The sequence below is a fragment of the Leptonychotes weddellii genome, chromosome 13, assembly GCF_054177405.1.
Source record: "Leptonychotes weddellii isolate Sample4059 chromosome 13, ASM5417740v2, whole genome shotgun sequence".
NCBI lineage: Eukaryota > Metazoa > Chordata > Mammalia > Carnivora > Phocidae > Leptonychotes > Leptonychotes weddellii.
The window spans coordinates 26,966,667-27,038,755 of record NC_138381.1 but is presented as its reverse complement, the minus strand read 5'-3'; positions in this window follow the sequence as shown (position 1 = coordinate 27,038,755).

Genomic DNA, 72,089 nt, shown 5'->3' with positions numbered 1-72,089 from the left:
CATAGCATGCAGTATGAGGTAGTAGCAGGAGGCATTTAGGTATTGAGGCTGAAAGCAGATACCATCATCCTTGGCTTTACCTGGTGTTTAAGGGATCAGTAAATTTAACCTCTCCCTTTGAGGATATATAGAAAAAATGGAAATACAAGGGGGTAGATGAGCATGCACCTAGCATGAGAACAAAGAGGTTGCAATGGCTGATGCACTTATAACTGAAGCAGTGGATGGAAACACAGTCATTAATGATATGACCAGCAGGTTGTCCCAACAGCAAAAAAGAGCAAATTTCACCTCATGGGGCACCCTTCTGGGAAATGAATATGAATAAATTAAATGTGCTATATGCATGCAGTTTTCAAAATTGAAGACATACTGTATATTCTTCATTATATATTGTTTTTTACTTATCATTATATTATGACCATTTCTACCTTGTAATTAGATGTGTCATCAAAATAGCATTTTCAATAACTGCATTATGTGCAATCATATAGCTGTATTTTGGTGTATTAATTGACTGTCCTATTTCTCAGATTATATGTATATTTTGCCTGAATAAATGTCTCTATAATTGTCCTTGTATATAAATATTTTCCCAGTTATTGATTCTTTTATTAAGGATAGAGCCCAAAGGATAATCTCTAAAAGTGGCTCTTCCAAAGCAGTCTTGTAGAGGAACAACAAACCTCACATCAGCAGAGACAGCTTGGTCCTTGTTCCTAGTTTAAAAAAAAAAAAAAAAGGATAGTGTCCTAGAATGGGGCTAGGAAGGACTCCTTGGTGATATAGTATGAACATCTGAAATGACTATTGAAACACATTGCTAGGGGCGCCTGGGTGGCTCAGTCGTTAAGCGTCTGCCTTCAGCTCAGGTCATGATCTCAGGGTCCTGGGATGGAGCCCCACATCGGGCTCCTTGCTCAGCGGGGAATCTGCTTCTCCCTCTCCCTCTGCCCTCCCCACCCCTCGTGCTCACTCTCTCTCTCTCCGTCTCTCAAATAAATAAATAACATTTGTAAAAAAATAATTTAAAAAGCAAGCTCATTTTTACTTTAATCTACATGCCTTTATTACCAGCAAAATTCCATATTTTGTTCTTTAAGGATGATTTTCTCTTTTCCTCTTTTCTGTTATTCATTGTTCTGAAACTTCATTGTTCTCTTTCATGTGTTCAGCTGCATCCCCTCCTTCTCATACTCATCGCCATTTTTGAATAGCTGCTCAGATAAAACTTGTTGTCATCTCTTTTCTATAAGTTTAAAATCCTCCTGAAGTGAATTTTAATTCTTATATTGTATTCATATTCATATTAATATTTATTTTGTGCTTTTACTAGATAATGAGGCAATGTAGTACCACTGGCTTTGGATTTAGAAAATCTGGGCTGAGTCTTGGTTCTGGTCTACTCAAACTGTGTGCCTTTGGGCAAAACTCTCCTCCTTTTTGTGTGTAAGTTAACTCATGTTTTAGTAACTCATCTACAACATATATATTGATAACTACCTTAATGTGTGCATTCATACAATTCAGTAAATATCTCTTGAGTATGTATTATGGGCCAGGCATGCTTTAGGTACACAGATGATGCTTAGTGATCATCAGATGGACAAACCAAAATGGAAGCACTAGAGAAGTCTCTGAGAAACCACATATTTCATATACCATGTACACTTATACTCCATGGTTGCACTTCTGAACACCATTAGCAAGGTGTGTCATTTTTCTTGCTTTCTCATTGGCAAGGATATGCTTTGCTAAAGCAGCCATACTCTCTCACTGTGAGATTTCTCAGTTTGTGAGACAGTTGGCTTATGAGTCTACTGTCAAGGAAGAAGCAGAATTAACTGACCCAGAAAGAGACCAAGCCTCTAACCTTGACTTCATTAAGATTGTGTGCTGACCACTCAGGCTGACCCGTAACAGAAATTTTGCCCATTCAGCTGATGTACCCCTAGGATGTCTATTTCCAAGCATATCTGAACCATGATAACTATTTCCCAGAATCTCCCCACCCCTGGAGAGAACAATTTGGAAGTCACAGTCCAACTTAATGCATTTCTATTTAGGGATTTAATGTCTGGCAAAAAATAATATCTTTATCATTTATTTAATACATAAATGGTTCTTATTCTTGTCTGATCTCCCAAAGCTTAGCAAAGTAAAGACCATCCATTAATCACTTTGTCCTTTAGTGAAGTGCAGCCATCTAGTCTGTGAGGACTATAGCTTCATCAGCAAGGCATGTGGGCTGACTCAATAAAAACTTGGAACTGGTCCTGTACAGGGCACTATAATTGGTATTTGTTGCAGGTACAGATGATGGGATGGAAGCAAAAAGAGACGATTTTCCCCTTAGATGTAGCAACCTTATTAGGTTTGGAAGGGGACACACAGGTTTATAGTGGAAGTGGCAGGTTCCAGCAAGAGAACCCCTGGGGGCGCTTCTCTTTCTGCTGACAAATCTAAGGTTCTAATAAGAGGAATCATGTTACTTCAATATTAATATATCTAAAATAGAAATTAATATCCTTCCCCACCCCAAATTTTATTGCTTCTAGTTGCCATCAACTATACCATTCTCCAGACTTCAAGCTGTGAAGGCTGGGTGGTCTCTACTGTACCTTTCCCTGCTATCTCTGATATTCACTGGTCAGCATATGACTTAAGCCTGTCAATTTCTCAGCATCCCCCTGTTGCCTCCATCACTAGCATCTGTTCAACTTGTGATGAGATTACTTCCAGCAGCCTTGTTAACTGGCCCTTCAGCCCACAATCATCCCACATATCATTCCTTTTATAAATAAATATCCTCAAATGCCCTTGCCCTTCCTCTATACTTTCACTTGAGAGAGAAGAGGACTTTTCTAACACCCGCAACTTTATTTTCCTTTGGCTCTCAGAGGCAAACACAGTGTAGTACCAATTCTTCTGTCTTACCTCCAACTATTTCTCAAACTCTTTCTTTTCCTATAGTTAGCTGTGTTCCTTCTCTACCAGCCCTTCACCAATGAGTCATTTTACATGCTCTTTCCACTCGAAGTTCAAATCTTGTTTCCTTCAAATTCCTGTTCGCGTATTTATTCAAAAGACCAGTATTAGCTGAGTGATTCCTTTAGCTAGAGCATGTTAGGCATTTATACCTGGCCTTGTGGGGCTTTCATTTTGATAACTAAAGATACTCTTGATCCATGTACACTGCCCAAATCTCAGTTCTCCATGCTGCGTGCTCCTTTCCCTGGCTGCTGGAGGCAGTGACAGCTGACAGTTCTCAGCTTAGTCTCTCTCCATGACTGCCCTTGGTTGAGTAGAGTGACTTTATCCAAAGCCACGGGGGAAGCTCACATACAGTGGCTGGTTGGTACAGGGGAAAGACCCTTGCTATTAAAGAGTAAACTAATAGGGGCGCCTGGGTGGCTCAGTCGTTAAGCGTCTGCCTTCGGCTCAGGTCATGATCTCAGGGTCCTGGGATCGAGTCCCGCATCGGGCTCCCTGCTCGGCGGGAAGCCTGCTTCTCCCTCTCCCACTCCCCCTGTTTGTGTTCCTGCTCTCACTATCTCTCTCTCTGTCAAATAAATAAATAAAATCTTTAAAAAAAAAAAAAGAGTAAACTAATAGTTTGGATTTCAGGAGGACCAACTTATCTTCATTTTCAAGTCACACTGACCATCACTCCTACTTCAGTCCTAGTGAGACCTTGAAGGCCTGGGCATCCACTGCTTTTATGCCATGTCTGCCCATGCTCTATTTGGGCATGGGGATATTCATATGGAACACTGGCATCCACAAGACTGCCTCCTTAATGTTCCATGTTGCCATTCCCCTCTGAGATCTGCCATATCAAAGTGATGCTGTTTCTGCTAATTGTAGAACCTCAAGGTAATGTCACCTTTTGAATCATGGAGAACTTTTCCCTCTCATACATAATCGCAAGACAAGAAAGAAGCTTGTGGAAAGATAAGTCATAATGAGATGTATTCATTTTTTTTTTACCATTATGATCCTTGAAAATGGAGAATAAAGTAAAAAGAAATAAATTGTGATATAATGCAATAAAAAGTAATTTAATGTAGTATTTTCATCATTATTAAACATGTTGTACATAACTTCCCAGTTTGGAGATAGATATCAAAAGCACTAATAATGACTTAAAATGAATTCCTCCAAACAGGAAGGAAGAGCAATGAGCAAAATTTAAGTTTTTGAGATCAAATTACCAAGAAATTTCGTGCCCACAGAACCTGATTTTGTAGTTTTGGATGACCACCTTATAAATAGGAAGACCATATGTCCTGGGTTGCTGGGAATAGTTTGGGTTTATACCTACTATTCCAGAGTAATTATTAATAGCATCTTCATTTTAGAATATTGGTTGAAATCCACATAACATAAAATTAACCATTTTAAAATGTACAATTCAGTGGTTTGTGATACATTCACAGTGTTGTGAAACCATCACCTCTATCTAGTTCCAAACATTTTCATTGCCCCCATAGGAAATCCCATACCCCTTAAACAGTCAATCCCCATTCTGCCCACCCTCAACCCCTGGAAACTGCTAATATTGCTTTCTGTCTATATGAATTTACCTATTCTTGATGTTTCATGTAAGTGAAATCATACAATATGTGGTCTTTTGTATCTGATTTGTTTCACTTAGTACAGTGTTTTTGAGGTTCATCCACATTTCAGCATGTATCAGTAGTTTCTTTTTATGGCTAAATAATATCCATTGTATGGATATATCCCATTTTGTTTATGCATTCATCCATTGGTGGGAATTTGGACTGTTTTCAACTTTAGGCTATTAGTGCTGCTATGAACATTATTGCACATGTATTTGTTTAATTTATTTTAATTTTCCTGCAAAGTGTATGATGTTATTTGTCACAGAAATGTTTAAGTAACCTTTCATCATTAATGTGAATGATTAATTTTGTCATTTGTCAAAAGGAAAAATATAATGCTAAGATTGGTCCATGAGTTTTATTCACCTTCTCAAAAGAAAGGAACAATAGTTTACACTTAAGAATCTTAGACTGCTATGAGAAAAAATAGTACTTTAAATATGCTGCTGCATGTGAACTATCTCCTTTAAGATTTCATATATACTCTGTTCTTCTAGCCTATCTTAAGCTCATTTAGCTCGTTTGAAGCTTTCCAAATGTCACCTGCTTGTGGAAGGTACAGACAGTGTTCAAATTGAAGAGAGTGATCCTCTCTTTTCCATAGAAAACAGTGTCTATACTTCAAGGAAATAGAATCTGCGTGTTTCTTACTTATGTCTGCTTGGTCCATCAAGACATTTTCTGTGATTCCTTTGATGTTCAAGAAGTTTCAAAAATACCTTGATCAAGAAGGAAGCTTTTGCCAACTGTAGAGAAGCATTGCAGGTTTAATTTGGTTGAGAAAAGCATCAACATTAGCTTCCTTCTATTGAGGTTCCCTCTGATTAAATGGGTTTCTGTAAGAATTTCAGCCCTAAGTACCTTTGACTCTCTATGGATTTTGTTATTATGGTGCATCCTTAAGCTTAAACTACATCAACTGTGTAAAGAATTAAGGCATTCCCTCAAACTCAGAGCAAAATTGATTGGTGTTTAAACAAGCAGGGAAAATGGAAAGATTTTGGGTCTCAGTGATTCTGGCTGAGAATTAGAAGGAATTTGATAGTTGTTTTATCTTCAATCTCCTTTACTCATGTTGATATAACATTAGGATTATCAAAAGTACATTATGATTAATAAAAGTGTATGAAAAGCAGTTTAAACACTTAAAGCTCTCTGTAGTCAGCTAGGGATGAAGTAAATGGAATATTTTTCCTATTTCTTTTTTCTGTTCCCCCAAGAGGAATTTTAAGAAGATTCCTTAGACATAGCAAATGCTCAATAACTACATTTTGAATTGAAATAATATTCTTTAACATCTTTCATCTCCCTCCACTTATGAGTGCTTTGTCTTCTAAAATAAAACCAAAGTACAAATGTAGCCTTATGATGGAAAGAATCTGTAAGTAGAATAGATTGAAGATATTGAAAATCTTGTCAGTCTTAGCCATTTGAAATTTTCTACTCTTACTCTGTCTATGGGAAGAGAGAGGCAGGGGGGATAAATTTGGAAGGTAATCATTTTGAGGTTCTAATTTCTATTCTTTCATTTATAAGTTATTTGGCAAGACATTTCTCTTTCTGTGTCTCCATTCCATCTTCTACCCGATGGAGGCAGTGATAGATAATCCATAGGGCTATTGAAAGGCTTAAGTATTATAATATCTATAAAATTATGGGATACACTCTGTAGCATAAGGTAGTCTTAATAAATATTGTGTTCTTCCTCTTTTCTGACCACTTGGAGTAGGAATTGTGGATAGAAAATAGTTTATCTTCTGAACAAAAACAAAACCCAGGGGGAAAATGTAAATATAAATGTTTTCAGACTATAGGAAGACATTTTAAGAGTGTTAAATTCTACTCACAGAGACTAATCTCATGTATAAATACCCTAAGTTCTAGCTTTTGAATCTGTTTCAGTTCCTTCTCTGACTCCCTCTAAAATAAAGTGAAGTTAGAGTAATTTAAATCTTTTTTTAATAATGTCTGCCATGTGACATAACCAGTGTAAGCAAGTAAACTCACCATTTATTGACTTATATATTAGCATAAATAAAGCTGTTCCTTGTCTTTCTAGATTGTCAATGTAGAAGGAAGCAAGAGAAACCATTCTGAATTTGTATTACACTTATTTATCCTGTCATTTAAAGTAAAAAATATAAAGCAATCTCTAAAAGATGCTCACTTTTTATAAGTAAGGTAACCATGATAATCAAAGCTGTGATAGTACAAACTACATGATTAATGTTTTATACTCATATAACTGATTTTGTATATACATCAAGAATAGACCCCCTCTCAAAGGTGTCTGCTCATCATCTAAGCTAAGAGGACATGATACAAAAATCAGAAAGTGAATGTTCTGATGTCTAAGGGAATACATCTGTGATGTAAACCAGAATGCTGAGGTGGGTCATCATTGTCTTCTCTCCATGTGAGTATGTTACAGGATAAGCCAGATTGTTATTAGAGGAGTTTGTTTGAAGGACTGGAATCAGAACATTTTAGATATTCCAAGATTAATCTTCTCTGGCCACAGGGATAAGAGTCCCCAGGTCTGGGAGGCAGGGTGTCTGTCCCTGGACAATGCTTACATGGTCTTTGATCAGTTGGATTCTTTTAACTTCCGTTCCCTGTTTTCTTCTTTACTGGATATAATGTAGTAGATTAGGTTACTAGATATCTACTTAATAAATCACATTTTCCTCCTACTTTCTCTAGAGTTGTGTGTTTATCCAAACGATTTAGTCACAAATTATAGTCTCTAGAGATAGATAATATAATATAATGTGCATAGATAGTATCTCTTCCGTTTTCTGAGAGCAAATTTATTTTCAGTGCTGAAGAGAGGGGAGTATTACCCTTACCTCAGATATTGCCCCTAAATACAACTAAAATGGCTTGACAGAGGTGTATACACATGGAAGATTCAAGGTCTTATAACTTGTTATTCTCTCCTGTAAATTTTAAATCATTTGTTATGTAAATTTTAGGTGGTAGCACTCCACAGAGCAAATTGGGTATCTAAGAATAAATATATAGCAGAGAAGTATTAACATCTCTTCTAAAATCTGCTCCTATTAAAAAAAAAAAAAAAAGATTTACTTTCCATGTATATGAGGCTGGGTTTTTGGAATTAGGTCTTTACACAGCTCTAGGTTCCTTTGTTTCCTGGTTAAATTCTAAATACACAAATGCAGATTAACACCCCTCAGTCTTTAAAATGCTCTGCCACTTTGAGCACTTAATTAATTATGCAGATATTTTTGAGGGACAGCTATGCAAATCTTGCTGTTAGCTAGCCTTAAAAAAATTTAATTCCTGTCACTACCAAGCTTTAATTTATCAATTCTAATTAAATCTTTGTTTTTCCTCACTTTGGCTGCTAAAATATGGAGCTCTAATCATTTGATGGTTACTTTTTCTTACTCTATCTACATTCTTTTGCCCCCTATTCTCTTTCTCTTTCCTCTTTACCTCTCTCCCTTTCCCTAATAAAATATTGCTTAAGATTAAGCAGCTAGACTAAAGGAATGTGACACATGACTGAAGTTCAGAAATACAAAGTTACAAATATGGATAATGGCAGAAAGAGATGAGTGGCCAACAGCATGAATGTATGGGACTTGCTGGCATCACAGTAGCTTCCCTGTTGGGCACATCCGCACCCACCCTTTCTGCCTTGCTGCCTGCTACTACCCTTAAGCCTCGCGTGCTCCTAAGGCTGTCTCTTCACTTGTTCAAGAGATCCCATCTTTTCTCCTAGTTTGTCCATTGCTCCAAATCTCCAGTCTTTCTTCACTATCATTGTTCCCTCTGCAATGGATTTATTCCATTTTTTAAAATGGTCTCTTGCCCTTGAAGTTCCTCCAGCTATTGTTCCAGGATTTGTCTTGAATCCTCTTTTCTCACACCCCATGTCTAATCTGTCAGCAAATTGTTAGCTTTGTCTTAAAAATGTATAAAAATCCCACTACTTATCACTTATTTCACCCCATCACCTTAAAAGCAGCTGTCCTATCAAGCAAAAATCAGATTTCATCTGAATTATTGGAATAGCCTCCTACCAAATCTCCCGCTTCCTTATGACCCATTACCAACAGAGTAACAAACGTAATCCTTTCAAAACTCAAGTCAAATCGTAGTCACATTCTGAAGAAAACCCATCTATGCTTTCTAGCACATGCCCAAATCGTTACTGTGGCCAGTATGGCTCTGCCTAATCCAATGACTCTGCAACTCTCTCATCTTCTGCTTCTTTCCAGCTTGTTCCCCAAACCTCATCACACTCTTTCTGCTATTCTTTGAATATTTCAGACACATTCCTCTAGTGTGTTGGTACTTGTTTTCCCTCACATGCTTCCTGGCTCCCTCCCTCACTTCTATAAGGCCTTCGTGCCAAGAACACCTTTTCAGTGTGATCTGTTGCAAAACATCCCAACTAAAATTGCAAACTCTCAGACAAACTTGTCATCTGCACTCCTTGGTTTTTCTCAGTTGCACCTGTTATTATCTGCATAACCATTTGACATGCTATAAATATACATATGAAACCTAAATTTTTCCTTTCTTTTCTCCTACTAGGGTTTAAAATCTATGAAAATGAGTGCTTTCATTTGTTGCCATATCTTGTTTTGTTTCATAGTTTTGTTTACTTCTGTATGCATTGTCCTTAGGAGAGTTCCTAGTACTTAGTAGGCACTAAATATTTGTTGAATAAAACAATGAAATGTTCAAAAATTATTTGGAAAGGAGAGATCCTCAAAGGAAAGACTCATCATGTTTATAAATTAAAAGAAAGGTGATATTGTTTAAACTGAGCTGATAATGTTACAGCAAGTCAGGTAACTGAGGGATGTGCATCATCTAATCTCTTTAGTCAGAAACAACTTCTACTTCATATTGTTCGTGTTAAGTCATTTTATACAGGTTAATCTTATCTCAAGTTTTACCTTCTCAGCCTGTGGGACCATTTGTAGAAGGAACTCTACTCTTCTGTTTTCTTAGTGCTAATGGAATGCTGTAGTCATGGTACATTCTCATTAATAATGTGATTAATAGAGGATTTGGTTAATATTAAAATGCATAATATTTTCCCTCATCCTTGACAAGCCATATCACCTGACTGCCTTAACAGAGTCTGCTTTATGAAATCTTTGATAATTTAAGGAAATAAAATTCATTGAAAGAGACCCACACCTTGGGCAGCTGGGTGGTTCAGTCAGTTAAGTGTCTACCTTTGGCTCAGGTTGTGATCCCAGTCCTGGGATGGAGCCCCTTGCACCAGGCTTCCTGCTTGGTGGGGAGCCTGCGTCTCCCTCTCCCTTTGCCCCTCCCCCACTCATGCTCTCTCTCAAATAAATAAATAAAATCTTAAAAAGAGGAAAGAAAGAGACCCCACCTTATGGCAAATAGCAGTTAGTAGCTAAAAGAATGACAGACATGATGATTTGGAATACAGTCTGTCTTTATCACTGCTTATCTCTTTACTCCGTTAGGATTTAAGTTTGGCTGAAATGTTTGGTGTGGCATTTGTAAGAGTGTGTCCAGTTTTCATTATGCTTAATTCTCTTTGGTAATTTCTCCTTTGCCTGCAGAATCTTCCACTGCATGTAAAAGAGAAACGAACCCTGAGGATCTTGTGAAGTACATCAATTTGTAGCTAAAACTAAAAGGAAAAAAAAAATCTAATTTCAAATGTAAGCTAGTGCCAAACACAAATGGACAAATGGAAGCTTGCAACTAAATAACAGAATGTAGAGGGAGAATAATTTATTTCCAATTCTGAGAAAAATACACAAAGGAAATTGTTTATCTTTGTGGAACATAATTCACAGGGTCACATTAATTTTCCAATACTTGCCAATCCCATCACTGAACCTTCATTTGCCATAAAATGTATGAAAATAGCATAATCTGATTGTGTTGTATTTAGTCTTATGAATAGAAACTGTGCATTTACATATAATAAGAGGTTGATACAACTAATTTATCAACCAAAAAAAACAAAAATCTTTATGTTAGCGTTTTATATCTTTGCTTGCTTCTTAAAGATTATTAAAATAATGACTAAGAGTCTAAAGCAAAATTCTTGTTTGGAAATAAAATTGTCTCATAAATGTTATATAATATTAAGCAGATGATTGTTGCTGTTCTGTTTTACTGGGTATATGCTTGCATTTAATATCATGCTACAGATAAAGAATTCACAAGAAAAGGGTCTAAAGGTAAATGATCTACTTGTGAAAGCAGAGTTAATTTTACAATACGATTAAAACAAAATTTGATAGTGATCAAAAATATGAAAATGGAAACATAGTGAAGCTAATAAAAGGTAGCATGCATAGTTGTGTAGGTAATTTTCTTGGGTGGCACTAAAATGAAATGCAAAGCAAATGAAATAAAAAATCTATTCGTGTGCCTTATGGAATCATAAATTGCAATGACATTACAATGAAAACAACATGATTTGCCCAGTCAAAGTCAATTATGTTAAGGGAAAGAGCGAGAGAGAAAACTATGGACATCATAAACACTGTCAGTCCAAATCTTCATCTCTTTGGCATTTAAGCCAAGTTAATCTACTGTTTTACATAATTCTTCATAAATGTTCTGGGCTCAGGACATAGGACTCTGAGTTCAAAACTATTAAAATATCTGTGCTCAGAGACTTTTTAAGGGTTATCTGTCTTTTGTATTTTTATCTGTCTGTTAGTTTTTATTACCATGCACAGCTTTAATATAGACACACTATTGTATCTGACAATTATTAAGTTATTTTCTCCTATTTGGTCTCAGACACCCTGCTAGTAAATATGATTTACTCCTCCCCCTAAATTTATTACCTAATAAATGTGCTAAAACTCTCACCAAGTAGAAATAATAATCATGATGTCAAGTGCATTGAGCTAGAAATTATGAGACATGGGTTCCAGTTATAGTTTGACCCAGCGATGAGCTGTGTGACCTTGTTCAAGTAACTTCAATTTTCTTGACTGGTACATGAATTATTTGAACCAGATAATCCTCAGTGACCAGTTGCAGCATCCCATTATTCTATATTTGAATAATGTTTATAGTTGTTAAAGATGTTTCATTTCCATGATGCAATTTGATCCTCAAAACAACTGTTTACTAGACAGAAAGGATAATAAAATGACTTGTTTAAGATAGAAGGCTCATGATTAATAGGGTTGGTTACAAAGGAGATGGCATGTATTCACAAAATACATACTGAATATCTGCTGTCCTTGCCAATGAGGATAGGCGAAGAACAAAAGAGGCATGGTATTTCCATCACAGAGCTTCTAGTTTTGTGTCAAGGATGATCTTTGTTCCAGATCCAACCTTTCCAGACTGCAGAAGGCTAAGGGGTGCCTACCAACCCTCTATCAAACACAATCTCAATAAGCTAGATTAATATAAAAAGCTAAAATAAATAGTTACATTAGGATAACAAAGTCTCTTAAATATTCTACAAAAAAAGAAACCCATTTAACTTTAATTAGTACAGGGTTTCACAAGCATATTTAATTGTAAACAACCCAGCCACTCCCCTCTCCTTTCCCACCTAGTAACTGCTAATACCTGGTAAAGGTTTCCCATAGCACAGTTTGGGAAACCTTGGTTTGAACTAAGGTCCTCATTAGCTGAGGATGGTTGACAAAAGGAACATTACAAGAAGATATTAGACTGATTTGGAGCACTGCTGTGCAAGAGCTGATGGGCTATTTAATGCATATGCTGTTTAAAAGAAAAATCACAAAGAATAATTTTGAAATCCCTTTAAAACCATGGTTCTCTCTCTCCTTCTTCCCTACTCACCATGCTATTCAAAGAGGAAAATAAACTTGATGGACTATTTCTGCCCAGGGAGTAAAATGCATTGTTTATTTTTCTGCAGAGTTCTCAGTCTTTGACAGAGAAACAGTAGATCTAATTAGACACATCTTCTGTCCATGTGTATTCTTAAACCAAATACCCCTTTCTCCCTTAATTTTCCTTTCTTTTTAAAATAGAAAACATGGTATTTTAAAAACAAATTCCTTGTTTCTTTGACACCACCACCATTGTTTTAAATGGAAACATCTTCCTCTCCAGAAGAGAAACATTATACATAAACAGTTGCAAGAAAAACAAATGGTCAGAGGGTTGCAAATATGGTAACCCCCGTACACATAGGTATCACAATAAAACAAAATAAAAAACAAAACAAAACATAAAACCTCCCTTCATACTGAAATGGCCACTGTTTACAATGGTTGTAGCAATTAAGTAACTAGAAGCAAAACAAAATTAACGTGTGGCCTTCACTGTTTGTTTAGTAGTTTATCATTTTGTGAAAATAAAAATAATAAGGAAATCTAATGAAATAGAATATTTTGGCCGTTTCCTGGTCTTCATATTACTTCTTTTTTTGGCGTGTGTTGTGTGTGTGTGTGTGTGTGTGTCTGTATTAATGTGGGTAAGACAAGTGGACATATAGGTAATCAGATACAAAAACAGAATTATAGGGAGGGAAAAGTCAGAAATATAAGCTAAAATTTTAGGGTATATTACTAATTATGTACTAGTAGAGAAGACATAGACTTTAGTCTGTGATTTGCTAGTAGTCAGGTAATCAAATTGGACAACTATTTTAACATTCAGAATCACAGTGCATCACTTACAGAATGGAATTAGTACCACTAAATTGTAATTTTTCAGAAAGTTAAAAACATGACTCATGCAAATATAGTATCAGATGCTTATAATAATTTTATTTAACTCAATAATTTAATGAGGAAATCAGTAAATGTTAAAGGTGAATTTGAAGAATAGGCACATATATATATAATCCATAATGATGAAATGAATTTGCTAATAGAAGTGAACTAATTAATATCCCATAGGGCAATAAAATGTAATGTTTGGAATCATCTTTTCTTTAGGATAAAAAGCAATTTTATCTCTACTGAACAAAATTAATTTACATTATTGAGGACAAGAATTATTTGTCTATCAGTTATCAATGGTTTTACTTCTATCCCTGCAGAGTTGATTCCATTTCTTTCAACTTTTTAAAGAATTACTATTAGCTCTAAAATTAGAAAATTGTAACCCATGATTACTAAACTTTCTTAAAACTGTTACATGCTATATGATCTTCAAAAAGGATGAGATAAAGAACATGACATGATGGAAGTTTAGAGCTGAAAATGTAAAATATGCCAGAAGTCTTAAATATAAAATATTAAATGCATTTGCAATAAAACCATAAATAACCTATTAACACAATAAAACATGACTTAGAGATTATTAAAAATGGCAAAATTAGGCTAAATGTCAATTCATACGTACCTGAAATTAGTGAAGTAGGGGTACAAATCAATCTAGTAGGACAGCACTGGGATATGACATCCATACATGAAGATAATATAGGGATGTAGAGAAAGAACAACACACATTTTGAATATGCCTTTATGGAAACCATCAAGTGAAACCATAAGAGTGAAGCAAAATAAGCTATGCCAATAAGGAAATATTTATTGAATTAAGGAATAAGGATGTATACATTATAAAACAGACACATTTAAGAAATAAAGGTCAGGTTTATATGAATACATCTCTGGAGTACTTGGTACACACCAAGAAGGCAAAACTACCTTGGCCCCATTCCATCACACCTTGGTTGATGCTGAATACTTTGTGTCAGATCTAAACTTCTAGAAAGACCTCAGATATCCAACAGAAGGGAATTCTTCCCAACCATTTTACAGAAAGTATATTACAGAGACTCAGTACTTGGAATCTTTCACTGTTTTAATCTTCTTTACCTCATGTGTAAATCCATGCAAAAATAGGATTTTTTTTTTTTTGGCCAAGTTTTAAGGATTTTGTTGTTATTGTGCTTTGTGTCACTAAGACTCTGATTTTAGAAAATGCATACAAATCTAGTTGGCATTTTAAATTTGTTTCTTGGGCAAAGGAAATGTTGATATGTACAGAGTATGGAGATTTATCACTTAAGGATGTTTTTGGTTGAAATAACAGAAAATCTGACTAGTCAACAAAGAAGTTTATTTGTCTCACACAAGAGGTTAATGTGTAGAATATTCATTGTGGTGCATCTCAATGATGCCACAAGCGATTCAGTCTTTTTCTATCATTCTGCTTTATCATATGCCATGCTTGGGCTGTAACTATTTTCCTTAACCTCATGGTATCATTGTTATATGTGATACACATAGTAAACAACATACCATGTTTCTATTCTCAAGGGAAGGGAGAAAAAGGGAAGAAAGAGAAAAGTTGCCTGAATTGAGAAAGGAAAAACTTGTAAAGAGAAGTCCCCAGCCTACTTTCATTCTCATCTTTACAGTCATTACTCTTATCACTTAGTCACTCATTGCTGCAAGGAAATGTGTGCTCCTTAGATGGGCCCCATTTCTTGCCCCAAACAAATCAGTTAAGAAAAACAAAACAAAAATTAAAAATTAAAAAATAAAAAATAATGGAATATAAACATTATGTTATTTACTAGGGACAGTGTTAGGCTCTTCAGTCATGTAAACCAAAATTAAGATGAAAGAGCATTATCTTTAAATATAAAAGAAAATAGTCTGATAGATTGTGGCTGTCTTTTTTTTTCCTTTATCAAGTGATTTGTTTATTTACTTGTATTTGTTGTCAAATTTAAGTGATGGGAGTACTAAGAAAAAGGATGAGTATAAGAAATATTTATTATATCTCAGGAATTCTATAGTACTGTAAATACCATATTGTATCTTTTCAATAAACTTATGAGATAAGAAGGAGGGTGCAACATGGCACTCAGAAGATGATATTATTCAGTCTGTCTGTTTGACTTCATGACTTACGATCTTCACAGTATCCTCACATGTCAAATATGGTGTTCATTGAGCCCCCCAAAAAAGAGAAAACTTCTGCTGATTCATTTATGTTCAAAACTAATAGTTGATTGCTCTTTGCTTTATTAGGATCTTCAGTGAGGACAGTTTTACAAAAGGTGGGGAACAGAAGTATCAAGTTAGGTATAATTAGCTAAAGCACTTATCAGTGACACTTAATGGACTTCAACTGTCCATATAACCTTAGCTTTCTCAGTAGTTCAAAACATTGGAATCTATGGTGGTTCTGCCATAAGTACTCAGAGATACAATTGTAATTAGAGCTGTGTTGTCACTGATTTGTGTTTAAGCCAGTACATTCATACATTGAACCAATATTTCTAATAGTTTGTGCCTATATCTTTGTACTGTAATGAATGGAAAATAGATCCTGTTCAGCATTTTCTTATCTCATCGCTCTTGGAAACCATAGACCTGTTATGTAGAAATACAATCCAGAGAAACTGCCAAAAAATCTGGGTGCATGTGTTTGTGTGTGTGGGCATGTGAGTGATTTGACTTTGTGTATATAATCCGCATATGCCTGTGTAGCTGTGATGTTTGTGTAGCATGCCACTTGGCATGTGGAATGTGTACAGAAGAGGTTGAGTACCTTTCTTTAGAATACTAATTATTGATAAAACATGAGTACCATTTTCTGGAAGCCATATTGAGGTTTCTAGTGCCAGATTTAAAACAACAACAAAAAAAGCAAACAAGCAAGCAAAAACAGATACCTATTTCTTCTCACTGCATCATTTTCAACAAGACCTTAAAATTCCAGGCAAAGGTTGCAGGACAATTTAAGTGCAAAGCTGTGAAAATGCTAACAGATAATACTCATAGAGTTATCATGAGAATCAAATTAGTTAATACTTGTGAAGAATTTAGCACCTAATATTTGATAAGCAACTAAATAAAACCATCCATATTTACTATATATCACTGTAGCATTAAAAAATATTTCTTTGAAACTCTCAGACCTTCCTTGGAATTGGGCTATAGGCTTGGCTAGTACACTTGGCAGACAATTTCTACATTTATAGAAGCATTAGACCTTATGATCATAATGAACCATCTGTTCCTTTTTGTCATGCTGATCACAGAACTCTTTCTTTTTCTGAGATCTCTCTCCTAGACCAATAGAACTTAGTACTATCAAGAACCCTGAAGAGTCTCTGATTTTACCTAGCTTGAAAGCCAACGAGTTAGTCTGCCACAGAATCTGTCATGGGTGTTTATAGAAAACATAGACATTTGGGCCAGAGATGAAGGACAATTTATTTGTTACTCATAGCAATAACTGGGTCAAAATAACTGCATTTTGGGGTCAATTTGCCAAGGCCTGATTCTCACAGGATGACTGAAAAGAGGCCAGACGATACCTACACGCACAGCAGGTTGTGTTACCAAAGTTACTGAGTTTAAGGAACCATATTCTCTTATAATGGGTGCTAAGTATGACTGCCCTGTATTCCAGAGGGAAACATTATTATAAAAACTCTCAGCAAACTTGGAATAAAAAGGAACTTTTTTTTTGGCAAAGGAAACATGAGCAGAGTTTATTAGTTTGCCAGGCTAGTAAATACCATTAAAAGGAACTTCTTTACTCGATGTATAAAAACCTATATCCAATGTGATTTTTAATAGTTAAAAATCAACTACCTTTCCCCTAAAATTCAGGATTCTGGAAAATGTACCGGAGGTTCTAGATAGGCAATAAGCCAAAATAAAGAAATAAAAGCCATCCTGATTGTAAAGGAAAAAGTAAAACTGTCTTTATTGGCATGACTTGATTGCCTATATAGAGAAGCTGATGAAATCTACAAGAAAGCTACTAGAAATAATGTGTTTTTAGAAAGATTGTAGGATACTAAATAGATATAAAAAATAATTGTAATGCTATATACTAGCAGCAAACAATTGCAAATTGAAATTTTGAAAAATATTATTCTGTGCAATAGCAAAACATAAAAGAAATATAAGATATAAAAGAAAGAGGTACAAGACCTATATACTCAAAACTAGAATACATTGCTGAGAGAAATTAGAGATTTAAATAGGTAACAAGATGATAGAAAAGGAGATCCACTGTTCATATTCCTCCTTCAGCAACAATCATTTGGTAGCCATCCATGGAACAAAGTGCCTTTGTGGGAAGTCTGGGATCCAGGCAGGAGACTGTGAAAACTTGGAGAAGCCCAAGACCAAGAAGGGCCTAGAGAAGGCAGGCCCATGCCTAGGTGGCAAAATCCCAACCCTGGCCCCAGCTACAGACTCGAAAACAGCCCAGTCTTCGTGTGGAGTCAGCTACAGCCCCATGTGTCCTTGGTCTTGCTGCCAGCACCATTCATCAAGGGACCAGGCAGAAGTTACACCCACCCATGCCTCAGGTGACAGACCTGCTGACCTTGGACCTGCTGTAGGCCGTGATGTGATTCCAGCCCCTCCTAACCATCCGTTTTGTCCATTTGACAACCTGTCAAAAGACATGCCCAGCTTTCACTCACACAGGCCCTATGATGTTAATCTGACTGCAGATCCTGAAATGTCCTGTAACTCAGCCCCAAGGCCTTCCCAGCCATGGGCCAGGACACTCCTGCCCACCCAGGGACTCACTGGGAGACACACCTGTCCATGCCCTGAGACAGGCCCTCTGACCTAGATCTGAATCCTGATCCTGAAACAGTCCTGTAATTCAGCCCCAGTCCCTTTCTGCCACAGGCTGGGAATAGTCCTATTCACCCAGGGACCTGGAGGGAGACATGTCAGTCCAGCTGTGCAACCAAAGCCAGGTCTACTGACACTGATCCGACTACCAATCCTGCAGGAGGCCTGTGACCTTTCTAGCCCCCTCAGCCCTGGTCCGAGGCAAATCCTGCCTGCCTAGGGACTGAGAGGAAGCCACACCCATCTACACGCCTAGTAACAGGTTGTTGTCTACAGACCTCAAAGTGGACCCTTGAACTAGTGCTGGCCCTACTGACCAAGGTCCTGGAGGCAGTCCCAACCACTCAGGGAAGCAGAGAGAATTCACGCCTGCCCTAGCCCCTGGCAACAAGCTTGTTGACTGAAGACCCCACTGCAGACCTAGCAACTTCCAGAAGCTGTGGTTTTTGGTCCAATGTTCTCCCCATAGCACAAACAAATCTTAATATCTCTCTCTGTGTGTCTTTTTTTTTTCCTCTCTCTCTCTCCCTTCCTCCCTCCCTCCTCCCCTCCCCCCTCCTTTTAGTGCACTTTTCACAAGGATTAGAATGGTGAGGATGATAATCAACCGGAGAGACAAAATCAACACATCCACTCAATAAATATTGAGTGATTATTAGGCCTTAAGAACTGTACTAGGTACTAGTGAAACAAAGCAAAAGAAGACAGACACATTCCCTACTATTAAAAACATACAGTCCAGTGGGTTATAATTTTAAATGACACAAATATTATTATATTAATAATTACGGTAGGAGTCACAAGGGGAATGTGTATGTACTATAAGTGTATATCTAATAGAAGGCTCTAACCACAGTGGAGTTTTAGCAAAGGTCTCCCTGAGGAACAGATGCTTCAGTTAAATCTTAAAGGATGGTATGAGTTATCCAGGTGAAGCAGAAAGGAAGAAATCTTTTCAAAATTAAGGAGAAACATAGGATCCAGAAGTGAGAAAGTTAAAGAAACAGGAGGATAGGGATATGACTGAAAAGAGGGGAAGAGGTGTGAGCTGTAGAATCTACAACACATAAGAGGAATGGTTGCAACAGTGATGGCTTGCGAGTAGCTAGGAAAGGATCCATTGAGGGATCTGAGAGTCTAACAAAACATTATTAAAGAACGTTAAAAACAATCTTGATAGTTGGGAACACAGTGAGTGTTGATGAGGGGGTTCAATATAGTAATGCTCTTAGTCAGAATTCGATGTGATTCTAATACAAATTCACTCTTCCTTGAAAATCAGACAGTTGACACTAAAACTCATGTGGAAGAATAAAAGTGTAATTCATATTAATTAAAAAATAAGTTGTCTAATATGCTGTCATATATAAAAAGAAGATAAGACTAGAGTAATTAAGACTGCATTGTCTTGTAGGAATAGTAAGCAAATGTAGCAACGGAATAGGATAGAGGTTCCAGGGAGAAGCATCCAAATATAAAAACTTCATATGTGACAAAGGTGACTTTAAAAATTATTGAAAATGAATGGACTATTCAGTAGGCAATGTTGGAGCTAATGGTTGCACATATGGAAAATAATAAAATTGGTTCTCTAATACCATGAATTCTTGGGTGTATTATGCCAAAAAGTATGAAGGTAAAACTCAACAATTTTTTTTTTTTTTAAAGAGAGAGGGGCAGAGAGAGAGAGCAAGGGGAGGGGCAGAGGGAGAGGAAGAGAGAAAATCTCAAGCAGACTCCACTCTGAGCTCATAGCCTGATGCAGGACTCGATCTCACAACCTTGTGGTCATGACCTGAGCTGAAACCAAGAGTCAGATGCTTAACCCACTGAACCACACAGGCACCCCTAAAACTCAAAATTTTTAAGAGAAAATATAGAATAATGTAATATAGAATAATAGTTTTAATTACAATAAGACAGGATGGGATTCTTAATTTTTTAAAAGGTTATCACAAAATAGTTTTTAAAAAGTTTAAATGAATAAGAAAACGAACATCTATTTACTTATCAATAAAACACTAAAATATCATTGAAGCCTCCTATAGAGTAATTCTCCATCTCATGCGTTTCTCTGTTTCCACCAGAGCTTCTGTCCTTAATGTGGCATTTATTATTATCATGCATTTGCTTTCATTCATCACATATATTTGTAGCCCTACATAAAGTATTCTCTCGCTTTCCATAATTTTAAACTATATATAAGTTATTTCAAACTGCAGGTTTTTCTAAAACTTGTTTTTTTCTATTTGAAAATGTAATACCTTAAAAGTACTATATGAAGCCACCCAATACCAACATATGAAGTATTGATATTTCGTGCTCTGTAATAAACTACAATTTATCCTGTACATTGTAGGAGCAAAAATTAAACTAAAATAGTTAATTCAGACTGGTTCTATAGCATTATAAAGACAAGAAACTAAATTTTGTTGAGCTAAATTTTAGAAATTTCAAAAATTATCTTAATTTCATATTAGCACATATTTGTAAAGTAAATTATAAGGTAATGTAATTTAGAAAAAAAGAATATTTAAATATATATCAATATCTTTGTTTATCCGTCTTTTAATTGACCTGTTTAACCCTTTGTCTAGAAATGTACTTGTCAAATATGATAAACATTGGAAACTGCATTTCACTGTTCAGTGACTTATTTCATACAAGCCATCTGATAAAATATATGACCTAGTTCTCACAGTCTGGGCTACTCATAGTTGTGTGGGGTCCTCAGCAAATATTTTTTGTGTGAGTCTCTTGTGTATATAAACAATTTGATTTAAAAGCAATTATAAAATCCATGGACCCGTGAGAGGTATAGTGATTTATTGATGAAGATTTAGAAAAATGGAAAAAGAAGACACTTACATTTTTGTTTACCGTTCAGTCAGTGAAGATCCTTCATAGTGTCCAGGAACCATCTTTTTCTATTCAGATTTGAGAACCATCTTTTTGAGTTACTAATTGTCAAATGAACTGATGTTAGCTAATTTTATATCTTTCACTGCAATAAAGAGTTAGTAACACTGTTGTTACCCACAATGCTATACCTGTTTGGATTACTTTTGCTTCTGAATTTCCCTTTTATCATCTATTTAATGCTGGCTATACCACTAGTCATTATGCCGCATCATTCATTGAGCCACCACGAACACTGACTTCTAATGACTCAAAGGTTGTTACCTTGTTGATGACACTCTCAAATGCGAGTCATACCAAGAACATGCAGGAATTGTAAACTATGCACCCCTGATATCCACACATTGCCACCAATGGAGAGCAGAAATGAAAAACCTACGGTCAGAATGAAAGTAGTCTCATGTGTGCAAGGGATGTCTATTCCGCTTATGGTACCTGGAAGAGTACATCAACAAGAGTACATCCATTAGAAGCAAGAAAGGACTAGAATCAGAAGAACCTGTTCTATTAGAATAAGTATCTCAAAAACCCTTGGAGAGACGTGGCCCTCTTATATGAATCCCTCAAACTGAAGAAACATTAACTAAGGAACAATTAAAGAAAATCTGAAAGAATAATCTATGTTCACACATACTAAAAATACTAATACTTAAACATCAGTAATGATACTAAGTATAGGTCAGCAAGCATATTGGGTATTCCAGTTTAAACATTTCTAAAGTATTATAGGATTTTAGAGCTGGTAAGGAATTAAGTATCATTAGTGTAATCCCCTCTAGCATAGCAAAAGCCACCGAAGCCTGTGTGGTAATGCTAAGATTATATTTTTAAAGCCTGTTTCCCAGTCTGGCTCACATTGTGTTTTGTATAGCCTTATCAGAAGTGAATTGATTTTAATTCCTCGACATTCTGTATTATGTATTTTATGTCTGTTTTGGTTTCCAAATAGGAATTTGGTCTAGGACTCTTAGGTCTAGAGTTCTGACATTGTTTTACTTTTCCTATTCAAAATTTACCCTCAGTAAGATTTGAAATCTATATTTCACATATGAGTTTGAATTACACCAACATTTTACAGACATCAAAATGTCTTTGTTCAATATTGTCTCTATTTGTGGAATTAAAGTATTTGTTTAATGGAACAAGGATTTCATGTGTGAATAAGCAGGTAAACAGGACATTGGGGGAAAGGGGGATCTTGTCATGATTGCTGAGATAACACCATGTGGGCAGCCTAACAGTCTGCTCAGGGATTATTTCTACAGACCATTTTATAAAATAGTTAATAAAATGTTTGTAACTGGGCTTTAACACGGGTGTCTATCTTCTCTCCATCCCAAGATCCTATTAAAATGGTAATAAAATATTCAAAATGTATAAATCCACAGTTATAAAAGGGGGGCTGAGCTGACAAAAGATGTCAACAGTATTTTGGAAAAGCAGATAGAGGGTGATAAGTGATGAAATGGGGCTGAGGGACCCATAGACCTTGTGTTCAGGCAGAGCAGGATATAGATGGTCAGGCAGCCAGTATGCCCTGAAAACCACTGGAGGCGGCTAAGGTCTTAATGCCAAAGTTGAGGTCTGGAGTAAGACATAGAGGTAAAAAATGGAGGGTGGATGGTTATGTAGATAGAATACTCCATCACTATTGCCACCACTACAAACATGGAAAATAATAGGAAGACTTCTATGTTCCGGGAAAGATATCTGAGAATTTTTCTCAGTGGAAATGGAACGCTGCCAGAAAAAAGTTATCTGAATTTTGATATTCAGATATCTTTAATATAATTATAAGTTTATCCGTTGATAACTTTTTTCTGCTGATAATTTTTTTTTTTTTAAGAGAGAGAGAAAGAGAGCGAGAGAGCAAGCGCATGAGCAGGGTGAGGGAGAGAAGTAGACTCCCTGCTGAGTGTGGAGCCCTACACAGGGCTTGATCCCACAACCCTGAGATGATGACCTGAGCCAAAATCAAGAGTTGATCACCCAGCTGACTGAGCCACCCAGGCACCCCTCTGCTGATAACTCTTTAAGCAATGACCCCTATCAGTATATACAGAACTGCCAATTTAGGGGCGCCTGGGCGGCTCAGTCGGTTAAGCGACTACCTTTGGCTCAGGTCATGATCCTGGAGTCCGGGGATCGAGTCCCGCATTGGGCTCCCTGCTCGGCGGGGGGTCTGCTACTCCCTCTGACCCTCTTCCCTCTCGTGCTCTCTGTCTCTCATTCTCTCTCTCAAATAAATAAATAAAATCTTAAAAAAAAATGCCAATTTATATGCATCACCTTTAAATATTGATGGGCAATCAACTATCTCTGGCCACTTGAGGAAAATTTCCCATAAGAATAATAAAGGGTACAATACAGAAAACATGGAGATAATGCAAGAAGGCTGTAATCAGTGATGCCAAATTTATGCCACATATATATGCCAAAATTGAATATATATGTGTATATTTATTCATGTATGTATATATATGGGTGTGTGTACATGCATGTGTTTTGCAGTTCCCCAAGACCATTTCCAGTTTCAATGATTTACTAAGATAACTCACAGAACTCAGCATATAGTTGTATTTGTGGCTATGATTTATTATAGCTAAAGGATACAAAACAAAATCAGCAAAGGGGCAAAGTTCATGGGGTGAAGACCAGAGGAAGGAGGTGCAAGCTTCAAAGAGTATTTTCCCAGTGGAATCATACAGGATGTACTTAATTCCCCCAGCAATGAGTTGTAACAGCATGTGGGAAATGCCACTCATATCAGTTCTGGGAATAGTGGGAGCCCTCCTGAAATCCAAGTTCCCAGATGCCAGCCAATAGCTAATCTTATAAACAGGACTTTCTAAGGATAGCAAGTCTACTATGTTAACTCTTCTAAAAAACATAGATATATAGAGAAAGGAGGAGAGAAGGAATTTCCAAATATTTGAGAGAAATTTCCTATAGCTCATTAATTTATTCAGCAAATTGCTGGGGTTTTTTTAAAAAGCTCAATGCTGTTTTGGGCACTTAGAATACAAAAGTGAATAAAACAAAGATCACTGACTTTGTGTGTATTCTAGAGTGATGAAAGAAAAATGAATAAAATAACTTACTAAATTATCTGAAATTGAAAAGGTAATAGTACAATAAAAATTATGTAGAGAAGAGCAAAGAAAAGTTGAGTTCTGTGGGGGAGGTTTGTGGCTTTAAATTGTTAGAATTGACCTCACTGAGAAGGCAAGCTTTGATCAAAGGCTTAAATGTCAGCAACTATGAAGACAGAGATTAAACACTGGATTTAGCCACCATGGTGAATACTGATGACTTCAACAGGAACAGTTTGAATTGAATGTGGGAAGCAAAAACTTTATTGAATTTAAAAGAGAGTATGTTTACAGTTTCAGTTAAGATGGAATAATCATAGTCTACCCCATTTATCCCACTGAATGTAGCTATGAAACCTGGAAATCATGCATGGAACAGTCATTCTGCCTTCTGCCTCCACCCATTAGATCTTGTCAACCACTACTCTCTGCTTTCTGTCTCTATGGTTTTCCCTACTCTGGACATTTCATATAAATGGAATCATGCAATAGGTGGCCTTTTGTGTCTGGCTTCTTTCACTTAGCATAATGTTTTCAAGGTTCAATGAGTCATAACATGAATTTGTACTTTATTCCTTTATATGGCTGAATAATATTCCATTGTATGGACATACCACTTTTTGACTGTTCATCAGTTGGTGACCATTTGGGTTGTTTCCAGTTTGGGGCTATTATGAATAATGTTGCTGTGAACATTTATGTATACATTGTTGCATGGGCATATGTTTTCAGTTTTCCTGTATTTATACTCAGGAGTGGAATTGCTGGTTTACTTGGTAACTCTCTTTAACTTTTGAGGAACTGACAAACTGTTTTCCAAAATGGTGGCATCATTTTACATCCCTATCAGCAATGAATGAAGGTTCCAATTTCCACATCTTTGCCAACACTTACTATTGTTCATCTTTTTTATTCCAGCCATCCTAGTGGGTATGCTTCATTTCTTTTTGTATGTACTTTACTCTCACCTGAAGAACATGTGGCATGGAATACATAACAAATGTATTTTGACTGAGTGAATGGGTGAATGAATTGAAATAAATACTATTCATATCTATATAGCCCATGTATAATTAAGATTTTTGTTTGAATTCCCTCATTAAGTGATCATTTTTTCCTTCTATTTTACTATTTTTGGCATTGAAATCAATCAGTCTATATTGGAAATACATTTCTTGTAAATACCAGAATGAAGTTCAGAATATTAACATTCATTCTTGCATCTCCCATCATATATCATGGGTGCCACAAAAATTCCCAGCCACTGAATGTGGTATTTTAATAACAATTATTTTAATCTCCTCTGATTTCATCAACTTATTTCCCCCTTTTTTTCATTCTGTCTCTGATTTCAGCCATCATTTTCTGTTTTCTCTCAAATCACAGGCTTTTCAACAGGACATAAAAGAAAAGCAAAAGCAGACAAAAAGTCATTTTGAAAGATTCAGAGCAATCTGTTCCCACCTCCATTCCTTGGGTCCCTGTGAAGCATTAACTGTGAAGATCCTTTCAAAGTTAAAGAGGAGCTTGCTCCTTCTCCCCCATTGCAGCAATCACAACACTGGAATGCCCCACAGAGAGATATAAAGACAGATTCTCCATTTTGTGTGGCACCTACTAAATGGAATGTATTTTGTATTCCAGTTTATTGCTAAGGAAACTTAGCTAATGAAAGTTAGTAAGAGCACCTTTATTTATGTCACAATATTCCTAGTACCAGTCAAGCCCAAATCTAGGCTAACACATACAGGAGAAAGAAATAACACATAGACTCCTCTGTTTGCTTTTTGTTTATGGTTCAACTCCAGGCTAAAGGGTTCTTTATAGATTATAGAAACAATTAGCTTTCAATAATAATTTGTAAATAAAATGTCACTGATGACTTTCCTAATTGTTTTTCCCTGTAGATATATTAACTGATGATTTAGCAATCTATTTATGATTTTTACACAGTTGCCTGTATTTGATTGATGCACTTGGCTATTTGATCATACCAGATATTTTCAGCTTTTAGACAGCTCTGCCACATCTATCTAAACGTAATCACTTATCTATTTGTAACATAGGTTAAAGAACTTGTAAAAACTGCATTGTTTACATAGGCCAAAGAATTTGTGCATTTGTTATGCAAAACCATTAAATAATTGCATCATTTCTAGTATATTCCAAATCAAACCATACTGAAAACCCTTAACATATGCCTGTTTTCACAGGGCAAGGTTTTTAGTTAGCTTTTTTCCTTCTTTTTAAACATCTGTGTTTGTTTATTGGCAGTATAAATATTTAAAGAGAGGGGAAGAAACCTCAAACTATAAGTGAAATCAGCTTTCTCAGCCCCCTGTTGCTTGAAATAAACTTCATGGAACTTTTCAGTGTGAACATATAAGAACACTGGGCTGAAGTTAACAAAAGAATGAGTAATCTTTTGAATGTGTTGTTTATTTCAAAAGTAGATGAAGAAGTGGTTCTCTTCAGAAAGAAATTATATTAAGGTTTTATTGGGTGACTAATGTTCTATAGTCCAGGCTATTAGCTTTAAACTCTGTCCCAGTGCTGTTAACCAGAGCCTCCAGGAACAAGCTTAATACATGTAAAAAAAAAAAACAAAAAACTATCACAAACATTTCTGAAAGAAGGTTTTGGTTAATTTTTTATAAACACTGATTTGTACAGAATTGTTTGGTACCAAATCATTGCTAATTTTTTTTCTTCAAGTTGGTACTACTTTTCTATTCTAATGATTATTATTTAACCATGTTAATTATTAAGTCATAGAACGATGTGGATAGAGATTTCAGTAAGTCTTGCTTTGTAGGTATACCTGCTAATCTTTTGTGACTTTGTTTTAGCAGATAATTCTGTTCTAACTAGATGGAAAATAAAGCTGTTAAAGCTGGTGGTTCCTCTGTGATAGGTCTGTGTGTAAGTGACGTGTGTGTGTAGACACACAGGTCAGCCAGAAAATCCGAATGTGGGGCTCAGGCTTTTTGCTATATGTCATATTTATCTTGCTTAGTTCAATTAAAAAAAAAAATTTACAAGCTGAAATACACAAAGAAGATTTGGACTTTTCATGCCATATGTAACTATATTAATAAAAAGACCAATATTTGACATGTTGATGGACGTCATATGTATTTCAAATCTGTGAAGGAAAATCAACTACAGTTAAACACAGGAGAGGAAAAAAAATATTTCCTTCAGGCAAGAGAAACCAAAATGAAACATTTTCTGCTTCTGATTTTCAGAGGGGACATTGCTTCACTCTATAGTGTCTTCAGTGTACTTAATCATTATAATGCTGCATCTGGTATTTATGTTCATAGATCTAAAAGAGGTAACTCCATTATTTCACAGTTGAAAATGAGGCCTAAAATTTTCAGTACTTGTGGAAAGTCATGAAGGGAGTTAAAGGCTAAGTTCTCTATTTTGTATGTATGTTTTTATTTATATTTGTAATGCCAGAAAGATATATGGAAGAAACAGAATGTTTTCGTGATGTTAATAGATACATAAAAGAAAGTATCTCTAAATGGTTGAATCTGGATCTTTTGACACTTATGCATGTCAGTTTCCATATAAAAAATAATAATAATAAGGGTTGTTAAGTCTATCAAGGTAATTGGCATCAGGAAACTTGAACTTGAACTTTTAAAATCTGTCCATTAACAAGTAGGTGACAGGGAATAAGTTACTTCTGCCCTCTGTGCCTCAGTTTCCACCTCTATAAAATGAAGTATTTAACAGGAGATAATCTCTAGGTTTCTCTCCAAAACTAGCAGTTTGTGATATATGTTCCAAATATGTGTTTGATAGAATTGTGCTTTCTGGGATCTTCTGTCAAAATGAATTCGTTCTTGTAAAGCAAATATCTATCAGAGCCTAATGTCATCTATAGTTGAATATGTCCCCTTACACATATAATTAATATTGCACCTGTAATTCCCTTAAGCCTTATGACCAGGATGTGCTCAAATTCACTAACTGGCCAGCCTTAAATCAACTGGGCATTTGCAAAGGTATATCTATCTCATCAATCCTGAAAGAAATTCAGAGTCCTAAATTTCCATAGTGAAAAAATTTGTCCATAAAGTGCACTATGTCCATGATACACGATTCAAATTTAACTAAACATTTATTCATGGAAGCTTAGTGAGCTTTTTTGGCAGATGTTGTAAATTAAAGGGTATAAAGGCATACACTCTTTTTATGGAAGGTACTTGGGTGGATTATCACACAAACTCAGGGGGATAGAATGCATCACCTTCTGAGGAGGTTCTTTTTGGTATCAATATTCCTTCTTTTAGTAGGATGCCGTAGTGAAAAGAATTATCTTTGCCAAACCAATTCACATATATTTAAATGAGGATTAGACTAGAAATCTGAGCACTTGTGTTATAACACAAACCCTGATACTAAGTAGTAATTAAAGCACTGGTAAGGCATCCAGTGTCTCTGTGCCTTAGAGATCTCATCTATTAAATGGACAGGTGACATTTGACATACTTACCTGAAAGATTTTGGTGAGCAGTAAACAACATCATCTGTATGCTCAGGGAAAGTTTAAAGTGATGCATGATGGCATGTCAATATCCTCAATAGCCAACTTGTGAGACGACATCCTTCTTTCACTCAGGGAATTAAAGTATTCCCTCCTCCGACAACTTCCATCACTCTTCAAGGTGAAAACTGAATACAACTACAAACTAGGGCCCCCTGTATTACTACAACAACAAAAGTGCAAAGAGATCTATTGGTGTAGCTTGAATGTATCAGCAATAATTTCCAAACACACACACAGATACACAATGCTGTATACCAAAAACTTTTGTACAATTGTTAATTAAAGAGCCAAATCTAGGCTGCCTTTTACACTGTTAAGATAAATATAGCCATCTTGATAACTTTCTATTAAATCCAGGCATTTTTATTTACATAAATGGAGTAAGAGGTTTTTTCCCTTTGCAATGATTTTGCTTTACTATGTGAGATTTATTTCTCTCTCTCCATAATCCTAACTACTACCAAAATTCTTTGCTAATGATTTCAGCAGGCTCAGATATGTTTAATTCTCCATTTTCCAAATCATTAAAAATAGGTCCCTTTCCTGAAGGTTTTCCAACAAAGAGAAACTCAGTTCTCTTTAATTAAATCCAGTGGCCTGAAACACCAAAGAGAAGTAAACTCAGGGGATTCCAACAGGAAGGACTGCTTAGATCAAAGGAAGTGTTCATGTGGTACCAAGTTCAGAATGGGAATTAGAAAAATCCCTGGAGAAAACAAAAAATGTAGTGTCTTGCAGCCTTCCATGCTAGATTTTATTGTACCACTTATTAGCTACACGGCTTAGTGCAAGTCATGTTTCACCTCTCTGAGCCCAGAAGTCCTCACCAATAATATGATAATATCCAACTCTTGAGCTGTTCTCAAAATGAAATATGATATGTAGAATGAGAAATAAGCTACCCTTTGGTCAGTATCTATTATATGTCTCACTTTCTGGCTTCTTAAATATGCATCTCAATCAATTTTCACATAAGTCCTTGAAATATATGCTACTATGTGTACTTTATAAATGAAGACACTAAAACGTGAGGAAGTTGAAAAATAATTATTATATGTATAAGGTCACACAGTTAGTTATTGCAACTGAAAACCAAGATTTAAAAACAAATCCATTACACTCTAAAATGCATGTTCTTTCCACTAACTCATAGTTTCTCATGCAGAACTTCCAATTAAGCATCACTTTTATTCATTTAGAAATCACTAGAATGAACTAGAGAAATAACTTTCAAAAATCCCATCTCTGCCAAGTATAAGTACCTCTAGTACATCTAGGAGCAGCAGCACCTAGATCATATATCAATCTCAGAAGCCATTGCTTTGGAGCAAAAGAAAAGTCAACTTTGAGACTAACACATCTGATTACATACCCAAGATCCGTAGTGACTAGCCGTGTCTTTTTTGCCCAAATTATTTAAATTCTCTGAACCTCATTTTTCCTCATCTGTACAATGGAAGTTCTAAAAGCCTTATCACAAATTTGTTGTGAAAATTAAGAGTGATTGAATTAAGGAGGCTAACAAGCTGATGTTTCTACTTCATCTCCCACTTAAAATACCATCAAAATTTCCAACAAAAAAATCTTAAATAAAGAAATATTAGTGGGGGTAAACAAAGAGTGCCATCAGAAAGCCATGCATCTTGAAGGAATTCCAGGAAATCGGACAATAGAGTGCCTTAGTCCTACAGAGAAATAAGACTAGAGAATATCACTTCACCAATACCATGCAGAAGACTAATGGAGGAGAAAGTGCTGAAGGGCAGATCATGAATAAAGAGGCAATAGATAAAAGACAAGAAAAGCATTCTGAAGAAATAAGAGGATTGTACTTGCTGCTAGGACAAAATAAATACATCTCTGAAAGAGTTACTTCAAGATGCAGTCTGTAAAATGAAAAAACTGAATCTAAGGAAGAGTAAAATAGTAAAGAAAAATATTGTTGGACAAATCAAGCTATAAAACTTATGTTTAGAACTTATTTTGAGGCATAGTGAAAATCATAAAAAATACTGGTGGTGGTTCAAGACCTAGAGACAAAGCACATCCTTGAATGACCCAGTGATGGGAGAATAAAGTAGCCTGCTCTTAAAATTTCCAGACCCCTTCAATGCATATCCATCTCGTGGTCTTGCCTATTTTGCAGATGTTTCATGAGAATCAAGTACTTGAGTTCTGTGAGTCCTTTAGCAATTAAATATTTAAAGTAATTGACAAATAGTTATCACAGTATGTATCCTTTTTTTCTTAAGTACCGGGTTATACATGCTAAGTAGGTATAACTTCATGCTTTGCTGAAAGCAGGTGCAAATCGTGAATACATCAACAGTGCTACTTCCAAAAAACCCATGGTTGCCAAACACCATTTATCTCTAGTTAGTATGTTCCTTAGCTTTAGCCAATGGGCATTACCAAGCTTCAGACATTCCTGAGAGAAGCATGTAGTCAATTTTGCTTGGCTAAGATTTACTCATTCCATATATATATTATCTTCAACATCGTGTGAATCAATCAAAATTTTATTGATGTATTATATCTAAATGAAACTCAATAAATTCTGAAGAGCAGAAATCATTGCAAACTATATCATTTGATGATAGTAAGATAGAATCAGAAGAGAATAGCCCTTTTCAGATTTAGAAAAAAAAATTCTAGGGGCTCCTGGGTGGCTCAGTCGTTAAGCGTCTGCCTTCGGCTCAGGTCATGATCCCAGGATCCTGGGATCCAGCCCCGCATCGGGCTCCCTGCTCCATGGGAAGCCTACTTCCCCCTCTCCCACTCCCCCTGCTGTGTTCCTTCTTTTGTTGTCTCTCTCTCTGTCAAAAAATAAATAAAATCTTAAAAAGAAAAAAATTCTATCCCTGTCTTATCCATTACTCATCAAAATGATACATTGAGATTTGTCTCATGTTTTAAGGACTATATTAATTTTATTACAAAATTAGAGTGATTATTTCAATAAGGCAATACAAAAACATTTCATGAAATTTGATTCCCGTTCACAATAAAAAACTTAGAAAAATAAGATTATAAGAAATTCTCAAAATCTCTTAAAGTGCATCTATTAGATGTCTACAGAAGAATATCATTATTGATAAAAACTTAAGCATTAAAATCAGGAAAGTAAAAATGTTGTTCTCACTGCTAGGATTCATTCTTAACGTGGAAACCATAGTTAAGACAGACAAGTAGAAGAAATAAGCAGCGTACCAATTGGAAAGAAAAAAAGATAACTGCATTTATGGACTATACAATTGTATATCAATAAAAAAATATCGGGGTAAATGATCAACATAATAAAAAATAACAATACTAGCAGAAATTTGTACAGTACTGGACATGTATAGGATGTGTTCTAAGTCTGTGGACATATTGCAATACATTCTTTATAACAAATTAATGAGGTTGTTTCTATCATTATCCCATTTTACAGATGAGGAAACTTTGGTGCACACTGGCTACATAACACAAATTAAAAGTGGCTGAGGAAGGAGTGGAATTCAGGCAGTCTGCCTACAGAGTCTATATGCTTAACCACCATGCTAGATTTTTCAACACACTAGAAATAACCAAATAGAATATGCAATTATAATAATGTAGCAGCAAGAGAAATTATTTAATACTCAATAATAAGTCTAATAAGAAAAGCATGACCCATTAAAAAATATACAATAATAGCCAAAAAAATTTTGGGATAGAAGAAATAGTAAGTAACATGCCATTGCAGCCAATAAAACTATACAAATAAGTTCTATTAATTAAATCCATGGAAACAATATATAATTGGTATAGGAATAAATAAATGGATCAATAAAACAGTGAAAAAATCAGAAAAAATTATATATGTGATACAGTTTTGGTAAAAGTGGTATTGTATATCAGAGTAAAAAATATATTTAATAGTGTTGAGATAATTAGGTCTCTATATGTGAAGATAAACATTTACACTCTTTCCTTATATTTTACACAAATAAATTATAGATGAACTACATAACTAAAAATAATAATATAAATTAGAAAAAATTTAAAAGATTGTTTTAGTAAATTTGTGGTGAGAAGGCTTTCCTAAACAAGACATGAAATCCAGAAGCCATAAAACTAAAGGCCAATATATTTAATTATTATGTTGTATTTATATTATTTATATTTATTATACTATAGTTATATATAATTTTTAATTATAAAAATCTGTATAATGAAACACACCAAAATGAAAAACATTCTAAGTGAAAAAAAATGGCAAAGTATTTAATAATCAAATAAATATCTAGAATATATACAGAACTCAAAATCAATTGAGTAAAAAAGAAAATTATGAACAAGAAATTTACATAAGGAAATATATAGCCAATTGTGTTTAAACAAAGATGTTTACCTTCTTCAGTAGGGATATAATATATATTATTTTATGCCCATCTATATTGGTTTTCTATTGCTTCCATAATAAATGACCAAAAACTCAGTAGCTAGAAACACAAATTTATTATCTTACAGTTCTGGTAGTCAGAAGTCTGAAACAGATCCCACTGGGCCAAAATCAAGGTGTCAGCAAGGCAGCATTCCTTTCCGGATGCTATAGGGGACAATCTGTGTTCTTGCATTTTCTAGCTTCTAGAGGCTTCCTGATATGCTTCTGTGATTCAGCTTATGTTACTTTAGGTTTCTTCCCATCTGAGATCCCACCAGGAGGGGTGTTTTGGGATAGGTTTCTCGTATCAATATATCTTAGCATCTTATAACTATATATGTGATTGTCTCAAAATACAAAGACTTTCTATTACTTAAAATATGGATCATTTTAGAATTCTAACTTATTTTATGTTATAATGAAAATGCTGTCTTAATGCATTTTCTCTTTTTGTGTGTGACTGATTTTTTTTTCTTTAACTTGTCTACAGTCTTTTTATTGAGAAGGTAATCTTGCAGTTCTTTTGTTGTATTCTATCTCTAACCCTGCTATCCATAGCGCTAAATTCAATGCTAGAACTATGTTAGGATTCAATATAATTTAATAACAGCAACTACAGAATCTTGAAGTTGGAATCAGTCTGAGATAATGTTAGCTCAGTTTACTCATTAGGGAGCTATTAGCATTTTGTGTGGGGCAATCCTTTGTTGTTCAGGAATTTTCCACATATAGTAGTATATTTAATACACTCTTGATTTTCCTTCCTTAGAACAGCCAAAACACCCAGAGACATTTCCAAATTTATCTTTCCAAGTGGGTACTTGGGAAGACAGGCTGAAGACCATGAAGAAAGTAGCCAAAATCAGAGTTATGATGAGTGTAGAAAAGTGGTAAAAACCAGTATTTCTTGACTCCCTTCCTCTCCTATTTCCTTTCTATAATTCTGTTTCATAAACTTATTTTCAGAATGCAACCTTTATATAGTCAACTAAACTTTGTATCTATTTTCAAATATAATTGAGTAAACAACTCAATATTCCATTAGCTTCTTGATTTCTTTATTGTTATGTATGTATTTTAACATTGTAGCATATATATGGAACAATTTTAAAAATCAGTCTTAGTGGATAAAATCATGTTTCACTCATAACAGTAACTGTTTTATTGATAGAGATATGTATTGGTAAATCTGCTTAATTATGATATAAAAGCAAGAGTTTGATATAAGTTAAAATGAACTACTTATCAATTTGATGAGATAATTAATGAGATAAGAAGAGATAAGTAATGAAGCTTACTCTTTACCAAAAAAATTATCATCGGAAAGAAGAAATACAGTTGTTGTTTTGCAGTGACACAGAATATATATACACTAAAATTTGACCCAGCAAAACATGTTTCTTGCCAACATAATAGAAACTTCTAGATTTTTTTTTTTCTAGATTTGGGTGAGTGAGAGGATAGCACATAACACATATGAAATAGAAATAAAAAATCCAAAATGTTTGCATTATATAAATATATGAAAAATATTAACAGTCATCCCAATCATTTGATTTATTTAATGAACACCCTGAAAGTCTACAATATACATGAAAAACCTAAGTTCTTCTGGGTAAGGAATTTGTGGTCCAAGAAAAAAAAAAAAAAAAACTTGATGGGAAGCTGAAAGAACACAAATTAGTGATATAAAGCAAAATGAAAGTCCTGGGGATATGCAGAGAGAAATTTGTATCAAGCTGTGAAAGAACCTCCCCCCCCAACCTTCTGCAGGTGACATCAGAAAGTCTCTCAGCATTGTGTACTTCAGTTGAAGTATAGGCTAGAAAGAAAGAGGCGCTGCATGGTCTGTGAATTGGAGGAACCAAGATTTGAGTCACTTATGGCAAAGAGGAAATACAGTGCTTAACTGGAGCTGATCCAAAAAGATTTCCTCATAGCTGCAAAATATTGATGTACATCAGATGCTAATGATAGCATTCAGGAATAAATCAGCTTTGCATCTCAATGAATATCAAGACCCATGTGCTTGTTACAAAACAGAAGCCAACAAATACACAGGAATCTATAGAAGCTTAGTAAGACTAATCACAGAAGCAAAGCCAGTCTCTAGAGATCCTTCTGACAAACCAGGAACAGAATGAAGGGACCGCAACAATTGCTGGTTAGATAAAAGAGTTGCATAGACCAAATAGTTGTCAGTGTCTATATGCAGCCTAGCCACTTAATGATTAATATCATTAATGTGTAATATTTTATTTCCTACTAATTAAACTTCTTAATATAATTTCTTGTAAGAGTGCCTGTCTAGTATTTTAGCTCTTGCTAGAAAGGGCTGGGAAAAGAGGAAATATGCCTCCTGGCGAAAGTCCATGAGAATAATTATCCAAAGAAATGCATGCCACAAAGACAACTCACTGAGGTGTTATCTGCGTAGGTGAAAACAAAACTCCTAATTGGTTTTTGTTCAGTTTTCATTCAAAAGCTACTGCACCACAAATTTGTGTTTGAGGTGGGTTCGCTCTAAGCAGATGCTTTTATTTAAGGTTAAGACAAGAATATACACCAGAGGTCAGCAAAAAGAACACTAATTCTGAAATGGTGGCCCAGAAAAATACTTAAGGCTCACCTAAATCCCCCTCTTCTCAGAGCCTTCCTTCACCCAGCCTCAACAGGAATACTCTCCTGTTCTTGAGATTACAGTGCAAATAATAATAATAAATACTATCCCCTGCTTGTGGCTCCACCAGCCATAGTCACCCAGTGGACTTCCTGTGGTCATGGGCCCCTCATTATAGCAGACCAGGAAGCTCAGTGGATATTGTCTTCTTTTAAACTTTCCCTGTAGAACAGATACATATTAAGAAAGGGAATATATTTCCACATTTTTTAAAGAACACATTTTTTAAAGGTCATCAAAACAACATGGGATGACTGAAGGAATAGGTGAGTTCTGGTGCTGACAGGACTTATTACCCACGTGCTGCACATGTCTTTTGTATTATAAGGCCCCTTCCTTAGGCTGCCTGCTGAAGGCTCTCCTGTGGTGATGTTTTCTGTAGCTATTATCAAAGAAATAATAGATATGTGTTGATTATTTACTATACATCAGATACTCTGAAATACATAATCTTATTTAATCATTACAAGGAACTTTGTATATATCATCCCCTTTTTGCAAGTGAAGAAACTAAAGCCAAGCAATATAGATAACTTGCTAAAAGTTACAGGGGTACACAGAACTGTTGAGGGGCAGACAGTATCCTTGAACTCAGGTGTTATGACTCAAAGTCAGAAGTGAGGCTTTGTCATCAAAGAGCTAATATCCACTCTGCACTCTCTCAATGCCTTGTTTCCTCAATTATAATAAAGGAATACTAACAGTAGATAATAAGAGTACTTATATCACAGGATTGGTAAGATGATTAAATTAGATGTTTTATGTTCAAATGCATAAATTATTTTATATACAAATATTAAGTATTCAATAAAGTCAACTACTGTTTTTATAATTACAACCTGAAAGTATCATATCCTCTATTCTTCCCTTTAATTTAATAATCCTACTTTATGCCAAGTACTGTTCAAGATGATTGGTACATAGATTTTATCCATAAGGAGTCACAGACCTTGGGGAAATATATATGAAATAGAAATTATTGAACATTTATATGCTACAGTGGAGACAGGTATATGCAGAGCTTGATGGAGAGTAAGTGAATATAAGTCTCAAATTCTGTCAGGGCAAGAAGATGGATAAAATGAGGCTTTATAAGGAATGTTGGCATTCACCAGAAATTATAGACTTTTCCCCCTAGAAATAATACATGTGAAAAGAAAGCAGAGTAGTATCACTTGTATTATTTCTAATGGGAAGTCTGCTATAAGTCTTAACTTTGTTCCTTTCTATGTAATTGTATTTTTCTCTCTGGGTGCTTTTAAGGTTTCTTTTTTTCTTTCTTTCTTTCTTTTCATCACTTCCTTTAAGCAATTTGATCATGATGTGTCTTGGTGTGGTTTTCTTCCATTTCCTTCTGCTTGGGAATCACTGAACTTCTTAAATCTATAAATTTAGGGGGGCACCTGGGTAGCTCAGGCATTAAGCGTCTGCCTTCAGCTCAGGTCATGATCCTGGGATCCAGCCCCGCGTTGGGCTCCCTGCTCAGCGGGGAACCTGCTTCTCCCTCTCCCACTCTCCCTGCTTGTGTTCCCTCTCTCGCTGTGTCTTTCTCTGTCAAATAAATAAATAAAATCTTAAAAAAAAAATCTATAAATTTAGGGTTTTCATCAAATTTGGAAAATTTTTACCTCTCTTCCATAATTTTCTTTTTTTCTCTTCTTTTCCCCTTCTCCTTTGGAAACTCCACATATACATATGTAGGCCACCTGATGCTTCCCATTACTCACTGACACATTGGGGGTTTTATTGTTGCTGTTGTTGTTGGTTTTGTATAGTTTCTACTACCAGGCCTTCAAGGTCAATATTGTTTTCTCCTGCAAATTTTTCTTTTATTAATGAAATTCAGTGTGTTTTTATAAACTGAGCCATGTACTTTTCCTTCTGGAAGTTATTTTGGATCTTCATATCTTCCCTGACTCTACTTAATGTGCTCAATCTTTTCTTTCTTGAGAATTTCAAATATAGTTATGATAATTTTTAATTGCTTGGCTACTACTTCTACTATCTACACTATTTCTGGATTTATTTCTAGTGATTGATTTTTTGCTCCATTATGTGTCATATTTTTTTGTTTTTTTGCATATCTGGTGATTTCTGACAAGATGCCAGACATTATGCTTTTATCTTGTTGGGCTCTGGATGTTTTTATGTGCCTATAAATATTCCTGAGCTTTGTCTTGGGATGCAATTATGTTACTTAAAAATGGTTTGATCATTTATAGTTGTTTTGTGCTTTGTGAGGTTGATCCAGAACAGTGTTTCATCTAGGGCTAATATTTTTTCCCATTACCAAAACAGTACTTTTTTGAGTACTATATCAAATATTCCATGAATTATGAAGTTTTTCTGTTGTGGCTTATGGGAACACAATTATTGGTTTTATGAAAATTAAAGGGATTTTTTTTTGTGCCTTTTGAGTGTCCCTCTCCTCCTGGATGTGAAGTAGTTTTCCTATGCAAATTCACTGATCAGTACTCAGTTGAAAACTTAAGGAGAACCTCTGTGGATATCCAGAACTCTCTCTCTGTGAAGCTTTCTTCTGTCTGACACTTCCCTGTAAACTTAGACTACCTTGCCCTATCTTAATTTTTCAATCTGTTGCCTCAGCACAGGGCAATTGTTATTCTCCACTTCGATACCCCATCTGTGTGCTACAGCCAAGAAACTCTCATTAGGCAGTAGGATGGGACCAACAGTCTTTATTTCACTTTTCTCAGAAATCTCTATCTATTGCTACAGGATGTCTAATGTCTAAAAAAGACATTGTTTCATATATTTTTTCTAGTATGTTAGTTTTATCATTTGAGAGGATATATCTGTTCCCTATTACTCCATATGACCAGAAGTGGAAGCTCCTGAATATATTCATATTAAGATGCCTATTAGACATCCAAGCAAAGACATCAAATAGGCATGTGGATATTTGAGTCTGGAGTTCAAGGTGGTCATCAACAAGATCATATCAAGAGTTAGTATAAATAGGGGTGAGAGATAAAAGAACAGAGTCCTGGGTCACTCTAGAACTTAGAGGCAGGGCGATAAAGAGAGCAGCATATAAGAGCAAAGAAGGAGCCATAAGGTAATGGGAAAATAGGCACATAGAAGGTTTTTGAGTCAAAGGAAGAAAATACTTTAAGGAGAAGAGCAATATCAAATGATCCAGAAGTTCCAAGTATGATGAAAACCAAACAAATTACTATTGGACTGAATAACATGGGAGCAATTGACGATGTTGATAAAGGCAGTCTCTGTAGGGTGTGGAGATGAGGAAACTTGGTTGAGGTGAACCCAAGAGATAAATGAGAGAGAACTGGTATACAGAAATCTTTCAGGAGGTTTTGATGTAAAGAGAAGGTGAGTATAAGATGAAAAAACAGCAGGGGTTGGCAGAAAATCCTTACAGTGTAGTCTATTGGTCATTGGTTCTCTGCTTTAGCATTAGAATTACTTGCATGACTTGATAAAGCTCAGATTTCAGGACCTCCATTCCAGAGTCTCAGATTCAATAAGTCTAACACATTCCTAGGTGAAACCTCATGGGTGCTAGTCCAGGCATTACAATTTGAGAACCACTCTTCTATACCTATCAGAACCCTGCATTCCAGTTTATTGCCACTTGAGAAAACAGAAGAGAAATTAACTTATATATGAATGTGAGTAGTTGAAAACAACTGAAAATGTTGGTTTTCAAATAATTAATATACACGTTTGTATGTGTGTTATATATTCTATCAAGGATTCTTGTCATAATTCTTTAATAAAAACAATGAAATTTATGTTGAGTTTTAGATAACCTAAAAAATTAAATATCAAGCCTGGTACTCAACCACAGATCATGAAATCATCTGTCTGTGCAAATGAGTTTAAGAAAAATTTCCTTTGTGATAAAAATTTATTTCAGCTGTTAATTAGTATCTGTTTTCCTACTATATGGATTAAATTTTTTATTTCTCTTAAAATGGGAATCTGGAAGTTTTTCCTAGTCACTGGCACCTTATTTCAAATAAGGAGTCTGGGAAAAATACTTCCTAAATATTTAATTAAGTTAATCACCAAAAATAGAAGAGTGCACAGTGACCTAACCAGCTGCACAAAGGGATATGAGTAGGAATGGGAATTACATATTTTAGGAATGGGCAATGGTGCAAACTGGATGCAAATGGTACAAATCTTCATGTACCTGCTCATAATTTTATTGATGGAGGTACATGATTGATATATCATCTAGCTCTACATCTATTCAGTTCAGCCAAACAACATGGGTAGTATGGAGGTAGGCACATAATAGGACTTCCATAATTATGGGAATGTTGTCTATCCAGTGGACTAATAAATGGATAGTAAAGTATGGCCCCTGGGCCAAATCTGGCCACTACTGTTATAAAATATTATTGGAACCCAGCCTACCCATTAGTTCACATATTTTTCCTATAGCTACCTTCCTACTACAATAGCAGAGTTGAATACTTGAGTTAGTATGGCCCACAAAGCCTAAAATATTTACTATCTGACACTTTATAGAAAAAGTTTGCTGCCCCCTGACAAGATTATGGACAGCATGAGCCAGGTGTTTTGGATTCCTGTGTTCTTCGCATGTCAAAAACTGTCATTCTTATTCTAATATTTAAATCAATCAAAAAGCCAATAAAGGCAGGAAAATGCAGTATAAAGGCATCTGATGTACCTTTTCATATTACTGCATCTCATAAGCAAATTGATGCAACCTCTTGGGGCATGTATTCTACATGTTTTGTGTATGTTACTTTCCCACCACTCTTTATAACAAATTTTTATTTTAGATAGCATATTACAATTTCTTAAAAATCCAGCAGTAGAATAGGGATTTTTTCTCTCCCTCTCTCACATCTTTCTCTCTCGAGAAGTTGGACATAAAGCGTGATGATCTCATTGTTATCTTTAGATGTGGCAATGACACTTTTTATTTTCCCACTTATTTATCCCAGTTTCCTACTTATTGATTATGGGGTATCATAGCATGGATAAAAAGGGAAAAAATCTTTATCGACTTCCTATTATGGACCAGATACTGAATTAGTTAATTTATAAACACAATCTAACTTAATTCACTGAAAAATCTTATGAGGAAGTTTCTTTCTCTGTCTCAGTTTCTTGAGGCTTCGAGACAGGTTAAGATCAGAGAAATAAACCAGATCCATGAGACACAAAGCCTGTGTTTTCTTCAGTGTATCTGTTAACATATTTTATACTAACCTTTGAGTTAAGAGACTATCTTCTATGGGAAGATAACTAAAGATTCTTATTTTTATTTTCCAGAATCTCAAAGATTAGGAGTCATCTATAATACATGATCAAGGTAGCCCTAAATGCACATGGATATAAAACCTAATAGTAATTTTAGACATCATAGGAAGGCCTTATGATCCAAAGTAAGTCAAGTGTTCATTTGTTGTTTATTCAATCATAAAAATATTTATTGAGCTCTTACTCTGAGCCAAGCCAATTCTAAATGTTCAGAATTCAATTTTGAACTTGCCACTGTTATGGACTGAATGTTTGTGCCCCCTCCCAAATTCATATGTTGATGTCCTAATCCCCAATCTGATAGTGTTTGTAAATAGGGCCTTTGGGAGGTAATTAGAATTAGAAATTGAATTAGGTCATGTGGGTGGAGCCTCCATGACAGGATTAGTGTCTTTATAAAGAGATGACAAGCCTGGATTAGCTGTCTCAACAATGTGAGAAAAAACCAAGAAGATGGTTGTCTACAAAGCAGGAATAGCACTTTCACTAGAAATCAAATGTGCTGGCACCCTGATCTCAGACATTCCAGCCTCCAGAACTATGAGAAATAAATTTCCATAGTCTAAACCCCCCAGTCCATGGTTTCTTGTTATAGTAGCCCAAACTAAGGCAGGCATTGTCCCTGTCCTTATGGAATTTTTGTGTTAAAGGTCTGAGATCTTATAAAGGCCTGTATGTCCCTTTTATATTTACATCAATTCATAGGTTATAAAGTGCTCTCAAAACATTATATGCTTATCTCAGCTGTGTGAAATAGGTCTTGTTATTTCAAACATCTAATGGTATAGTGAGCCTCATACGTAACAGACTTAAGTAGCATATCCATAGCTAATGTATGGAAGTGGAATAAAAACCTGAGTCTCTGACTCCAGAGCCAAAATTCCATTCACTATACTGCAACAAACTTTTTTTAAAATGAAAATAATCTTACAGTTCACATTAAGCAATATATTAGATATTACTGGAAGTTATTCTCATAATAAATTTTGGTCCTAAAGGAATTCTCTGTTCTAATCGAAATCCAAATAGCAGAATGCTAAGACTAGAAAGGCTCCTAGAGATTATTTCAACCTAAATTACTCATTTTACAGATGAGGAAACAGAAACCTAGGAAAATACAGGGATCATAGCCCATCAGAGAAAGAACCAGTGAGCTTCCTAATTGCAGTTCAGCCCTCTTCCCAGTACCCTAGGAAAACTTTTTCCTAGCATTAGTATTCCTGCTATTATATGCTGCCTTACTGTGTTTAATGGGGTTGTGTGATCAACTTTTATATTCTAATAATCCAAATCCATTTGGCTGGATGAAAATTTTGTTCTCATCTTTTCTTTTATTCATCAAAATGCCAAAGAAAGCCCATACTGAACTATTGCATATCCTAAAATGTTACTGCTCACATTTATGTTCTCTTGTTCCAGGAGGGAAAAAAACACTATTAAATTATAACGAATCTGTTTTGTAATATATTCCACAGCTTTACAATAGCCTGAAATGTGAGCTTGATGATAGGCATCTCCAAATAAACTCACATCATTTCCTCTGTTCTCTGCCTATTTGGACAGTTGGTCGATGCCTTCACTCATCTGTAAATACTATGTGGCCTATGTTATACAGCACAGTTTGTTTCAAAATCTACAAGGACACAAATCAATAACACTGCCTACCATTTTTTAACACTAGATTTGAAAGGTACAGAAGTGTTCGGGCAAATTTGCTTTATTACAGTCATAATTTGGTATATGTGTATTGTGTATTTATATACATACATGCTGTCATCTCCTTTTTCATATTCTTATGGCCAGTGATAAACATTTCAGAAATATTACCATTCTTATTCATTTTTATTGCACTGGTTAAGGAAAGTATTTATGTTTTTGCCACTTTGAGGCTTGTAGAAAAGCCTCAACCCCAATTTCACTGTAGAGGCCAAAATGAATAGCTAAAGACGACCTTCAAAGTCAGATGTTATGGATTCAGATTTCAGCTTAATCATTTGTATTATTTGACTTTGAACAAGTAACTTAGCCTTTCTGTACCTCAGTTTCATCATCTGAAAAAAAGTGGGGCTAATTTACTTCTTAGGATAGTTTGTAAGATTAAATGAGATAACCTATATACACTTTTTGGCTCCACTCCTGGTACACAGCAAGCACTCAGTATACATTAACTATAATCATAATAGTGATGACAGTGATCATGACGAAGGTGTGGATTATGATTTAATTGCTCAGATTACAAATGTCCAAGTCAACAACAAATGACCCAGAATCAGTTCTATAGGGCTTATTTAAGTGCCCTGTGTTGGGGAACTCAGGTAGATTTCTAGTAACTGTGTATGATCATCAACTATGAACACATCATGCTGTGAACACACATGCTAAGACCAGCATTACTAATAGAGGACCTGAAGAAGCAATGATTAATACAGTGTACTTAGAAAACTCACTATAGGTGTGGATTTGTGATAGAGAATGTTAGCCATATGTAAAATTATATAGATCCACCCCTTTCCTGACAGGCAAACCAAATGGGGAATATGCCAAGGAAGAGGCCCTGAATTATAGGGGAAAGAATACTAGATTATGTCCAAGGAGAAAAATGGGAGCGGGGGGCGGGGGCAGGCAGCTAAAATAACACTGTGCACAGCAAGTTATCTAAGGTGTGGGCATGATAGTGACTATGGAACCATTATAGTTAGAGAATCACAGGAGATTAGAGTGAAAAGCAGAAAACAGGAGTGAGTTGTGATCTGGTTTAGTCCTGGAGAACTCCACCTGAGGGGTTTCCCTGCTTGCTTTTAAAAAGGGCCATGGTAGGAATAACAGGAGATGGGCAGAGTAGGGATTGTCAGCTGAAGTCTGTATACATTCATTGATTTATCTAAGACCACAGAGCTTGTTAGTTGCTGATCTAGTTTTAAAACCCATGTATGCTTACTCATAGTTCTGAACTTGTTCCATTAGATCACATGAGAAATGCTGATTCAGACTAAGTCACGTATGACTAGAAAGTACTTTCATAAAAATATGTTCACTTACTAACATGATTCTCATAGATCTGATGATCCTAGACCCTTGTAGCAAATTGTACCAATTAGATTAAAAAATGGTCATTATATAGGAATTTAAAAAATTATCAGTTTCCACTAAATATAAAAGATTAATATGTATCTATGTTGGTCTTTTAGAAGTACACACATACTTGAATACTACTTTGGACTTCTACAGCTTTCTAATTTATTGGTTTCAATTTTAAAACCTTCTTTGTCTGTAAATGTATCTAACAGCCATATTAATACCCACTGCATAACCCATTATGAGTCAGAACACATCAAGCTTCTGCTCAAGGCCCTTTGTGGCTTCTTAGGTAAAAACCGATGTCCTTAGGACAGCTACAGTCCTGTCCATGAGCTGATTCATATTCTCTCTCTGGCCTCTCTTGTTCATGGTGCTCCAACTATTCTGGCCCCTTCATCATTCCTGCTATGGTGCCTTGTACTTTTTCTTTCCCTACTTGTCATTCCCTTCCTGATCCCAGATATCCACATAGATGACTCTCTCTTCCTGTAGGCCTTTACTCAGAAGTCACCTTCTCAATGAGTTCTTCACCGGCCCTTGAACAAACATTTCAATGTACTAGATACTTCATATTTCCTCTCCCTGCCTTATGGGTTTTTTTTTCCTTCATTCTAATTGATATATTTCACTTATTTGTTTTACTTATTTGTTTTTCTACTACCAGCATATAAATTCCATGAGAGCAAGTTTTCATTTTGCTTTGTTTTGTTCAGTGCTAGATCCTCAATGACCAGAACATTACCTACATTTAATGAGGAAATAAAGGAATACGTAAAATACAAACAAACCAATGTATGTATGAATTCTGGTTCCTTTAAAATTAAATTTAAAATTTTGTGACTTCCCTGCTAAAGAAGCAATACTAAATGACTTTCAAACTTTATAATATAGGCTTTAAAAAACTCTGACAATGAATTCCCTCAAACTGACCTTTTATACTTAGCCAATTTAATTTCTGTCCATATGAGTGAAAACTTTTCTCTTCTACAAAATGCTCTCTTTGGTAGCTTCTAGGATCTTCAGTTTTTGCATCCATACCATCATTTTCCCTTTTGAAAATCCACTCTTCCTCCTCTTCTCTATTCCAAATATTGCCTCCTTAAAAGTCCAGCACAAGTTCCTTTTTTTCTAGGAACAACTCTCCTATTCCAGCTAGCTAAACCTCTCTTTGATAATACTCATCTGAGGTATTTTTTGTAGCAATGTCTTGTTCTGGAATATAACATTTTGTTCATACTTTTAAATTACTATTATTTATCTCTTTTCTTAGTTGTGAGTCTGTTGAAGTCTCAGTGTTTTACAGTTGTGTGAAACCTCCTTCATGCCTAACTTAGTGTCTTATATATACATGCTCAGAAAATATCTGTTGGTAGGTTTATTCTTATGGTTGTTGTTAGCAATGCAGTGGTTTGGTTTAAAAGAGCATTTAAATACAATAGGATAAATAAATTGGTGGAATAGTCAGACTGGAATAATCAGAAATTAGAGTCTCTGCCAACAAACCTGTCTTTGAAAAATAATTACCCATTTTATCCTCAATCCCATTAGAGCATTTCTAAAGGATAAGTGAATAGGCATGCTCTCAGTGTCCTAGGATATGAAGTGGGAAGCCTTACCATTAAGTCACAAAGGCAAACTTTTATTCTCTCCCAATTTCTATAGCTAAACTAAATTTAATCCCAGTGTTTCAGGAATGAGAGAAGCAGGCAAAATTATTGAGCAGAATCTACTCTATTGCTTTTGTATCAGCCTTTAAAAGGATAGTTTAGTCCAGACTCAGGAAGGTATGTAATCCTTCAGAAAAGCAATGTAACAAGCTCAACAATAAGGCCATGTACAATCGGGTACTCACACTCCTGAGCTGTTTATCTCAATTTTACATCTTGCTTGTCATTTTGAAAGGCATTTTTCTCTTAAAATCCTATCTGTTTCTGAAGACAGTAAAGCTATATCCTAATACGGCAACAATTGCTGTAAATTTTTGTTATTTATTGAAATCATACTATTGTGTCTATTGTTCCTACTTCATTTTCAAGAATAAATTGCTTGAAGTGTGGGTTAGTACATAAATATCCCTCTGCAAATTAAATGGTTGTCAAAAATGTTTGGGGGAAATTGCATTGAAGAGTAAACCAAAACACTGCATGATTTATCATTGAGCCTGCTCAACTCTCTAGCAGTACATCGAAAGTCAGAGAGGAGGAGCCCTTCCCCAAGCAGCTCTCTTCTGTGAGTGTGTGTGCGAGCTCCCATGTATACCTCAGGCCAGTTTGGAAAAGGAGTGTTAGGGCTGCAGTTAATGACTGTTTAAAAGTGAAGTAATTTAATCTGAAGGAGGAAAGATTTCCATGGCTGTGAGTGTGCTCTGGAGCTTAAGAAAAAGGAATTGCCATTGACCTTGTTAGTTTAATTAAGTGATTCCCAATTAAGAGACTAACAGAACGTTGGCAGCTAATGACATGCAAACTAATATTGGCTTCAAAGTGTATGCTATAATTCCTGATGATGATGATGATGATGATGCCAACAATGCTGTATCTCTAGCTACTATGAAGCAGTGCATTAAAAGGACAGAGCATTCTAAAATATATGCATTTGATATTGCATTGGAGGAAAAGCAGCAGGCACATATCTTTTGTGGAAGGCTATATGTCCACTTGGGGAGGGACATGATAAATGGAGAAACAGAGAGAGAAAATAAACCCAGCAATAACATTAATACCCCTTAAACCCTTATAGATTAAATATCTTATATATTTATTTATTACTTGGCTCACTAAATATTTATTTTGTGCCTATTTGATCAGTGAGTGGAGAGATAGAAGTAAATTGTGTTTATCCATGTTTCTTTTTAGCTTCCATGCCAGCTCAGACTTGGCCAAATTGTTTCCTAGAGTAGAGATATCTAAAGAGTGAGCCAGGCAAATCCAAAGGTGATCAGTGTCAAAATAAATTCTAGAGTGTTTTTGGCAGTCTGTTCTCCAAAGATATTGGCTTCACATAAGCTACTGGGTAAACCCACATTGTCTCCTAATGGTAATTCATTTTCATGCACATGTGGCCTCAGGTCATTGTCTCTGTGGTGTGGTCCATAGGCCCTAAGAGAGCTTGTGCCTGGAGATCTTTCTCAAAGTTATAGTTTTACAGTGTTCTCTTGCAGCATTTGTTTTCTGAAAATCATTACACTTTCTTCTAGGCATTTTTAACTAGAACCTATATATATATTCCAGTAGGGTTTTGAGATTTAGACCAAACTATTTGTCATCTCTGCATTCCCCAGAAGCTTTTCAAGTAGTCTTCTCCAAAGCTGGCTAGGATTTCTGGTGGAACAGAAGGTGCTTCACTTTGACTACCATAGCTTTACCTTCCTATTGAGGATTCTCAGGTACCCTTTAATGAAGCAGGACAACTGCTTCATTAAATATTTCAGGAAATCAAATGTGCCCGTCAACAAGAGGTACCTGATGATAAGAAGTATTCCTGCCCAGTAGTTTAAACATTTCAGCCATAAGCTTTTTAAAGACAAGGACTGTGTCTTTTCCTTTGTTTTAGCTATCTCTCTATCTTCCATATAAGAGAAATACATCGATATTGTCACTCAGTAAATGTGCACAAATAAAGTAATAAAAGAATTTACAGTTTATTTTAATTCACCAAATTTATAAGTCTTTCCTCACCTTGCTATTGATAAATAAACGCTCTTTGTAACAAATCTCGCATGTGGGCAAGGTGACTTTTATATACATAACTGTATATCTAACACACAAGATATTTCTCTCTTCCACAGACATTGTCAAACACTCATAGTAAACTTCTTGCAGCTGAGCCATGGTATAACCATCCTTCTCAACCTGGATGTTCCTGCTAATTAATCTACTTTGAATTAACCTATTTCCACCATGACATTAAAGAATTCTTCATAAAACACATACCATAACTGGGGAAATCATCGTGTAGCCAGAAAGTGACATTTTATGCACATGAAAGAACTAAAGGGCTGGGTTTCAAGACAACTTGAAATTGTCTATCCTGCAACTCTCCCCTTATTGCCTGCACCACACATGAACAATATGGTGGAAATAGTAACTACCTCTTTTATTTACCACCCATAGCTAAATGGTCCAAGTTCTGGCAATTCTTCTACCCACATAATATCTTTGGAAACTTTGCTCCACTTGTGGTGTTATTTTCTTAATTCTGGCTCAAATAACTTCTCTCCTGAATTACTTAAATTATCTCCTTTTGTCCCCAGTTATTTCCTTCCTCTAATTTTTCTTACAAACAATTTTCAGAGTGATGTTTAGGAAATTTGAATTTTATTACATTACTACTCTACTTAAAATCCACAGTAAGTACTCATACTTGCAGAATAGTATTCAAATTATTTAATATAAAATATAAGGCTCTGGAGGAGGAGGCTGTTATAAAAATCTATCATCATCTGTTCTCAAACCGCCCACATTACAATTCTTTAAGGCAATATTTCTGTTCCTTTTCTTGATACCTTTGTGAGTACTGTTGCTTCTACCTCTCTACTTAGAATACTCATACTATCTTCATCTTATCTATTGATTCATTAATGTGTTTCAGATTTCTAGGGATTCTCAAGGACTCTATTTGGGGCTGGAATGGACAAGTGGGAAAAAAGATACACAGATAGGACTTACATATGACCCTTTTAAATTATACTTCAACTAATCAGTTTAATTTTTATCAGTTTTCATATTGGAGTTCCTTTGTAAGATTATGTTTAAATAAGGAATTTTGTACTCTAAAAAATTAATACCACTGAGCTTCCCTGACCCCTGTTATTTTAGATTGCTGATTATCTTGGTTGGCCCACTTGCAAAATAAAAAACTAGGACATATAAATGTTTTTGAAGATTTTTAAATTCATGTATTGGTGAACTTGGAAAACTTAGAGCAAATAATCAGTAGTCATAATGTCCTATTTAAGTATATTTTCTAAGCAATGACTGGAAAATATTTCTGTTATCATTCTCCTTACAGTGTTACATTTTAAGAATGAACTCTGAACCCTTAGGGAACCCATGGATGGGGTTTAGAGATTCAGTGAAACTCTTGAAATGGTATGGGAATCTTTTTTAAGCATTTCTCTAGGAAGAGGGTTCATAAGTTTATTAGAGTCTCGAAAATTCCAAGATGACAAAAAAGTTTAAGTACTTTATAGAGAAAAACAAGGCAAAGCTAATTGTAAGATGAAATATATTTCTCTTTAAAAGTATAAATTCAGGGGTGCCTGGGTGGCTCAGTCGTTAAGCGTCTGCCTTCGGCTCAGGTCACGATCCCAGGGTCCTGGGATCGAGCCCCGCATCAGGCTCCCTGCTCAGCGAGAAGCCTGCTTCTCCCTCTCACACTCCCCCTGTTTGTGTTCCCTCTCTCGCTGTGTCTCTCTCTGTCAAATAAATAAATAAAATCTTAAAAAAAAGTATAAATTCAATATAACAAAAGGCAAGAAAATATTACCCATAATAAAACATTCAAATACAAATTAATTGCCTCCAACATTTTGCAGGTTCTTTTATCTTATCATATCCAGCTTTAGCTCACATAAAGAAAGATTTTGTTCTATAACTTAAAGAACATGAGCAAATAGTCTAAACTTATGTAAGTTAGTTCAAGAGATAGACAAGACTTACATGGTTAAACATCACCATGGAAGTAAGAGCCAAGGACTCGCTTGATCACTACTAAGAGCAGATAAAAAAGCATCTAGACATCTAGAATGAGTAAAAGGTGCATTTTCTGATATCCCAAAGAATGGAGAGAATTTCTGTAAGTTTATTTTAGATACTTTTCATTGAATGTATAACTGAATATGGAGTCACTTTTAACTAAGACACAGCATTGTTGGTTTCATTTGAATATCAAAAACAATTATTTTTTTATTATGGTGAAAGTGTTCAAATCCTTGAGTCATTGCCAACCATCTCTCTTGGAAGAATCTACATCTGGGCAATATATTTCTGCCTCCCTCTACCAACTGTGTACCACCTGTAATGGGTCATATCTGATGACACCTTAAGTGGATCCTAACCTGCAAAGGGTCTATTATTCCCTTTCCAAAGAACTGGAGTATAGAAACCATAAGAATCAAACCATCAAATAATGATGGGCTCTTGAACTGAAAAGTCATGTCAAGTTGGAGTGAGACTAGGCACCAGGGCTAGTAAATTAAGTCCATGAGCAAGTTTTGGGAAACACAAAGACCGTGAGAAAAGGAATGAGAAAATAAGCAAAAGATTGCAAATGCACTTAAATGAGAGATGGAGGCAATGGCTTTTGTTACAACCTCCCATTTCCAGCTGCCCTGTGACACTTGATAATCCAAGGATTATCTGCTAAAGTCTTTAACTAAGTAGCTTTCTACTTGAGTCTTCTTGCATGTGTTCAGTTCTTGGAATTGAAAACATCAGGACATTTCATGCTCTGCCTGGCCTTCAATATTAAACTTGTATGGAGCAACAACAACAAAGATAAAGGCTTGAGAAGTCAGTCATGAAGAACTGGAACAATAGCTAGAAAACGAGGACGGAAATGCGCCTAATAAAATACAAAAAAATTATACAAATATACATACACACATACATATATATGTGTATACACACACACACACAAATACAAACTTGCTTAATTCTGAAATTTTAGGTCCTGTGAAGTAGCTCTGAGAATGCCTTTCACCCCTCTGTGAGCCAAATAGATCCTTAATTAATGATATTACAATTCCCACCACCATTATTACTACTGTTACCACTACTCATACTACTACTATAATAAAATGAGTCCCTCTTATCTCACAGCACTCTGCAGTGTTTGAGTGCTTTCTCATCCAGTTCCTCATCTCATTCCCTTAGAAAGCCAGTGATGTCTGTATAGAGGACTTTTTTATTCCTTTATTCTGGTCAAGAGACTGTACCTCACGAAGTCAAACATTCTGACCCCAGATTAATTCTGCCCTTACCATTACATTACAGAAATAGTTGCATACAACTTTTCTGTTGAAATTTACTCTAAATTTAAAAATACTGAATCCATCCTGAAAATCCACTGTCTTTAGTTCAAAGAAGCTCAGAGAAAAGGATATATTTGGAATCAGCAAAATCTATTCATTCCTAGAAGTCTCAAAACCCAGACACTAGTACTGTGGGGGAAAAATGGTTAGATATAACAAACCACGTGCCTATTACCTATTTCAGCAGTGATTATACACTATACACCAGCTATATGTACATCACTGTGCTAAGGACTGAAGGTAATAAAAGGGAAAATAAGCTAGCTTTCAAACTGTTTTCTATGGATGAAAACCAAATTTAAGCTGTATGGATTTGCAGAACTATGGATAAGAGAGAAATTGGGCTCAAAGAGCCAACAAAGAGTATAACAAAGATAGAGGATGATATGCAGCATGAAATACACCGTTAGAGTATGTGTAGATAGAAATGATTTTACTCTGTAAATACCAGAAATTTTTATTGAATTTGAATACTGTTTTTTTAGAAATATGAATCCAATTATTGATTATAATATGGCTTGGAAAGAAGGATTAGCAAAAGCAAGATCAGTTAGAGAATAATTAGGAATAATTGAAGCAAACAACTTAAATCTGAGTTGGAAAAGAATGGAAGTGAATAGAACAAAAAAATAGGGGAAAGCACTAAAATCACAGAACTTTCAAGTTAGACTTTAGAGCTCATGATATTCAAGTTCAGTAATCTTATAGATGGAAATAGTAGCCAATATCATGTAATATGACAGAATTTAGAAATGAGTTCTTAGAGAATATGTCACCCATTTTCCTTCATTTTAGAAATGTAGAAACTGAGGCCCCAAACTCTAAAGTTATTTACACAATATGGCAGAGTTTACCAACCATTTGGGAACCAGAATTCCATTACAGTAACTCTTCTTCTCTTTAATCCTTCTTTTAAAATCCATGTTGGTCTGCTTGCATCAGTGTTTATTACAAAATATATAATTGAAAGTCATCGTATTAAGCAAAAGTCAAGCAGCATTTTTATGTCTTTCTCTGATCCACCTACTGGATGATTCCACTTATCCATTCTTTATTATAATAGAGATTCTGTTACCAGACAAGTAATACATAGTAAACAATTCTTTCTTTCTTTCTTTCCCCCTCCCCCTCCTTCCTTCCTTCCTTCTCTTCTCTTCTCTTCTCTTTTAAAATTTTGCTTACTGAGAAGTCATTCTCAGAAGATGCCCAGTGAAATTTGAATACATGAGTTTCCTTGACTTTGTAATATATGATGCAAATAATAGTGCCATTAAAAAAATGGAACATGTGGAGTACCTGCTTTCAAATCTAGGATTTTAGAGCCCTGAAATATGAGCAGGAAAGACCACATATATATCTTTTATTCCAAACAAGTAGAAATAAGGGACTTCAGGGATAGAGCTTATGATATGTCATTATGGGGGCTATTTAGAGGTTAACACAACAAGGGGCGTTTCAGTGCTTAACATGGCAAGATTAAGAATGCTAATGCAGTATTTCTCATTTTTCAATATATCATCAAGAGTTGTACAGCCCTACTACAATTGGTGCCTAAGGCAGCCTGTAAGAGAGACATCTTATCAGGCTAAAACCTTTCTATTGAGGTCACCATGTAAACAGTTAATGAAGCAGAAACTCTCTGGGGATTCATTGACTGAGCACATTTAGATGAGTTCTATAGAAATGTTCAATCGGTGGTAGGGGAATTACTTCAATGATGCTTTAACAGAAACTGTGGACATTCAACCCTCCCTGCATTCAATGGTTTGTTCATAATTAATTTTCTATTTTCTGAGCACATGTAACAATTTGACTATAATTTTTTTTATTATAAGCATTAACACTTAAGCCAGAGGTCACATAGCACATTAACTGTCCAGTCCAATTGAATAGAAGAGATTTGAGTTGCCAACTTCTTTTACATTGGCTAGTCAGTTTCAGGGAAGTAACCCCTGTATAATCCTGCCATGAACATGTAGTGAACCATCATTGGTGTTTTATTTCCACCATAACCACCATGATCATCCTTTCAAAGAATGTGCATTGTGTACCTGCATAATTAGGAGTACATTATTCTTATGTAAATATCTTTGTTATATATACCCTTACTTAGTATTCAAAATGTGCCATGCATTATTGTAAATTCTTCACAAACATTAACTCAATTTAGCAAAATTTGCTTGTTACACACTCTTGAATCTCTTGTCACCAGAATATTTTGGTCCTCCTGAGACACTCATATTTTCTTTGAGGATTTTAAGAACTAGCCCGATTGTTTTCTTTCTCACCCCATCTACTGCCATGTTTCTCCTTTATATCAACAGACATGTTGATGATCCATCTGATAAACTGACAGAACTTTTTTTCTACTCCCTCAGATAAGATGATCTTCAGCTTTGTCCATGAGCACAGCCATAATTGGATCTTACTTCAACTGGAAAGATTCTCCTTTTGAATTTTGAATATTCCCTTAAAGTGACAGCTGTCTCTCTTTTCACCTCTTCTCTTTTTTTTTGTCTGATGTATGGTGCCTGTAATTTATTCTTATCATGACCTCTTTCTGGTAATTTTCCCCCTTTTTTCTTAGTTGAGCTGTCTCCTTCTGGCTTCATTTGCTCCCTATGACTATCAACTTTCTAAAAGCCACTGATCACATCTCAGGCTGAAAATACCCTAGAACTTCACCATCTTTCTTGTCACTGGGTTGAGTTTCTGAAACTCCGTTTTATATGGAAATCTGAACATGTAGATAACATGGTCATGAACCTAATACACTACTCTGACTGTCATTATCACTACTATACTACTTTTTCTGTGCTACCATCACCATTACTATTCACTTTGCTTTTATTATGTTAGTCTCTATACTAGCAGTTTGTATCTCTTATCTCATTTAATTCTCACAACAACCCTGTGAAAGTTGATAATAATATAATATCCATTTTACAGATGAAAAAATGGAGGCTTAGAATGTTTAAATAACAGATATGCTCTCTTTTTTGTGGGGATAGAATGAGAAGTCAGGATTCTGCAACACACAGAGGGCCCTCACCAGAAGCGGACCATGCTGGCATCTTGGACTTCCATTCTCCAGAAGTGTAAGAAATTAATTCCTATTGTTTTTATAAGCCAATACATAGTGTGCATTTTATTCATATTGCAAAGGGATTCTTGACTTGATACTAGGATTTGTGATGGAATGATTTTTAGTTAGTATTTCTTTTGGTTTATAAATTATTAGAACATCTATAAAGAACTTGTTGATAAAAAAGTCAAATAAGAATATAGGAATTAAAAATACTTAAACTTTATGATTCATCTTTAATCAATCAGACTATCTAGGTCTTCTAAGATACATATAAATTGTAACTTCTTATAAGGTCATAAAACATAGGAGGCTCATCCCCTACCCTTGAGTCATATATTATACCCTAGTTGGGTAGAACATGTAAGCACATATGCACACACACACACACACACATACACACACACACTACAGTTACCTTGAAGATACATCAACACAGTTTATAAATATATTTATCAGGATATCAAGATGACTGGCAAAAAGAAAATAATCACCCATTTTTTATTGCAGTGTTTTTGAGCCTGTTTTATTGTTTGTTATTATTATTATCATTCTCCCCTCCTAAGAAGTCTTTATGTACTTTTTATTTCCTTCTTTCCAACCATAAAATTTTAATCCAAAGATATGCAGTGTATCTGTTTTTATATTGTGGGCAATATGGAGACCACAACCGCTGCAATAGCTAAGATTTTTTTCACTCCCCAAAAATAAATTTCACCCCTTCAGAAGGGGATACGCCCCTGTCGAAAATGCATACTTTAACATTATGCAACATGTATGTTGGAATTTAATGTTGTATTCTGAAGCACCATTTTATAATCACATAATCTTATTTTATCACCAACTAGAAATGTTTCATGTTTTTAATTTTTTATATGAATTTGATTGAGTCCATTAATTTGTACATTTCATGTCCTTTATTAAAATTCTTCTACCTGGTAACAGTTGATATCAGCAAGTGCATATTAAATCAAATACTGAAAGTTCAAGTAGGTTAAAAGTATAAAAAATTCCCTTCAATGACTTGAGAGTCGAGCCGGGTAGTTGCATCAAATTTCTAAAATACCAGAAATTACCATTGTCCCCTACTGAGGGCAAGTCACAATTTGAACAACTAGTAAAAAATGTTGATTGCGTTTATCTGACTATAATTTGTATCAATCCAGCAGTATAATAAACATCAAAGTAACCTCCACATAATGGCAAAAACAAGGCATAAAATTCAAACTCAATATCCTGTAAATGTGTCCCGGCTGGAGCCCTGGAGATTGTCTCCAGACTTGTAACACAATCAGGTCTGGGGAAATACCAAGAAAATGTTTTCTTTCAATCACTTGTAATTGGCATTCTTAAAGTGAAGGGAAGAAAATAAAAGGGATGGGATCTTTCGATTTGCTGCTTTTGTTTGGAATTGCTCCAAATCACAAAGTAACTACAGGGCAAATTGACATCTTCTCAGTTGAGTTGTAACCTTTTCCTCCCCCATTTCTTTCCAAGGTTTGTAAACAAACAGATCTGAGTCAGGACATTGAAAAGTTGATCTCAAACCAAATGTCTCATCCTGGCATTTTAGGCTGTACATAATCTCTACTCACTTTTACACTCTCCAACAGTATTTCTCTTTCTTTTTCATGTAAACCTTTAACTATTTTCTCTAAGTTTCTTTGTCGTTACACCCTGAATAAGCCATGCTAATGCCTACCTTGGCAAACAGCTGTTCTCATTTCCTGGTGTTTTTTGGGCATCCCCTCTCCTCCCTGACTAGGAGAGGCATACTCATCCATCAAGATCTTTAGTGAGGCATTCTCAAAAATCCATACATTGATACATCTCTTCCCTTTCTGATAGTACTTGCTTTATCTCAACTGCTCCATATGTCATGTTATTGATGTGGCAGATATTCAATCAGCAAATGTTTAGTAAGTACTTACAACATGCCACACACTGTTTCTAGGCATCAGGAGTAGACTAGGGAACAAAACAGATGAATCCCTACCCTCAAAGGATTTATATGCTAGTAGGGGGAAATGAAAAATAAAAATATAAGAGATAAAATAGTACATACAAAAATAAAACTAACACATAATATTTTTTAAAGTAATCCCTACCCCCAACATGGGGCTCAAACTCACAACCACGAGATCAAGAGTTGCGCTCTCTACCATCTAGGCCAGTCAGGCACCCCTAAACCATAGTATTTTAGATGAGAGGCCAGCGACCTTCTTCTGAAAAGGGCCAGATTATATGACTATTTAGTTTTGAACTTGTGATATGAAAACAGCTAAGACAGTATGTAAACAAAAATGAATGTGGTGCTGTTCCAACAAAACTTGGCTTGTGAACACTGAAATTTGAATCTGATAAAATGTCCCCATGTTATGGAACATTCTTCTTTTGATTTTTTAAAAACATCGAAAAATATAAAACTTCTCATTAGCTCACAGATCATAAAAAAAGCAGGAGGTGGTCAGGATTTGACCCCAAGAGCCTATGTTGAGAGAATGGCAAGTACTCAGGAAAATAAAGTCAAAGAAATGGGCCAGGGAACACAGACAATATGAAGTCAGATTGCAGTGTTACAGAGAGTGGAATTGAAAGAAGTGGGGTGTTGGTGGCTCAGTCAGTTAAGCATCTGACTCTTGATCTCGGCTCAGGTCTCAATCCCATGGTTGTGAGTTCAAGCCCCATGTTGGGGTCTACAATGGGGGTGGAGCCTACTTAAAAAAAAAAGAATGGAAGGAAGAAACATAAATTTCACTTAACAATAAGGAATTTAAGAAATATAATCTTAATTTTTCTACCTATTTCAGTCTCTATCTCACTTATTATTCCCAGTTTCTTCACTTGGGATCCACAGATACAACCCCTCACCCTCCAGGAGAGCCTGTGTGTAGAAGAGTATTTCACAGTTATTTTTGATTATTATTTTTAAACCTATTTATTTTTTATTTATACTTTTAAAATTTTTATCCTGAGGAGGACTCTATAGCTTCACCAGCCTGACTGAGAAATCCATGGAACAAAACTATTTGAAGATCATTATCAGGTCCCAAGAGACTAGATGGAAGGGTGGAATTGGAATTTGGACCTTGCTATTATTAACTGCCTCTTATTACCTAGTTGACCCTATATCTCCTGCATAAAAGTCCCTTTATCTTCTAAACAGATATACTCTAGGGACACTCAGCTCTTCAGCTCCAGAATTAGCCCAGAATCTTTCTCCTTTGCCAACTCCAAACCAGCATTCCATAGCCCAGTTCCACCTCTTACCTTTTTGGTCTCTGGCTCTTAGCAATGCCTCCATCTGGCCCAGTAACTCCCTCTCATAGTTATTCCAAAACCCTCTCCCCTCATCTTCTCCCACCACTGACTACCTGCCACACATTACTGGTCTGGACTTATCCTAGTCAAAATATATTAATACTTTGTTTGCATGTCTAACACATGTTATACATTAGGTATTGTATTATTCTCCCAACTGCATTATCTTACTGAATCCTATCAACAGCCTATGATATAGCTAGGCTATTATCTTTTATTGACATTTTATAGATGAGTAAACTGAGGCACAGAATGATTAAGTAACTTAACAAAGACTGGATTTTAATATAGGTAATTTAGCTAAATTGTCCATGCACTTACTAAATGCTCATGATGGCATCCAAGGTACGTAGTTACTCAGTACTTTTAAGAAGTAAATATTTTGCTAAATTGAAGCAACAAAATATTAAAAAGGTAATATATCATGATCAAGTGGAGTTTATTCCAGAATTGAAGGGTTGGCTTAATATTTGAAAATCAACAAGGTAGTTCACAATACTAGCAAACTGAAAAAGAAAAGACATAATCATCTCAGTTGATGCAGAAAAAGCATTTGGCAAAGTTTGGCATCCAATCCTGATGAAAGTTCTAAGCAAATTAATAATTCAAGGAAACTTCATCAACCTGACAAAGGATATCTGTGAACACCTACAGCCAGCATCATAACTAATGGTGAAATTCTGAATGTTTTATCCCAAGGCTGGACACAAGATAGGAATGTCTGCTCGCACCAATTCCATTTGACATTATACTAGAAGCTTTAGCCAGTGTAATAATCAGGCAATGAAAATAAATACAATACTTCCAGATTTTAAAGGAAGAAGTAAAATTGTCTTTATTTCAATACGATGCAATCTATATAGAAAATCTAGTGAAAGCTATCAAAAACAAAAAGAAAAACAAAAGAAAACTGGAACTAATAACTGCCATTAGCATTCACAGTTACTTACTCAAGAGAAAAGGAAATATATATCTGTACAAGTCTTGTACACAAATGTTCAGAGAAGCTCTATTTGCAATAGCCAAAACTTGGAAACAATCCAAATACTCATCAGCAAAGGAATGGATAAACAAATTGCAATGTATTCATATAGTGGAATATTACTCAGCAATAGGTAGGAAGAAGCTATTGCTGCACACACAACATGAGTGAATTTCAAATAATTATGCTGAGTGAAAAAAAGCCAAACCAAATAAAGGTACATACTATATGACTTCATTTATGTAAGAATCGAGACAATACAGACGAGCCTATAGTGGCAGACAGTGTCTGAGAGGTGGTTTGGGGAGGAGGATTGGGCTGGACAAGACAGCGATAACAAAAGGTCATAAAGAAACTTTGGGAAGTGATGATACGTTTATTATCTTGACTGTGGTGATGCTTTCACTGGTATACGCATATGCCCAAACTGATTGAATTGTATACTTTAAGTGTATGGAGTTTGTTATCTATCTATTACACCTCAATAAAGCTGTTAAAGGTTATGTCTGTATTTTTATCCTTCTGGTATCAACTGAAATTTAACAAATGTTATCCATAAGAGCTTGTGACTTGCCATACTCTATGCAATGTCTAGCCCTATGGTATATCCAAATATGTCAGAGTAATTGTCATTACTTAAAAAGTGCCTTACCTACAATGCATAAGCTATAAAGAAAGTTCACTGCCATGCCAATATACACTTATACTGCATAAATTACTCTTCCATTCTGATGTCACCAGTGTAATTGCTCAGATAACTGAAAGTAAAATCAAAAGTTCATTCTGTAAAGAAGTGTTAACTTTAGCTTAAATGAGCAATGACCATTAGCCAAGCCATTAGACTAATATTTAGAAATAGCTTAAAAATGAACTGTAACAAATGTGTAAGGAGCCAGATTCTCCAGAAGCATAGAAGAGGCACTTAGTTTGGCACTTTGGGGAGCTGTAATAATTAGGGTACCCAATAAATTCCTGCCTTAGGACACCAAAATGTTGGCTGAAGGCTAGAAAAACTACTATAACTTTCAGAGCTGTATAACTTACTTCCAGGGATTCATTCCAAAACGACTTTTATGTATCCCATGTCACTGGCATAAGCTTAAAAAAAAAATGTTTTCAAACTTTTCAAGGAACCAAAATTATGTAGCTTAAAAAGTTGTAGGATTTCATTCTCTCCTTGCATATGTATATTATAATAAACAAAAATTAAATTTCCTCCCTGTAATCTATTTTAAAGAAGAATGAGTCTGAATTTGATAAAAAATTTCCATAATCATCATCAAAGCCTAGACTTTTAAAACTGGAGGAGGCTTAGAAATCAGCTAGTTCCATTCTCCATTTTAAACATGAAAAATTGAAACCTACAATGATGTGCAAAATTGATATGCTGAGATAACAGAGAATAGGAACTAAAACCCAGAATACTTACTTCATTCTCTCTCTCTTCTGATGATTGCAAGCAAAGGGAAAAGACAGATCTTGAGATTTAAGAACAAAATTTCCTGTGTCCTGAGTTCTTCAAATTATTATTCAGTGAAGTAGGCTATTTACTCCACAAATGTACGGCTTCTATATCCTCCAATACTACAGGCTTCATTCACACTTCGTTTGTTAAAAAATGTCATGAATATTAAATAATTGACAGCTGCATACTTTGACCCATGCCTGAAGCAAGCACCAGGTATATTAGGAACAGTATAGTTTTACAAAGAATAGAAAGATAGAGCTAATTAAATCCTGGAGAACTCATCTGCAGAGATGGAGGTGCCCTCTGGCATTTGTTAACACCAGGCAAAAGTCACTAATTATCGCTATACTAATCATGACACTGAAGTGCTTAGGACCAGCCTGGTGTGCTTTTCTATGCCTATAATTTTTTTCAGAAAAAGTGAAACCATCAAGGAAGTTGACAGGTGTCATTTTACTCAAATGGAGTTGCTTTCAACAAATCTAAAAAGGAAATGCATTTTCCCCATTAGATCAAATTAAACAATGAGAATGCTTTCTTCACTCTCTTGTTAGTTGTTAAGAAAAGGATTATAGGGAATGACTCCTGCCTTGAAGGATTGGCATTTAGGCTGTTGGGCAGTGATCCTACACCTAAACTATAATACATTATTACTAATTGATGGACATTGATGGAAACCAATAACATTTAATTTAATTCAGAAAATATTTATTGAGTCCTTGTAAGGGGCCAGTTACTATGCTTGGTCCTGTGGATGAAAACTGTTCCAGATTGAAAACCTATAATCTTGTGACTTGAAATTATGCATTTTCATGACTACCTTTTAGAGCTAACTCTGTATCTGCATTTTTAAGAAAGGCTAATATATATGTGTGATTTAAAAAGTATTTAGAAGGATGTGTTTTCCCAGAATGTCACAGTCTTCTTGCCTAGGACGATGCAAAACTGAGATTCTTGAAGATTATCAAAACTGTGAAGAACCTAGGAGATTATTTAATCACCACCTCTCATTACAAAAAGGAGGAATCATGAACTCAAACAACTTACCCAAGTCCACTAATCACTCATAATATTGGTGGCAAAGTCAGGGTACAAGTACGCTCTGATTTCTTTTCAGTTTTGTTTTGTTTTGTTTTACTACTCTTTCATTTTTTAAAGTTATTTTTTCTTCACCTCTTTAGCACACACACACACATCTTCTTAAATATGAACAATAGATGAATGCTTGCATTTTTACTTACTGGGGTAAAATCTGTTTTATTCAATTTAATTCAAAAACATGGAAGTTTGATAATTGTATAAGAACAATAACATAATTATACATAGTGAGTTTATGAGGAGGAGTAAAGTAGTATTTTGGTTAAGAGTAGAGACTTTGGAGTAATTTAGCTTGGATTTCAACCCCAAGTACAACCCTTCTGCTTTTGTAAAGGTACTTAACATTTCCATGTCTCAGTTTCCACATCCTTGAAATAAAGTATGTTAAAATACAGGATGAAATGAGATTATGTAGCTTTTTCTGAGAGCTTCCATGCCTGGGGAAGCAGAACACTTCCACGTGCCACCAAACTGGACCCCAAGCTCCAAGAAGACAGAAACTCCTTTGTTCGAGACCTGTTGATTTGTATCATTTATCATATCCTTTAATGAACTAGTAAACATGAAAGAAAAAGGGAAAAAAAAGAAAGAAATGAGATTCTGTGAATGAAACATTTCTTATAGTCTTTGGCACACAGTGTGCACTCCTAAAATATTAAAAAACAAACAGCAAAAGCTGTATTTGGATACATTGAAAAAGGCAGAGTCTTCAAATTCCAATCTTCATGTAGAACTCAATTTCATTCTAAATAAAAATCAAATAAGCTCTATAATGTTAGCAGTGTCATAGCCAAATTCTTACCATTAATTTTATTGAATCATATTGGCTAAGTCAGGGTAAGATGCAGCAAATAAATATTTTTTGATAGAAAAAGTCACTGATTATAAACTGATGCCTACGTCTTACAGAAACTTAAAAGCTTAGGGGAAAACAAAGAAGCAAAAAAGATTAGTACATCATGATGGCAACTAGAAAGTGTTTGAAAATGAGTATGATATAATCATAGCACATCAAAACTTGTGGAGTGAAAACAAAGCGCTATTTAGAAATAAGTTTTACACCAAAAGGTTTATATTTAAAAAAAATTAAGCTAAATATTCAATACAAGATATTTAAAAGAACAACTGTAATTAAAAGGAATTAAAACAAAGAAAGTAGTAAATAAATGCTAATCAAATTAAAATTAAAAGGAAAGAAAAGAATCAACAAAATTAAAAGCAAGTGTTCTTTGAAAAATCTATTGAAACAGACAAATTTCTAGCAAAATTGACCATGGAACAAAAATGTAGAAATAAATGATATTAATATGAAATAAGTGGCTAAATATATAGGTTTCATTTAAAATATATAGAGAAAATATTATGAATTTGAAAGCATAAATGAAATAGAAAATTCCCTATTAAATATAATCTATTACATTTTGTATAAGTAGAAATTTTAAATAAATCAGTCTTATAACCATTTAAGATTTGACTGACTTGTGAAAAACTTACCAACATGATATATAAAAGACTCAGTAATTTAGAGATAGTTCTACCTCATAATTAATGAATAGATAATCCCAATATTGTGTAAACTCTTACAGAAAATAGAAAGGGAGTCTGTTCTATATCCCATTCTCTCAAGAATTAAAGCTTGATTAAATAAACTCACCAGAACAACCTGTGGAACTAAATTTGTGATATCGCACTCCTCCCAAGTAGTCTGCAATGGATATAATTCTAGGCTAGAACAAACATTTCAGAAGAGAAGGGTCCTCCCATATCCTTCTCAAATCAGACCCTAGGCACACAGCTAACTCTTCAACCTCTGACTAAAATACAGTCTTTTGTCATTGTTGTCCTAAAAACTGATGGGTAGCCAAAAAAACCACTGGGCAGGGAAAATTTAAAATAATTCCCCTTCCCTCTGCATGCTGTGATTTCAGAAATCTGTTAAGCTTTTGCTTAGAAATGGTGCCGAAAATTAGTGGTTTGAAATAAGCATTCATTATTTTTCATGACACTCTGGGTAGACTGGGCGACTACCTGGATTGAGTCAGCTTGGCTGGAATGAATGATCTGGGAGAGCTTCCCTCCCATGTCAGTTGGCAAGCTGATTGGGCTACATGACCTCAGCTGGGTTGGCTTGACTCTGCTCCACATGGTCTCTCATCCTTGAGGAAGCTTGCTTGTGCTTCTGCACATGGCATTCTCCAGGTTCCAAAAAGCAATAAGAGATAGATGTGCAAGTACTTTCCAATTCTTCCTGGCCAATCCAGTCCAGATTCAGTGTGAGAGGGCCCTACCAATGGGCAGAGATGGGGGGAGGATTATAATTTATATCAAATTTTTATACCAATAGCAAAATAGATAATATTTGTTGATTTAAGATTTTAGTAGGGCAGCTGTATTGAAAAAATCCAATTACCAGCACAAAGTGTTCTGTACATAGTCACTGTTGGGCATGTTGATCTTATATCATCGATTTCAATTTAATTCAATCAATTCACTGATATTCTCTCTCTGCTCTGATACATACAAGAGGGATTAAATATGTTCATGGTTCTCAGTGCACTTAAAATTTACTTGGGATAAGACACCATCATTTGAAAAATTTAAAAAATCTTCTCAAAGCATTAATTATGCACCCACCTAAAAGGAAGAGACAACAGATTCCAAAAGAACCAACAAGAAGGGAGATCATAAGCAGTAAAGCATAGAGACAGGAAATACTTGAGTAAACAAATGGAACTTGAAGAATTAGTAGAAATTTTCTAGAGAAAAGAGAAATTGAGGGCTTTCCTAAGTGAGAGGAACAAAAAAGTAAAAGTGGTGAAAGTAGGACTAATCCTGTCATAAGCTGGAGGTTTATAGTAAACTACTCTAGCATGCACTGAAGAGTGAATGGAAGCAAAACAGGTTCTTTTGGATTATAGAAGACCTGGTTCTCTGTTCTTGCTGATAATCACCTAGACTAGAGTTGATGCTATAGGCCAGAACCTAACTTCTGCTCCTCTTCCCTAAGTTTTTGTTCAACTGTTTTAACCCCAGCATTAAAAATCTAAGCAGCTTGAAGTCGTGGGTAGGAGCAGAGCTGCTTAAGTGACTTCACTTCTAATTAGGTGGTATTTAGCTGAATCTAGGATACACGAATCCTTTGCTACTTATCTCACAGAGTGCCAGATTGTGTGATAATGTATGCAGAGGAGATGTTCTACACAAATCATACTTTATATTGCTTCAAGACTTCTGCTCCCATATTCTGTACAGGGTATCCCTCCATACAACCACTACTGCTATTGATGGCTGCTCTTTGGGAGATGTCCATCTTAGGGCCAAAAACAATACCACAAAGGTCAGTATCAAAGAGTATAAAGCGGGGCGCCTGGGTGGCTCAGATGGTTGGGCATCTGCCTTCAGCTCAGGTCATGATCCCGGGGTCCCAGGATCGAGCCCCGCGTCTGGCTCCTGACTCGGTGGGGAGCCTGCTTCTCCCTTGCCCTCTGCCTCTCCCCTGCTCATGCTCTCGCTCTCTCCCTGTATCTCTCTGTTTCAAATGAATAAATAAAATCTTTTAAAAAAAAAAAGAGTATAAAGCACAGATGCTTACTCTACAGGTCTTCTGGTAGGACTATGAGCAGTGAAGTTGGCACTTAAAATGGACTCTTAGTTATAGAAGGAGACAGAAACTGTATGACATGCCTACAACAGACATCATTACAGAAGATAATTTCAGAATTGAGGTGGTAACACCTTAAAATGCTGTAGGTAGTGCAAGGATGATGAGAAATGAAAATGTCTTCAGATTTGACAATTAGGTAAAGCAGCATGAATTTGCCATGACTTAGCTTCTGAAAGACAAGGAAGATTTTATGGAACAGTGAGGATTGGAATAAAGAATATAAAGTGGTTAGTGTATGCTTAGGAATAGGTGTGAGAACATTATTGATTAGGGAATAGCATCAGAAAACATCCTGAGGAGGGAAAGGCTAAATAGATGGAGAAGATGAAGGAGATGGTAGAGAAGGAAATCAATTCAAATCTTACAATCAAGTTAATTACTATTAGTAAGTATTTATTGAAGAACTAGGATATTTACATATGGAGAAATACCAACAATCAAGAAAATTTACTGCATTTAAAAATGTAAGAAAGTGAGCCAAATTGACCAAGTAGGTTAAACATTTTATAAAATGTTACTTTCTGATATAGGCATTTTCTTTCACACCACTATCTTCATTTCTCATATTCTAATTGAATGAGTATTTAAAGACAAATGTCATTGAAAGCGATTCTAGCCTGTTGTTCCTTATTCTTACCCAGCTTTTGTAAGAAACGCCTTAAATTACTAAATTATAGTAATTTGGAACTGTCAAACCTCCTTCCTGTCATGGAAGCAATCTAAAATCCTAGAATTTGATGACATCACCACATCAATCCTTCTGTCTTTTTGGAGGAATACAATTTACACTGCCCAGAAGAACAAGGTTCTAAAACAGTATTCTGAGGTATTCTCATTTTCCCATCTCTGAAGCTAACAAATAATACTTATTATCCACACTATCTGGAATTGTCATCTTTTTTTTTTGAATTAAAACTATCAAACCTTCTCAATTTATCCTTAACCTCCTTTGTAGAAAAACAAAATAGTTTAATTGACAATAATTTCCTGAGCTTTATTCTCCTTTCCTAGCCCAGAAGTGTTCAAAATGACTCAATTAAAAAATATATATGCAATCTTCAAGATGAAGAGGAAAATAAAATTTTTATATTATTTTATATTTTAGCTTCTTTTATATTTTCTCATTTATTCATAGAATGAATGATTGGACATCCCATTGGCTTAAACTGTCTTCTCCTGGAATTTCCAACCTATCTTTCAGATCCAATCTATATGACAACAAGTTTTAAAGCTATAGCAAATGGCCAACATATGGATATCACAGAAAGACCCTTAAGAGTAGAGATCAAGGTCCGGGTAAGGTCTATTCAGGTTACATGGTAACTGGACAAATTGGGTCTTTAGACTAGAAACTTGATTCTGCCTATGCTGGATAGAATCTGGCAGAGCATAATGGGCAGTTTGTTTTTAAATATAGAAAGAACGTTGGGAGCATGGATCAATTGTCTAAGAAGCAAGATGTACTGAAGAGTACTAGAGTAAATATTTAACAAATATGTATTTGAAAAAAGACTTTTATCTGGAATTTATAAAAAAATGTAATACTTATTAATAATCCAAATTTAAGCAATTAAAAATTTGACAAATCAGCAAAACTTAAAAAAAACCACTCAGGGTGCCTGGGTGGCTCAGTTGGTTGGGCGACTGCCTTCGGCTCAGGTCATGATCCTGGAGTCCCGGGATCGAGTCCCGCATCGGGCTCCCTGCTCGGCGGGGAGTCTGCTTCTCCCTCTGACCCTCCCCCCTCTCATGCTCTCTATCTCATTCTCTCTCTCAAATAAATAAATAAAATCTTTAAAAAAAAAAAAAAACCACTCAAGTAGAGATATGGCAAATAAACGTTAAAAGGATGGTGCAATTATAAATCATTAGGGTAATGCAAATTAAAATTGCATTGAGATACAACTACACACCTATTAAAAATTATGACAATGTCAGATATTGGCAAGGCAGGAAAGAAACTAGAACTTTTACATATTGCTTTTGGAACTGGAAAATAGCACATCCACTTTGGACAAAAATTTGGCAGTTTCTTCAAAATTTAAACACAATTTCCATGAGACCTAGCCATCTCATTCCTAGGTGTTTTCCCAAAAGAAATGAAAACAAACATCCCCAAAAAGACTTGTCTTTGAATTTTAATGCAGCTTTATTCATAGTAGTTCCCAATTGTAAACAACCCAAATGTTTAGCAGTTGATGAATGGAAACAAACTGTAAGATTGCCATACAGCTACTATTACTCAGCAATAAAACAGAATGAACTACTGATGCATATAACACCATAGAGAAATCAAAAGCATATTGTGCTAAGAGAAAGAAGTCATTCACAAAAGTCTACATTCTGTATAATTTATTTGCAGTTCTGGAAAACACAAGATGATAGTCATATAAAGAGGACCAAAAGTTTGGAATTAAAGGAGGGAATTAATTACCGAGGGGCACAGGAGAATTTTGGAGATTTATGGAAAAACATTTCAAGCCAATTAAATTGTATCTTTAAAATAGATGAAATTTATTATATGTAAATTTTCCTGGAACTTAAAAGTCATGACTCCTTCATTACAATTTTAGTATATGTGCTGCCGAAGCGAGCACATGACTCCTTCATTACAAAAACTCCTCTTTTTTGCACCGAAGTACCTTGAAAGGCTTTATCTTTCCATTTATATTTCTTTCCTACATAGTAAAATCCAGCCAAACTAGATGGTACAGCTCTTCCCTGAACACATGTCACAGTTATCTTCACATCTTTGCCCATGATATTCATACTTCTTTGTTTTTAGAGTATGGCATTAGAAATCTAAGAATATTTTAGAAATTATAAAATATTCCTCAAATAGGCCAAGTGGCTTGTGCAAAGTCACAGATCTAGTGCAGTGTCAGAACCAAACTTAAATTCAGATTTCCTGATTCCAGATCCAGGGTTTGCTACCATCATGGGCTTCTTCCATACACTTGGAATCAAATACCCACTGTATCTACCTGTCACATTGATTTCACTAGAACATGCAATATTTCTCTAATTTTAAATCCACACCTAATTTTACTCAGATCGTTTTTTCCATTGAATTATTTTACCTTGTTTTATACTAATGTGTGTTTCTCTCTGACTTCTCCATTACATTGTAAGTCTGAAGGCGGTAATGTATCTGGCTTTTCCCCTCAGAATATCTAGCAGAATGGTTGGTAGATAGATATCACTCATTGAAAAACTATTTTGTTTCTTTTGTGAAGGGATGTTGTGGGACACTGAATCAAACTGATTTATCAGAGGAAGTATCTCTGCTTAAAACATAGGAGGACTGGCCCTGTGTGATAACTTGAGTCTTAGAGATCAGAACCTCCTATGAAAAATATTTGAAAACCTAATATTTCAACTGTTTGCTTCAAGGAAAAATAATTTCTATCATAAACATTTAAATATCTCTGCCTGTTGAGGCAGAGATATTTAAAAACCTTAAATTCAAAAAAATTAAACTAAACGGCAAAGCAGTGGACCCCGGTGAGCTGTATTCCTGTAGCAAAACTTTCTCGGAGAAATGGTTGGTCTGCATCCTCTGTCTTTTTTCCCCACTTAATGAATATTTCAGTTGTTTTATGCATACAATATTACACTGGCAAATGCTTGTTTAATAGACTGAAGCTAATGAAAATAGAAGTCATGAATGTGTCAACTCTAATCCTTTAGTTCTTACATCACCTGAGTTTTCTCCAAATCCTTGCAATAGATTTTTCCCCAAGGATTCTTAAAATCAGACTAAGTTAGTTTCTTTGTAGAGTGGATGAAAAATAGAAGGATGTCCAAAAGCAGAAGGCTGGATAACTTCATTCCAGTAGTCTTTCTATTAGGGTTCCTAAAAACCCTCATCCACCTCTGTCTTGGAACTGAAATGCCCAACTCACGTTGATCATGACATCACATTATTTTTTATTTTGTACATTTTCTAATTACTGAAACAACTTAAAAATTAGTCTGCCAAACCAACGTAAGTTCTCTTCAAGAAAGTATGGAAAATGTGAGAGATTCTAGAAACCTGGAAAAAGGCAATTGTTTGAAATTCCATGAATTCTAGATTTATGAGTTCCGAGGGATTATTCAAAAGTAGCTAAGAAAAGAAGCAGTGATTAGTGGGAGCCAGCATAGATTTACTAAAAGCACATCTTATCAGCCCTTTAATTTTCCAGTTTGACCAGGTTATTATAGATAGATAGATAGATAGATAGGTAGATAGATAGATCTCTATATGTATCATAAAAAGTCCCATATTTTATTTTACTGTGCAATTTAACAGCTTTTATTTAAAAGGAGAGGTTCAAGATACTCTATACACTTGCAGATTAATACCTGAATAACCAAGCTTAAAAAGTATTTATTACTAGATTGCTGTCAACCTCAAAGATAGTTCTTGACACGGTGACATGAACATTTTTATCATAATCTATATGACAATAAAGAAGATACATGCTCAGAAAATCAGTGAGTATCCTGATTTTGAAAAGGAGGGTGACTGTGTTAGATGACAAAATAAAAATCTCAAAAGATCATGGCAAGCCTGAGCAATGAGCTGAATCTAATGGCATGAACTTTAACAGGGATGAATGTGGGGACAGTAAATGAATTTAAAAGATCAACTCCTAAAGTGAGACAGAGATAGGTAAAAGCATAATCATGTTAATAAACAGCAAGCTCAGTGTTAATCCACCTTGCACTGTGGCTACAAAAAAGGCTCATAGACATTTAGTTTATATTAGAGAGCGTGTGAAAACAACTAGAATTTGAGGGGTGTGGAATTATTGCTCTTCTCTGCATAGGAGGGTTACATTCCATTATTGGCACTGTTCTGTATGGACACAAAGGTCATGAAGAATGACCAAGATGTTAGAAAGATTGGAAATCATGCCATGTGAGAAACAATTAAAGGAATTAAGGAGGTTAGCCTCAAGAAGATGAGAGTCCAAGGGAGATATGATAGCAGTTTAAAACTATTTAAAGAAATTTTGTGTGAAAATAGCCAATGAAGAAATTTAGGCAGTAGGAAATAAGGCAGTAGAGTGCAGACCTGCAACCACAAAGTGGGAGGTTATCTTTGTACTTAAATGCCAGAGTAACACCTCGATGAGTTTCAAAAAATTCTGTTAAATACCTATTTTAATAAAGAAAGAAGATAAATATCCAGAATGAGTTTCCAACTTTGTCAGCCTCTGGGAAGAGATTATGAACCAAGAAAAATATATGTTATAGAGAGCTGTTGTTGACCTTTCAAACTACAGAAACTTCTGTAGAGGTGAGATATAAACCAAATTAAAAGATGAGATGACAATAAAGCTGTTATTTTACAAAAGAGATAAAATGGGATGATTTCTGAGAATTATTTGACTCCTCACTTGAGGTGCTTTCAGAGTGAGCATTAAGTGGCAAGCCGAATAAACATCAAGAAACTGGAACTAGTTTTCTAAACAGCCATAGGCAAAATAACAGTAACACCCTAGGCTTACCTGGGTCACAGTTTAGAATGCTTTTCTGCTCCTATCCACCTGGACCCAGTCAACCACTTGGTCAACAGTCTGGCTGTTTAGGGTCTGGTGGCCGAGGAAGGTCGTCTACTTTTATTCAACGAGGCATGTCCTCTATGGCCTTACACTTTAAGTGGGGGCTGCTGCATGCAGTTGCATTGGAACAGAGATCTGGAATGGGAAGCTGGGATTTAACTCAAACATTTATTTAAAAGCAAAATACTCCTGTTTGGAAACAAAAAAGGATTATTCAGAGTATAGTACTGAGTCAGTGAAGATTTTGAGGGAGCCAACCCTCTCTATCCATGCACCCCTTGATACCAAAACTGACCCTATCCCCTATTCAAAACCACCATTAGCCTGGAGTCATTTTGGAAAAGATTTGATAATTTCCAACAAGATGCAGGTGATAGGCAATGGTTTGATAGTTTACCACTACGATGTACGTCATTATTTTATTACAATGTATATTAAATACGATGCCTTTAAACAAATGACTTTAATGATGGAATTTGAGGCAATGGTTTTGAGCCATGGAGAGATGTTTTGGCATGGAGATTCTTTTCTCACTCTCTAACAAATTGTGTCATTTTCTGCCATTATCAGACTGGTGGGGTAGATACACTCTTTCCAAGTGAAAGCAAAATAAAATATCATCTAGTGAAAGAACAAATTTTAGATTTGGGAAATACCTTTAATGTTGAACTAAGTAATATCTTTAAATTTCTATGAAGATATGAAGTTTCCCAAACGAGGAATATAGTTATGTTACCAGCTGTGTATTTTAATTCCTTACCGGAAAAATAAGTTTTTACTCTGAAATAAAATGTACAACCTTTAACTGATTTAGAAATAAAATCCTTTTAGCACAAATTCCCCTTTCAGGGTCCCTAAGTGTGAGTAGCCTGGTACCCCAGTATATTCAGCTCAACTCAATTTACTAATCCTGCCAAAAATATTCAGCTAATACTTTGAAAAGGGTGTGTGAGTGAATGATTTAAAGGAGTTTTCTTGTATCTTCAAAGAATAAACTATTTATTGATTCATTCATTCATTCATTGTGGGAAGCAAATTAACTAGATGACTTTGTGCTTTCTCATTATGTCTTTAGTTCAAAAGAAATTCAGATTAAATGGACTACACTAGGTCATCCCTTGGAGTAACTGTGAAGATGTAAAATTATTCAAAAATCTACATATATTTCAGTGGACTTCACCCTTATATGGTTCCATCCACCCCAGAAAACTAGGATATTACATCTGACCCATTTCTATCACTCCCTCAAAACACACTCATTTGTTCCAATCCTATCAGGGACCAAAATTCTGGATTTTTTTTCAGCTTAAACTTTGGAGATTAATGTTTATTTTTTTATAATTAACCATGAAAACCCATTAGGAACAAGGATTTATCATTTGAAGGGTAAGTCAGATGATACAAACTTCAGAAGCCAATGCAGAAGGAAAGATTTGTGGAGTTGCAGAGACCAACTCCATGTAAAACCTAATGTAAGCAGCCTCCTGTGTGTCAGGCCCAATACATGCAAGGGGGCTTGGAAAAGAGAGTAGATTTTCACTAGAAGAAGCCAAAATGTTAATAGCTTTCTTTTCTGAATTGCTTATATTGTTTGACCACTGATTTTTAGATTACCCTTACCATGTCATTGCTCTGTTCCTTTCTATACTTTTAGTGTGGTTTCATGGACAACAAGAACCACCTGCTTCTTCTTTTC